The 72,089-nt window shown below is 42.6% G+C and overlaps 1 protein-coding gene across 3 annotated transcripts; it reads right to left on the reverse strand.

Annotated features, from left to right (window-relative positions):
- Positions 1-7,693: 7,693 nt before the first annotated feature.
- Positions 7,694-55,898, reverse strand: OCEL1 (occludin/ELL domain containing 1). Of its 3 annotated transcripts, none has more exons than XM_077475541.1 (6): positions 55,766-55,898; positions 50,844-51,457; positions 42,284-42,462; positions 34,776-34,947; positions 13,863-13,913; positions 7,694-9,021 (listed from the first exon to the last, which is right to left on the reverse strand). In XM_077475541.1, exons 2-6 carry the CDS (start codon positions 51,315-51,317, stop codon positions 8,908-8,910), a joined length of 990 nt encoding a protein of 329 aa, XP_077331667.1. In that variant the 5' UTR covers positions 51,318-51,457; positions 55,766-55,898; the 3' UTR covers positions 7,694-8,907. The 3 variants fall into 3 exon arrangements, with proteins under 3 accessions (XP_077331667.1, XP_077331665.1, XP_077331666.1); XM_077475539.1 differs by having other exon boundaries at positions 50,259-51,457; XM_077475540.1 differs by having other exon boundaries at positions 50,259-51,457; positions 55,771-55,868.
- Positions 55,899-72,089: the final 16,191 nt, after the last annotated feature.

The raw sequence follows: 72,089 nt of genomic DNA on the forward strand, positions 1-72,089 counted from the left end.
CTCCTTGCTGGCCTTCCAGACATGGTAATGGCCTGAAGGGAGTTGGGTAAAAAAGCAGTTGGGTAGTGTATATTGTGCTAGAGGCACACAACACCCACTAACTCCTGCAGATGCCTTTATTATAGAACACCAGAGATAAAGGGGTATATACAGATGTATACTGTGCTGTGCTGGAGGCACACACAACTTCCAATAACTCCTGCAGATGGCAAGTGGGCTCAAATAGAGAAGAGCTATGTAGGTGGATATAGCGGTATGTACTGGGTACAGAGCACGCAGACAGCACGCACAAGCTCCTAACACTACTGACTGCAAGCTCTATTATAAAAGATAGATCACTAGCTATATAGGTGAGGTGAATATAGCGGTGTATACTGCGGTCAGGGCACGCAGACAACAACCACTACACAACAGCAAGATCAAAAATCGTCCGAAAACAATCGGTGTGTACTGTGTTGAAGGTACACAGAACACCCACTAACTCCTGCAGATGCCTTTATTATAGAACACCAGAGATAAAGGGGTATATACAGATGTATACTGTGCTTTGCTGGAGGCACACACAACTTCCAATTACTCCTGCAGATGGCAAGTGGGCTCAAATAGAGAAGAGCTATGTAGGTGAATATAGCGGTATGTACTGGGTACAGAGCACGCAGACAGCACGCACAAGCTCCTAACACTACTGACTGCAAGCTCTATTATAAAAGATAGATCACTAGCTATATAGGTGAGGTGAATATAGCGGTGTATACTGCGGTCTAGGCACGCAGACAACAACCACTACACAACAGCAAGATCGAAAATTGTCCGAAAACGATCGGTGTGTACTGTGTTGAAGGTACATAGAACACCCACTGCTTCAGACGCCAACACACTACACAAGGCCGCCGCTTATATAGTGTGGGGCGTGCACTACACAGCCTGAGCTATGATTGGCCACAGGCATCCTGCCTGTGGCCAATCATGGCTCTCCTCGCTGCTGGCGCTGCGACTGGCCAAGCATGCGGGGTCACAGTGCATGCTTGGCCAATCATGAGCCAGCAATGCACTGCGCCATCGCAGTGCATTGTGGGCCGTGAGCGTCACACGAATTTGGCGCGAACGGACCAAAACAAATGGGCGAACAGCCGATGTTCGAGTCGAACGTATGTTCGACTCGAACACGAAGCTTATCCCCAGTCCTGTTTTTATGTAAATGTCTCAGACAGCAGTATTGGTATAAGTTATAAGTTATAAGTAAAACCTACCGATTATGCCAAGTCTCTGTTGTTTTATATGCATCATACAACGCTACCCAAAAACTAACATTTTTTAAATGAATAATTCATACCATAACAAGTGATCTTTACAAATGAAAAAAAGAAGTGCAATAATTTGATGTATCAATAAATATATATAAAAAAAAATGAAATATTTCATAACAAACATACTGTGAAAATCAAACAAGGTGCATAAATCAATACATCAAAAATGTATCCAACACACAATGCAGTGAATAAATTAACAAATTGTGCCGAATCAAACAAATTAAATATAATAAATCAATTATAAGTCCATAAACTATGCAGTGCTCAAACAAACATCTTCCACAAGGTGAGAAATATGAATGCAAATTTTTAGCATGTAAAGTGCCTGTCCTACACACCCTTCACAATGCACATCATTGGTATAACTCACCAGATTTGATTGGCCACTTGTTACAAATTGATAAAACAGCGTAGGTTAACATTGCTCAAAAGCACCGGAATCCATTGGTTCCTATGATCTTCATAACCCCCATGAAAAGAAGGTCCCATTAAAAAAGTAAAAATGAAAAAGCTCATAGCGTAAAACAACTTCTTTACTAAAAGGTCACATTAAAAACAATCCAGCGATACTCACCAACAGAGTGCTCAGCCCGGCCTCAAAAATCTGACAGCTAAGACGTGAATTGAGTACCACACCAGTGCACTTCCCTCTCTGTGAGCTCCTTTCAGAGCCGGGCGTTACGTCAATCCCCACCCAATGTGTTTCCTCTATACAGACATCATTAGGAATGATCTATTGTATTGTACTGCTGCCTAATTTTAGATGCAGCTGTCTGACATTTTGCAGTCACTGTGCTATAACTTTAAAATATATGCATAGCTCCAAACATTTTTGATAGTATGAAAGAAGATTAGAACATCTGTCAGGCTTTAAATACTATTCAGGCTCCATTAGAGAGATTGCCCCTCACTTACTGTCTTTAATAAATCCACTTGTTTACTTCAGTTGTTTTTTGGTAGTACCTTTAACCACTTAAGGACCGAGCCTCTTTTTCAGACTCGTTTACATGTTTAAAAAAGTCTTTTTTTTGCTAGAAAATTACTTAGAACCCCCAAATATTATTTATATATTTTTTCTAATACCCTAGAAAATAAAATGGCGGTCATTGCAATACTTTTTTTCACACCGTATTTGTGTCTTACAAGCGCACTTTTTTTGGGGAAAAATTCACTTTTTTGAATAAAAAAAATAAGACATCAGTAAAATTAGCCCGTTTTTTTTATATTGTGAAATATAATGTTACGCAGAGTAAATCGATACCCAACACGTCACGCTTCAAAATTGTGCCTGCTCGTGGAATGGCGTCAAAATTTTACCCTCAAAAATTTCCATAAGCGCCATTTAAAAAAATCTACAGGTTGCATGTTTTTTACCCCTTACAAGGGATGTTTACCCCTTGTTTCTATTACAAGGGGTAAACATCCCTTGTAATAGAAAAAAGCATGATAGGTCCTCTTAAATATGAGATCTGGGGTCAAAAAGTCCTCAGACCTCATATTTGGACTTAAATGCAATAAAAAAATAAAAAAATTGTCATTTGAAAAAATGATATTGAAAAAATGTGCCTTTAAGAGGTATGGGCGGAAGTGACATCGCTTACGCCCTGCTATGGTATAGAGACGGGTGGGGGCCATCTTAGCCTCACTCGTCTCCATACCACAGACAAGGCAGGTCCCGATCGCCGATCTCTGTGCTATCTCTAGTTGTACCAATAACCATCTAGTTTGAACTCCTACCTAAATGATTAAAGTGGTTGTAAAGGCTCAAGGTTTTTTACTTTCTATGCATGAAGGTAAAAAAGCCTTCTGTGTGCAGCAGCCCCCCATAATACTTACTTGAGCTCCATCAGCGATGTGCATGTGATCAGCGGCTCTCCCAGGTCTCTTCCTCCTCATTGGCTGAAACAGCAGTGGGAGCCATTGTCTCCCACTACTGTCAATCCCAGCCAGTAAGGAGAGCAGGAGTGAGGCCAAGCCACGCTCCGTGTGTGAATGGACACACAAAGGAGTGGCTCGGGTGCCCATTAGCAAGCTGCTTGCTTTCTGGGCACTTGCCAGGAGGGAGGGGCCCGGAGTGCTGGTGAACGACCCAAGAATAGGAAGATCAGGGCTGCTCTGTGCAAAACCACTGCACAGAGCAGGTAAGTATAACATGTTTATTATTTAAAGAAAAAAAACTGCAATTAATTTCACTTTAATTCAATCTATAGCCAATGAGGTAAGCACACGCTGCAAAGTAGTTGGTAAATATAAAGGAGATTGTACAATCAGATCGTAACACATAGGGGCCACATTTACAATCTTCTTTAATAATTCAGCATCTCCAATCAGTGTTTTATACAACCCTATGCAAAAATGTATGCATTATCTGGATATTATGTGTGCTCATTCCACTGTGCAATGAGATTGTAACAAGTGGCTAATTGGATTTCACTGAAACTGCTAAGGTAAGACCTTGAAGGTCAAAATCTAAATTGGAATTTGAAGCAATTGCATATAGCAATTAGACACTGAGCGGTAAAGTTGGCCATAGATGTTTTTTGTTTTTTTTTCTTTCCACCAGCGGGCTGAATGAAAAAAATGAACAGATTCCTCCATCATACAAACAAGATAAATGGAGGAATACTCCTGCCAGGACATTGTGGCCTGCCACCAGGGCCCGAATTTCCCACAAGGCCATCGAGGCCTGGCCTCGGGGCGGCAGTAGTGCAGGGGCCGCAAATCGGCACTGAAAACACCACTGTCTGTCACAGTCATCAGACAGCCAGCATGAGCAGCATGCACATGCAGTGCCAGTGCTGCTTTTTATTTGACCAAGGAGTGGGTCGCGGGTGGGCGGGGCCTTGAGCTCCACTGACGCTCTGGCCCGTCCCTTGCTATGCTGCCTGCAAGCAAGCGTAATCGGACTCGGAGGAACAGAGGCCTCAGTAGGAGGAGTCTGACCGTGGCATGGAGTGGGGTCAAGTGAGACTAGCAGCAGCAGTGTGGAGGAATTAATCAGATTCGGAGCTGAGCTGGCCAGGAGGACAAGGTAGGTTTTCTTTCTACTCTCCTGGCTCCCGCACCCCATGTGTAGAACTGGAAAAGTAGAAAGTTTTAAAATTGAATGGGCACACTGGCTGCATTTGATGGGCACACTGGAAGCATTTGATAGGCACTGTGGCAGTGTTTGATGGGCACAGTGGCAGCGTTTGATGGCACAGTGGCAGCATTTGATGGCACAGTGGCAGCGTTTGATGATTTACGATCATCTTTGGGTTAAGAAAGACTGAACAGTTTAGCTTTACCTGCCATTGAGTCAGAACTTTTAAATAATTTGTCCTACGAAGATATTATCGATAAGTTTGCCAAAGGATAAGTTAGAACTAAAAAATTGTAGGGAGTTTCTTACTGCTATAATCTTTAAAAGGCATTTTCTGCATTACAGAGTATTTTCAGTTTGTAAAATTAAAGCCAGTTATTTTCAGTTTTCTCGTGTGTGGAGATATGTTTTTAATTGATCGATAAAGGACGAGAATGGTGGTGTGTGTGTGTGTATTCGGTGGGGCCGCATTGAAGGACCCGGCCTTGGGAACGGCAAAGGGAGTAAATCCGGGCCTGCCTGCCACTGTCAAAACACACTGATCAGAAAAAAGGTTTTCCAGTTTGTTCGAAAGAACAGGGATGCCCCCACAAATGGATCAAAATTTGGCCAGTTCCTGCTGAACCAGCAGAATTTTGATCCATCTATGGACATCTTTACAGTATAGGTTATCAATATTACAGTTATAACGTTAACGACTAAAGCAGTGCTGTGCGGTGTTCATACATTACATACATACAATATACACAAAAACAGAGACCCTTCGAACACAACATACTGCAAGCAATTTTATCAAATAGAAAAAAAGTAATACACTGAAAGTTTTTACATTTTTTTTAGTGCTTTTATTGTTTGATAAGTGTTTTTAAAGCTGAACTTTTGACTTGGAAAAAATGGAAAAGGATGAAAAAAAGTACTATTGTAGGGGGTAGAGTAAGAGGCTTTATCATTTATAATATTTCTTGTTCCGGTGCTATGTTCTCCTCCCTGACACTGTGGACTGTGGGTGGTCTCTCAGCATCATCAAGTACAATTCAGGACTACACTGTATGGGAGGAGGCACACATGCAACCACTGCCAAGAGTGCATTATAAAGAGGGTTTTGGGGGACCAGTCACACAAATGAAGCAAGCCTATCAGAATGAGGAATAGGGTAAGAATTATAGCTTATTCCTCTACCCCTAGACTTAACGAGCATTTAACTCTTGCTGTGGATTTTTATTCTTGTGCTTGGAGTTGGGCTTCAAATTACACACAATAAATGCAGCTCTGTATTCATGAATTCATTAATAAATGTATATTTTTAATGCAAGTATTGTAAGTACCCAAATTTGGTTTGGCATCAGTCTCTTGAAGTCAATTGTACAGCAGAGCTCAGACTGTTTAATGGGAGATGCAGTGTGCTTTAGCACAAGGAGCATGAAGATAGGAAAAGTAAGCAGACTGACAAAGAGATTAGGTCATCAGTGTGTTGTTTCCCCTTTCACTGCCCATGCATATAGCGGAGGTGAGAAGGAGACCTGTAAAGCTTAGTACACGCCGGTCTAATGCCAGGTGACATCAGCCGGTTCTATAAAAATCATCCAACATTTGGCCTGTGGGTATGGCAGCCGGTCTAAGCATGCTAGAAAACCAGCAGCCGAACGGCTTATGATAAGCGTGCTCAGCCAATGGCAGAGAGCACTGTCTGGAGTGTTCTGCCGGAGGGCCATCCCCATGTCAGAACACAATAGCTCAGTAGGGGGAGATCAACTTACGCATGCCAGTTCATCCCCATGTCAGAACACAATAGCTCAGTAGGGGGAGATCGACTCACGCATGCGCAGTAGGGAACCGGATTCCCATACCAAAAATGGTGACAGCAGCATCCAAGGACCGAGGGACGGTTCAGCCTCAGGTGCCAATATCGCTGGACCCTGGGACAGGTGAGTGTCCTTATTTTAAAAGTCAGCAGCTGCAGTATTTGTAGCTGCTGACTTTCCAAAAAAAATTTTTGCGGGACTCCCTCTAAGAAAACTGTTGCAGTGATGGGATTAAGCAGTTAATGTTCCACTGTTGTTAAGCATTGTAGAAAATAAAGACAGTATTACTGTAATGTTTAAGAAAAATCTTAAATGTTAAGGATTTCAGTAATAAAAGAAGAAATCTCATCACCATTTTGCCTCTAGGTCCCCAGGAGTCACAGTGCATGAAGCACTTTGTCCATTTTTGATCAGCGTTGTGGTTGCTGAACTAGTGTGGTCAATGGTGGTTCTCAATCCACTCATCAACCAACCTGCTCCAAACTAGTCAAATGCATAATTAGCTTTTCAGTGACAGGACACACAGAATTGAAGAGGTGGTGACACAGTTCACACAGATGGGGATAATGGAAAGGATCTTGCAAAGGGAAACTGCACAAATGATCTGATATGAGATATAGATCCCCCTTCATTGTACCCATAGAAGATACTCTTTTCTACACAGCATAAGCAGACATTAGCCATCTCTGCTTGTTGAATTACCTGGGGAGCCCTGCTGTCAATGTACACAGACAAGCCTATAGGTTTAGGACCAAGTGTATATACACTTGTATCAGCTAGCATATTATGGTGATAATGTGTAATCCCACATTCAAACTGCGTGAATGTGAAACCAGAATTTCAGTGCGACTTCGGGGGGTGATTTGATAGACATCTGTGCGAGTTCATGCACAGATGTCTATTCAAATTGCCCCTGAAGTCGCTAAAAGTAGTGTAAGAACTACTTTTGGGAATCGGTGCAGTGCTGCAAAGTCGGTGTTGCACAGATTCAGACGGTGCCGTTGCCATCAAAAGGCGGCTATTTGGCATGTGATTTGGCATGTCAAATCGCATCTTAAAAGGACTCGATGTGAACGTGGGCTAAATCAGAGACAGCCAGATCAGAACACCGGGTCGCATCTAGTATATTGAGGAGGACTGTGGATAGAATGTTGTGCTGTAGCTGCCCCATTGGAATGTCCATTAATTGGGCTTCAGCCTGGGGTGGAGCTGACAGCCAGCACAAACAACGACATGGTGATTTTACTGCACAATACAGCCAGGGAACAGAACAGGACGTAAGCTGGCCATACATGGATCCAAATTTGGCCTGTTTAGCAGGGACTGGCTGAGATTTGAATAATGTATGGCCAAGCTGATTATATCCAAGTCCATCCATCAATCGACTTGGGTACAACTAGCCTGTTGGATTTTTTGCAATTACTGCCAGCAGCTATATCTGCTAGCATTAATCATTGTGTTCTGCCTGCTGGGAAGACTCCCTGCCCCAACCCCCCCCCCCCCACCCCCCGACAGAACAATAGCAATAGCACTGCAGGCCGCATTCCCCCATCAACACTGACTGTGTTGATGAGAGAATTGAGTGATTTCCTTTCCTTCCACCCATAGTGTAAGGAAGGAAAAGCAAAGCAACTATGGGCTGCTTATATGCTCTTATGGACTGGAGGCATAGAAGAAGGTTATGGTGGGACTTTAATTGTCCATGGAGTAACAAGTTCTTCAAAGAAAAACCATAAATAAATCATTATCTGAAAATATTTACAACATTCAATTGCAAATCAATAGGTGGATAAAGATAAAAACGTTTTACGGTTATGAACTTGTACATAACACTATAAACAGAATTTTCGAAAAAAAATATTTCTATACATAAATACACAGTAATGTATCAATACATTCTAAAAGAGCAGTCAAGTCCTAAACAATACGGTCAATTCGGGAATTTCTCTGTGATTTTAATTTAGCCCCATATTGAAAGATTTATTATTCACACTAAACTGAAATGTGCTGCTAATCAAAATCTGTAAGCCAGGCCTTTTTTATACTTGTCGTTTGTAAAAATGAATGTTGTCTATAGCAATTAGAGTCTAGCTGGCATTGTAGTGCACAGCAGTAAACTTGGGTTAATTCACTTACAGTTTGCATAATGAAGTCAACATTCACTGAGATTAATGAATATTGTGAAGCTGTATAAATAAATCCAGGTTTTTTTTTTTCCTTTGCTCATAATTGGGTACTTTCACCTTATTTACTAACATTGACTTTGCTACGTAAACAGCTTCTATTCCTTTAGTACAGCCATTCTCAACTAGAGTTCCTCCAGAGATTCCTTGAGCTGTGGCTGACTGGCCTCCCATCTGATGGTGCCTGCATAATTCTGGGTCCAAGACCACTTGTCAGAGCCAGCAGCAGGACACCGTTGATCATTTAATTGTTTTTATGGGAGGCATTCTTCTCACTGATCACCAATGTAAGAGACATTCTTCCCTCTGACCCTGTTTAATTACATTTATCTGAAGGTGCCCCGAGACCTGAAAATGATTTCAATGGTTCCTCTGCGGTAGAAAGATTGGGAAGGGCTGCTTTAGTAAATGAGTCCTCTATGTCTTTCTTTTTCTCTCTCTCTCTCACTTTCTTCAAATTTGGTCTGCAGTTCTGGATCAACTTCTGGATATCTTAAATGAATTGTTCTCAGTGGTTTGTGTGTCATATTTCAGAAATATACAGATCCTTCACGCTGATCATAAACTTGAATCTGCTTCTTGATATGGCTTAATTTCTCCTTTAAATAGACACAGCGCTCCCGTTTCTCTATGAATGCAGGATCCTGAGAAAAAGAAAAAAACAACAGGGGGTAATTACACAATCATGGCACATCAAGTTCCTAACCTGGATAGTCAGCTGACCAAACTCTCCTAGGAATGTTTCAATACACCAAAGTTCACTGTTCAGTTCCTTGGATCATTCTAGCATCAGTAACATGTGAAGGAACTAATTATTTCATTTGTTTTCCCAAACCCTTTGCATGCTTAAGTTTCTATACTTTTTCTTGATGTTTATTATTTCCATATTTTATTGTTACAAAACTTGTCAAAAAGTAAAGTGTATCTAAAGACCAAACAATTTTTGATTTTGGATAGAATAGTGTTAGAACTCCAAGTTTTGTGTGAAATGGAGAGGTGTTAGAACTCCTGTGAGTTTTTCTTTTATGTGTGTGTTAGGGGGATTCACCCCTCTATTTGATACCGGTTCCAAAAGTGATTGGAAAATGCAAACATTTGAGTTGTCACCAGAATAGAGGGAAACTTTCACAACTGGGCACACAGGGGGAAGATTTTCTAAAACAGGTGCACTCAGAAACTGGTGCAGCTGTACATAGTAACCAATCAATGGGACACAGTCTGCAAAAAAGTTCAAAAGTGAATGTGGTTTTTAACAATTCCTTACTCTCTCCAAAGTAAAAAGAGCTTGTGGTGTAGTGGTTAGCACTCTCAGCTAGCAGTAAGATGGTTCAAATCCCAACCACAACACAACTCCTGCTTGGAGTTTGAATGTTCTCCCTGTGACTGTGGCTTTAGATATTGAATGCAAGATAAAATAATAAGAGTTTCCTGGAAATATCGAGATGAAAAAAAAAAGAGAAGACTACTAAATAGGTAGGTGCATGAAGAGTACCAGCAGGAAGACCCAGAGAAGCCAGATAGATGAGTCACCACTGCACCCCCATATAGACAGTTAACACAACATGCCCTTTATCCTTTATTCAGTTTTTCCCCATGTACAGATAGATATACTTGCTTAATCCTTGTGCCATTTGTTTCTGTTCCAGACAGTTATGGGGCACAAACTCAGATTGCAGAATTTTATATCTATATACAGTTACATGGTTAGTAAGGTTGAATAAAGACACCAGACCAACCTGAGTGTCTACAATTGTCCCTATCCCTGTACATTGCACACTCACATCGGTCTCTACCCTTAAGGGGGGCAACAATCCAAGGTCCCCATTCATATAATAGGGTCAATTTTGGACAGAAGACAATTGATCTACCTGCATGTCTTTGGAGTGTGGGAGGAAACCCAGAGGAAACCCACACAGTCACAGGGAGAACATGCAAACTCCAAGCAGGTAGTGTTGTGGTTGGGATTTGAACCAGCAACCCTTCTTACTGCTAGCTGAGAGTGCTAACCACTACACCACTGTGCCACCCAAACCACTACACCACTGTGCCACTGTGCCGGCCAAACCACTACACCACTGTGCCACTGTGCCGCCCAAACCACTACACCACTAGACACACAAACACACACACACCACTCACACATATAATATACTGTTAAATATTTTTGTATATCATCCCTAAATTTGTGGTAACTTCATATAATGTGAAAATCACAGAAGTCAAGTTTACTGGTCTATAGTTTCTCAGTGCTCAGTTTTTATATTTCCTAAATAATGGTTCAACTTCTGCTGCTGGACGTTCTCGGGGAACTGACCTAGTTAAAAGAAAATCTAACAAATATTTTATAATGGTCAGACAATAGTAAAAAAAAGGTGCTTTATCTTTCTTTCTTTTTTTTCATTATTTAGTAATTTATCATGGTTTTGCTATTAATATTAGTTTTTTTTTTTTTTTGACAAGAGAAGCTGTGCAATTAGTCAAATAGTGTCTTCCTACAGTGAAGTCTTAAATTTGGTGTTTGCATTCAAGAGAGGAGCCAAAGTCTTCTTTATGCTAGTCAGCTGCAATGTAAATTAAACTTTTCAATTTTAAAGGTATAAACCACAGGAGTAGACAGATCATACTACGTAGAATAAGTGTGAGATAGAAAAAAGTAATAAAATAAAGTAGATTTAAAAAAGGGGTGGTGAGGATCATGCACATTTTATGGAAATATAGATGGGTAACAGCAGAAAAAGCCCAAGTAGCACATTGAATCTGCCTATATTTTTCTTAACTTTTTTTTTTTTTTTAAGTTTACTATTTAACAATTTTGTAGAGCATAAACCTACGTTAACTGTCCAAGCATTCCCACATTAAATGCTTAATTTCTTAATAAATGAACTAACTGTTGGTTGACACTCTACTAAGGATGAGTGAATATGTTTGGGTTTAGTTTATGTGTGTGTGGGGAGATTTTTCGAGCCAAGCTTGAAGTTCAAACATTGATATGGTTCCTTTCCACTTCTTTGGTGGTCCACCACCAGCTCTGTCCCCTCCTTCTTTCTGAAAATGCCTCCATAGCAAGACGGATGCTTTGGGGGCACCCAGACAGACGAGCTCCTGAGCCAGGCTGTGTGTATCCGTAGACACACACAGCGCAGCTCGGCCACACTCCTCACTATCCTCCTAACAGGATTTGACTGACAGCAACAGCACAGGAGCCTATGACAGTACTGCAGATGGGACAGTGCTGGAGAAGTGACAGGAACCAGGTAAGTGTTTAGGAATTGGGGGAGGGGGGAGACAGTTAACGAGGAGTTTTTTTACTTTAATGTAGGGAATGCATTAAGGTAAAAACAGTTAGACTTTAGAACCACTTTAAAACTGAAGTCTGTGTGAGGTGAATCTCGATAATCAATTATGGACATTTTCAAGGCTAATTGATTTGCCAAAATTGGGATAGGGAGCAATGTACCAATGCAAAAAAAAATATCATACAGCAGGGAGGAGGTTCTAACTTTAATGCGACTTTGAGGGTGACATGGGAATGTCGTCAATCCATCCAATTACATGCTTGAGAGCTGCCGTTAAACTGTATTTGGTATGATTGAATAGTACGATTTTCACAGACAGCATCAGTGACACCCTATACTGGTATTACATATTTTGGATCATTTATTTTTTTAACTTTTCCATTTAGCTTGGATTTTTTACATCGTGGGGAGAAGAACAGAGAAAGTGAGGGGGAATAAAGAAGGAAAACATAAAAAAAAATAAGACAAAATGGGGTATGGCTGGAAAGTCCTCAGGGTATATGGCACCTCATCCCTATTTTTTATTGGCAAAAATTTGAAAGATTGAGAAGAAAGGTCTATAAACCTGTGTGATGGGAGTCACTTTGGGTAGGGAACCCGAGAACTCCATTCTGATCTGTACTAGTCAGACTCTCTTTGCAGTCACACTGGAACATTGTACATATATATATATATTGTGTGTTGTCTAATGCTGTTGGACTCTTTTGCTGAGATTGTTTGGGGTGTGGTTGTATTCCATTGTTTTATTGTCTCTGTCTGCCCTGGCTGGGGGGGGGGGGGGATTCCTCTAACAGCTCTTCTTGCTAATTGGACAGTTTACCCCATCCTGAATTACAAAGGGGGGGGGGGGGGGGTGATGGTCCCGAGTTGCATATCTGTTGTGTACATGTGTGATAATAAATCAGTTTGATGTTGTTGTTCACCTTACACTGTGTTACGGCTGGTGACTGGGTGGGCTAAAAGATCTTGGATCATGTGGTACCAGACAGAGAAAGCATTTACAGCAGACATAGTCCTGTTGAGGACAAGGGTTCATCACAACCTGTATTTTCAAAGACCCAGTGTCCTTATCATGTGCATGTATAAAATGTTTTGCTAAATGTTCTCTTTTATTTGATCTTATATGACACACTTGGTCTCTTAATCTATCACAAACTATCTTTGTCATACGGCCTACATATTAGATCTTACACATGTTACAAATGGTTATGTATACCACAAATCTGGTGTTACAATTAACTAATTAATTGATAATATATGTACTATTTGTAGAGGTGGATCTTATCTCAGGGAGGTATTCAATTAATTCAGATGATCATTTTAAGCTTCTACACTTGTATATGTCTTTCATTGTTTCCATTACCTCATGGTATGCAAAATAAACTAGGTGACAGTATATTACCATGTGTGGGAAAAGGGCAGGCAGCAGCAAATTCTAGTGTATAAGCCTATGGCCAAAGGCTACCTGCCCCGACAAAGCAAACACGGGCAGCGACAGCAATGCAAAACTAAAAATAGCTACTTTCCCTTCCACAAAGCAGGGAGATGGGCAGGTAGCAGCAAATAGAGGGGGGGGGGGGGGGGGGATTAGACAGGTAGGAATCCTACAGCCATGGGTTGCCTTCCCTATCTTAAATCAGGACTTCCTGGGGAAAAAAAGTTACAGAGACAATAATTTATTATTTAAGTGTTTACAAATTTAGTTATTATTTTTAATTTACATTGTTTAATGTTTTTACTCCTAAGGTCGTCCCTTCCTTGCGGAATCAAAGTTGGGCAGGGATGTCAATGCAACCTGGGTAATACCATTAAAAAAAAAGGAAGTCCTAGACCTAGACCCCACCTTAACCCTATGCAAAAATAAAAATTGAGTTCCTTGCAAGATGAGGCCACCTGTTCAGCCATTGGCTTTGCCGATGTGTTGGCTATAAGGAATCCCACTTTGAAGACAAGAGGAGAGAGAGATGAATGTCTCCAATGTTTAAAAGGCCATTTCTGAAGGGCAGAGAGAACCAGATTAGGTTTTTTTAATCAAGGATTGAGAGGCTTAAGGCTTCAGTTATTTACTAAAAATATTAATGTTATTGGCAATGCTGGCATGTACAGTGTGCATATTATTATGTCCACTAAAACCACGACTCTTCAATTAGACATGGTCCAAACTGTAAATATACTTTGCATGCACTTACGTTTTTTTTCTTCTCATATTTTTCAGCGATGACTTTTATCCTATCTGGTGCCTGTGACATTGAAAAAAGACACTGCTAAAAATTAAATGAATCAGATTAAGTCTTTATATTAGGACCCTTTCAAACAACTAAGTTTCACAACGGGCCTTTCAAACATGCCTGTTAATGACATTTTGACATGCATTAATGTTTATTCTGTTAAAGTATCCCAGTCATTTGAAAGGACGGCCTAATGCTCCACATTTGACCTGCAGCATTTTGTATACCTCAGTGCAGCACGAAGCGTGGTAGTGTGCTTTACTGCGCATTACAGTGCATGTGGATTGGGAAGGTGCATTGGGGAACCATTCACAATGAATGCCACTACAGTGCACCAAGCCATGGAATGTGTGGTGTGTAATACGCTCGGTAGCACAGCACACTAATTTGAATGGGTCTAAAACTGTTTTCCGTTTAACACAGATGCTTTTCTCTATATTGTATTTTTTTTTAAAGTATGCATATGTTATTAAAAATTAAAATGAAAACAACGGACAATCACTAAGATTACTATATAAGGCATGGGAAAAAGAAACATGGCATTGTTGTGAATATTAAGCGCTGAAATTTCAAGCTTCCTTTTTCTAAGGAAACAAGAACCTGACTTTTAGCTAAAGAGGAGCTCAAGGTTCAGTGAACAAATATTGGCTGTTCTTGCTTGCAGCAGGAGACACACATCAAATTTTACCACTACTATATTTGACAGCTTTCTTTCTGTCAATGGTTGCCAAGAAAGGCACCTACCTCATTCTTAGCAACCAGTTAAGTCATCCAGCTTCATTAATTTACTGGCTAGAGATCCCTGGCCATGTAAACATACACTTTAAATAAGTGTCACTCCCACTCTTGTACTTCAGCGATTTGCACAAAGCAAACCAGAGCAGACTGCAGGTGACCTTATTTCCAAATTATCTAACCTTCCTCTCTGAAACATGCACTCTTTACCTCTCCTCCTTTTCACAATTGCAGCCTCTCTCCTCAAACTCACTTTTCTTCACCCCTCTGCTCCACCCCACAATCTGTACATATCACCCTCACTTCTCCCCTCCCTCTATTACTGCACTCATCACCTCTTTCTAACTCTAAGCCCACTTTCTAAAAAAAAAAAAACAGGTTACTGAAGCATGTCCCCTCATACAAATCGTATTCTCATATTACCTCCCTTACTTTTCTGCTCCTAACCACTGGAGATATTTTACCAAACCCTGGGCCTCCCTTATTTAACTGTACCCAACACACCCATCACCATCACCCTACACCCTCTGGCAGTAGTTGCAATTTGCGCAATTTAGTCTCCATTCCTCTTCTTCCCAACGCCAGCCTCCCCCTCTCCTGCGCCCGCTCTGTCTGCAACAAACTCACTGCTGTTCATGACCTCTTTGTCACTAATTCCTTTAATCTACTTTCTATCACCGAAACCTGGCTCCACTAATCTGACACCCTTTCTCCTGCTTCCCTCTCCCAGGGTGGCCTTCACTGGACTCACTCCCCTAGGCCTAATGGATGTAAGGGAGGAGGAGTGGGATTCCTCCTATCTCCCCAAAGCACCTTCCAAGTTATTCACTCCCCTCCATTTCTTTCCCTCTCATCATTTGAAGCTCACTGTATACGCCTATTCTCTCCAACTTCCCTAAGCCCTTGTACGCACGGTCGGAGAATCTGTCGGAATGAGTCTTATCGGACCGTGTCGTCAGATAATCTGACTGTGTGTGGTATGCATCGGACTGATTCCGTCCGAATCTCCGTCTGACCCAATTTTCCAGCATGTTGGAAATATTTCCCGACCAACTGGGCCGGACGGACCTAATCCGATCATGTGTAGAGCATTTTCATCGGACCAAGTGCCACGCATGCTCAGATCAAATTCCTACATCAACGCTATTGGCTACTAGCCTGAATGTAGTCCCATCGTAACGAAATTATGTCATCACGTTCTGAAAGATCGGATTTTTCGCCAACTTGGCCCGACCGTGTGTATGCAACAGTTTCGGACACAATCCGTTGGACTAAATCCGACGGGCAAAATCCGACGGATTTGGTTGGCAAAATCTCCGACCGTGTGTACGTGGGCTCAGAATTGCTGTGATCTACCAGCCCATGGACCATTATCGACTTTCCTTGATGAGTTCTCTGCCTGGCTACCCTACTTTCTCGCTTCTGAAATTCCCACAATCCTTCTCGGTGATTTCAACATCCCAGCTAATACAAACACTCCTGCTACTTCTAAACTTCTTAGTCTAACCTCTTCATTTGACCTGAAGCAATGGGTACAGCATTCTACTCACTCTGATGGCAACACCCTTGACCTTGCATTCTCTTACCTGTGCACTCCATGCAACTTCTCAAACAATCCTTTTACTCTCACTGACCATCACCTTATTAGTTTCTCTCTCTCCCTGTCTTCCACCACCTTTCCCTCCAATCGCCTAACCATCACTCATAGAAACTTTTGCAACTTCAACTCTTCTCTCCTCTATTCTGCTACTGACCACCTCTATGACAAAATCTCTACCCTGTCCTGCCCCAACCAAGCCACTTCCATCTACAATAAATCCCTGTCCTCCACCCTGGACAAGCTCGCTCCCCACTCTACATGCAGAATCAGACCTCGACCCCCACAACCCTGGCAAACAGATGACACTAAAATTCTCAAAAAACATAGTCGCACTCTTGAGCGTCTGTGGCACAAGACTAAGTCTCTCAAAGTCTTCAACCAATACAAATCTGCAAATTTCGCCCTCAACACTCCACAGAAACTGCTCTTTTAAAACTCACAAATGACCTACTAACTGCAAAAACCAATGGACACTATTCTGTACTCCTACTTCTGGGCCTTTCAGCTACCTTTGACTCGGGTTGACCCCCCCCCCCCTCCTCCTCAAAAAACTTTACTCCCTTGGTCTCCATGACTGTGCTCTTCAGTGACTCGCATCCTACCTATCCCAATGCACCTTCTGTGTCACTTACAATTCTACTTCCTCCACTCCTCTTCCCTTCTCCTTCGGGATCCCCCAAGGTTCTGTTCTTGGACCTCTTTTATTTTCAATCTACACCTCTTCCCTGGGTCAGCTGATAACCTCTCACGGCTTTCAATATCATTTCTACGCTGACGACACACAAATCTATCTCTCCACCCCTCAACTCACTCCATCAGTCTCCTCGTGCATCACTAACTTACTAACAGACATATCTGTATGGATGTCACACCACTTCTTCAAACTCAACTTGTCCAAAACTGAGCTTATAATATTTCCTCCTCCACGTGCCTCTTCCCCTGACTTATCTGTCAAGAGCAATGGCACAACCATCCACCCATCCCCACATGTTAGGGTGCTAGGTGTTATCTTGTACTCTGAACTTTCCTTTCGGCCTCACATCCAATCACTTTCCAAAGCTTGCCGCCTCAACCGCCGCAAAACATCTCTAAACTACGTTAGATTCACTCCCTGGTTATTGCTTGCTTTGACTACTGCATCTCCCTCCTCATTGGCTTGCCTCTAAATAGACTACCCCTCCTTCAGTCCATCATGAATGCTGCTGCCAGACTCATCCACCTTACAAATTGCTCAGTGTCTGCTACCCATCTCTGCCAATCCTTCCACTGGCTGCCATTTGCCCAACAAATTAAATTCAAAATACTAACAATAAGTTACAAAGCCATCCACAACTCTGCCGCCAGCTACATCACTAGCCTAGTCTCAAAATACCAACCTTATAGCCCTCTTTGTTCCTCTTAAGACCTTCTGCTCTCTAGCTCCCTCATCACCTCCTCCCATATCCGCCTCCAGGACTTCTCTCGAGCTTCACCCATCCTCTGGAATTCGCTACCCCAATCTGTCAGACTGTCTCCAAATGTATCCAGTTTTAGTTAGGCGATCCCTGAAAACTTTCCTCTTCAGAGAAGCCTATCCTGCCTCCATCTAACAACTGCACTATTTTCTCCATTACGTCATCCCCACAGCTATTACCCTTTTGTATAACCTGACCCTGCCTCCCAGATTGTAAGCTATAACGAGCAGGGCTCTCTGATTCCCCCCTGTATTTAATTGTATTGTAATTGTACTGACTGCCTCAATTTTGTAAAGCGCTGTGTCAACTGTCAGCGCTATATAAATCCTGTATAATAATAATAATAATGTAAACAAACGTGTGGGGAGAGCATGACATCACTAACCACATAAAGCCACATGGGCATATCTGGGTAATGACATTGACAAAATATGTCCATGGCCATATTTGGCCAATTACATTATCTGGGAGACCCACCCCTTTGTATAATTTTAGCAGCAGGGGCAGAAACAGGGTTTATTCTTTTTTCTTTTTTTTTAGTTCACCCTGATTGAGGGATGACGTGATTAAAGATTGATGTACATGTTTTGATTTTCATAATTAAAGGCTTTTCAAAAAATACATAGGTGCCTTTATTTACTATTTACTTTTTTGTGCCTATGAGTAGGAGTACTATGTACCCCTAAACTTGGGAGAATATGCATGTATTGCAAAAATGTACTAAATATTAGTTATTTCTTATATTATCCAGACATAGCATAAGGGGTTGCAGGGGTCACAATTGCAACCCCACCCCCAGCTCCAGGGGACCCCTGCAGCCTCCCTGTCATATTATCATATCCTCCTCAAAGTCCATCTCTGATCTGCCCTAGGGCCCCACAGCCACGTTCCAGTACTGGGCTTTCAGTTTGCCTTCCACAGTCCACACCCTTCCATTCTCATTGGCTGGGGAGAAGCTGCGAGCCATTTCCTGAAGAAGAGGAGCATGGGATGAGAACAGCCCAGGACGGGAAAGTGTGCTGTGTCACATGGCTTTGCCCCCCCCAGATCTAAGTTGTACCCTCCCCCAAAGCCCCTTCGACCTGGATGCTATGTTCGGCTGCTGAGCTCCTTTCCGATTACAACACTCTATACTGTTCCTCCTCTGTAGGGCTGAAATCACATTCCTTTACAACATAGCCATGATCCAGTTAGCCATGATCTGCACAGGGTGTATCTGCCTACTGCAACTACACGGTCGTTCCGACCAGAGCATTTCACGGGTCAGAACGGCAACATAAAAGCCAGATACACCCTGTGAAGACTGACAGGCTGTGTGTAAAGCAATGTGATTTCAGCCCTGTGTAGTGTGGGGGGGAGAAGCCGTCTAAAGTGCTGGGATGGGAAAGAGCTCTGCCAAGTGACCTGCCAGGGGTCCTTGTCCTCTGATGTAAGGAGGAACTCTGGAAACTCAAAGTCTTTTTTTGTTTACAAACTATATTTATTGGGTACAAAACAAAATGGTACAAAAAAGTGATATCATATGTCAAGGGAAAAGCATTACATGAGATTTACAAGTAAGGAAGATTATGTTAAAGTATACAGTAGTTGATAGATGTACTTTGTTATAGTTGACTAACATGTTAACAGTAATATCCTTGAATACCATAAACAACTTATATTTTTCAACGATCTCTGATGCAAAGTATTATTATTCAGGGTTTAAGAAGTGTTTATAATGATTGAACCAGGGGTCCCATTTTTAATCATATAAATGATTTGTATTATGTAAGGTGTGAAATATTTTTTTTACATGAGATTAATATTGTTAATTCTCATTTTCAAATGGACTATGGGGGTTTGCAATGGTATGCTATCAGCCAGTGTATTGCAACACATATTGTGTAGAGACTCAAACTCTTAAGCCACTATGAGTATCTTGGCATGAGGTGGGCGTATCTGCATACACAGTGGAACTGGTGGGTGGTAGAGGGGAGGGGCCCATGTCAACTTTTGCATCGGGGCCCACAAGCTTCAAGTTACACCTCTGTGTCCATGTGTTCATACTCAGAAATGATCCTGTATTGACATTTAAAGTATAACTAAAGGCCAAACTTCTTTTTAATTTTGAAGAGAGTGGAGAGGGATTAGATCAACTGTCAGATTTATTGTTGTGCCCTGTTAAGGAGATTCATCATCTCTAATTGTCCTTTTTGCTATTATCATTGAAAGTGTAAGTAAAAGAAAATTCTAAGTTTTGGGTTGTCCCCAGATAAGTAATAGAGGGGTAATCTTCCAATGGGGACACTAGTTCTGGTGACCTGGGGGTCACCAAATAATTTTCCTTCATTTGCAGGGTTTTTCTCTCACTTCCTGTTTGGCTATGGGACAGGAAGTGAAGAGAAATCTCTGCAATGGAACACACATGGTCAAAAAAAGATATGACAGGGGTTATAACTCTCCCTTACTCTATCCAAAATAGTTTTACTTTAACCTATAGAATACAGTAAGGGAAAAAAGTATTTGATTCCAGTGGCGGCTGGTGAAGTTTTAAGATGGGGGGGCGCTAGACCACGCCCACCCTTTTGACCCATCCCACTTCTCATAAGCCCCACCCATTATAGAATCCACCAACTCCGTCCCCTGTAGTACATCATATACAAGGCTCTACAGTATACACAGGGCCCTATACTTCATATACCAGGCTCTACGTTATAGACAGGGCTCTGTACATCATATACCAGGCTCTACATTATACACAGGGCCCTATACTTCATATACCAGGCTCTACATTATAGACAGGGCTCTGTACATCATATACCAGGCTCTACATTATAGACAGGGCTCTGTACATCATATACCAGGCTCTACATTATACACCAGGTTCTAATGACACATCAATATGTCTGACAGCCCAGCCACACTCCTCGTTCACCAGAGAAAAAAAAACAGGAAACACAAAAAAGGTGCTCGGGAAACAGCAATAGGCAGAGGTCACCGCAGACAATGAAGTACAAGAAAGCCTAATAAAATAAAACAAATACAGTCATCACATTTAGTGACTGCAATAATGCAATATCTTACATGTTTTCCTTTGGTGGTGGGATCAGAGGGATGGTGATGATCAGAGACAGAAGGATGGAGGTGGGGTGGGGAGTTGGATCAGTGGTGGGTGGGATGGGATCAGGGACAGAGGGATGGATCAGGGACAGAGGGATGGATCAGGGACAGAGGGGTGGATCAGGGACAGAGGGGTGGATCAGGGACAGAGAGATGGTGGGTGGGATGGACCAGGGACAGAGAGATGGTAGGTGTGATGGATCAGGGACAGAAGGACGGTGGGATGGATCAGGGACAGAGAGATGGTGGGTGGGATGGATCAGGGACAGAGAGATGGTGGGTGGGATGGATCAGGGACAGAGAGATGGTAGGTGGGATGGATCAGGGACAGAAGGACGGTGGGATGGATCAGGGACAGAGAGATGGTGGGTGGGATGGATCAGGGACAGAGGGATGGTGGGTGGGTGGGATGGATCAGGGATCAGGGAGAGAGAGCTGGTGGGTGGGATGAATCAGGGACAGAGGGATGGTGGGTGGGATGGATCAGGGATCAGGGACAGAGAGATGGTGGTTGGGATGAATCAGGGACAGAGGGATGGGTGGGTGGGATGGATCAGGGACAGAGGGATGGTGGGTGGGATGGATCAGGGATCAGGGACAGAGAGATGGTGGTTGGGATGAATCAGGGACAGAGGGATGGGTGGGTGGGATGGATCAGGGACAGAGGGATGGTGGGTGGGATGGATCAGGGATCAGGGACAGAGAGATGGTGGTTGGGATGAATCAGGGACAGAGGGATGGTGGGTGGGATGGATCAGGGATCAGGGACAGAGAGATGGTGGTTGGGATGAATCAGGGACAGAGGGATGGTGGGTGGGATGGATCAGGGATCAGGGACAGAGAGATGGTGGTTGGGATGAATCAGGGACAGAGGGATGGTGGGTGGGATGGATCAGGGATCAGGGACAGAGAGATGGTGGTTGGGATGAATCAGGGACAGAGGGATGGGTGGGTGGGGGGAGGCTTCATATGGGCTGTGTGTTTCACAAGAGCCTCCACTGGTTATAACTGGTTAACCAGTGGCCAGCGTAAGTGTTGCTGCCTGCATTATCTACTTCTGTAGACATGCATGTGAGAATTACTATATATTAGAGAGGATCATTTCACTTCTTCATCTTTTATCAATCCACAAGCACAAGGTTATCCACAGAGGAAAATCCATTGTTAACTTTCATAGCTGAGCTTATTAAATAAGTGAGTGCAAAAGGCAATCATTATGTGCGGTAGCTTGAAACTGCCAGTTAGAGTTCATCTTCCAATGATGCTGATCGTCAGTGCTGCCCGTGTAAAGCCTCCCCCTCCATCCATCCTGTAGCTCTGCCCCCCTCCTGTGGATTTCCAGCAATTCTAACCTTGTTTTTTCATAGTGCAGCAGGCCAGCAGCAGTTCACATTCCTCTGCTCCTCCGCTCGGCGCGCTGATCCGACAGGGGAAGACCGGAAGTGACGGCTAACTAGTCTGTCACTCAAACCCATAGCATTGTAAACCTATGGGCGCCGGGCGGATGCAGATCTGCATTTGTACTAGCGCCACAAGGCGGGTTAAAACCCCGCAAATGAAGCGCCGCGTCTGCAATCTTGTGATTGCGTTGACGTGGCGTCTTCACATAGTGCACTGTGTCCAGCGCTGCACTGTATCCGGCGCTCGTACACAGTGCACTTAAGGACTTTTTTTCATTTTTTTTTTTTTAAAGGGCCATTTCCAAAAAAAAAAATATTTTTTTTTTCATTTTTTATTTTTTTTTTGTGACTGCCTGGAGGGGGGGCGGCGCCCGGGCGCCCCCTATGGACGGGCCGCCACTGTTTGATTCCCTGCTGATTTTATACGTTTGCCCACTGACAAAAAAAAGATCAGTCTACAATTTTAATGGTAGGTTTATTTTAACAGTGAGCGACAGAATAACAACAAAAACATCCAGAAAAATGCATTTAAAAAAAGTTATCAATTGATTTGCATGAATAAGTATTTGACCCCTTAGCAAAACATGACTTCTTAATTGGTGGCAAAAAACCTTGTTGGCAATCACAGAGTCAGACATTTCTTGTAGTTGGCCACGGGTTTGCACTCATCTCAGCAGGGATTTTGTCCTACTACTTTTTGCAGATCCTCTCTGAGTCATTAAGGTTTTGAGGCTGATGTTTAGTATTGCGAACCTTCAGCTCCCTCCACATATTTTCTATGGGATTAAGGTCTGGAGGCAGGCTAAGCCACTGCAGGACCTTAATGTGCTTCCTCTTGAGCCACTCCTTTGTTTGCCTTGGCCGTGTGTTTTGGGTTATTGTCATGCTGGAATACCCATCCACGACCCAATTTCAATGCCCTGGCTAAGGGAAGGAGGTTCTCACCCAAAATTTGTTGGTATATGGCTCAGTCCATGATCCCTTTGATGCGGTGAAGTTGTCCTGTCCCCTTAGCAGAAAAACACAGCCAAAGCATAATGTTTCCACCTTTATGTTTGATGGTGGGGTTGGTGTTCTTGAGGTCATAGGCAGCATTCCTCCTCCTCCAAACATGGTGAGTTGAGTTGAGGCCAAAGAGAATAATTTTGGTCTCATCTGACCACAACACCCACTTCTCTTCAGAATCATTCAGATGTTCATTAAAGGACTTCAGACGGGCCTGTACATATGCAGAGCAGGGGGACATTACAGGCACTGCAGGATTTTAGTCCTTCACAACGTAGTGTGTTACCAATTGTTTTCTTTGTGACTATGGTCCCAGCTGCCTTGAGATCATTGGCATGATTCTCCCGTGTTGTTCTGGGCTAATTCCTCACCGCTCCCAAGTTCATTGAGACTCCAGGAGGTGAGATCCTTCATGGAGCCCCAAACCGAGGGAGATTGACAGTTATTTTGTGTTTCTTCCATTTGCGAATAATCGCACCAACTGTTGTCACCCTCTCACCAAGCTGCTTGGCGATGGTCCTGTAGAAAATTCCAGCCTTGTGTAGGTCAACAATCTTGTCCCTGACATCCTTGGACAGCTCTTTTGTCTTGGCCATGGGGGAGAGAATGGAATCTGATTGATTGATTGCTTCTGTGGACACGTGTCTTTTATACAGGTAACAAGCTGAGATTAGGAGCACTCCCTTTAAGGGAGTGCTCCTAATCTCAGCTCATTACCTGTATAGAAGACACCTGGGAGACAGCAATCCTGCTGACTGATAGGGGATCAAATACTTATTTTCACTCATAAACCAATGAAGAACTTTTTTGAAATGCATTTTTCTGGATATATTTGTTGTTATTCTGTCTCTCACTATTAAAATAAACCTACCATTAAAATTATAGACTAATTATTTCTTTGTGAGGGGGCAAACATATAAAATCAGCAGAGGATCAAATGCTTTTTTCCCTCACTGTAAGCTCCTAAACATAGTTACATAGTTACATAGTAGGTGAGGTTGAAAAAAGACACAAGTCCATCAAGTCCAACGTATGTGTGTGATTATATGTCAGTATTACCGTGTATATCCCTGTATTTTGTGGTCATTTAGGTGCTTATCTAATAGTTTTTTGAAACTATCGATGCTCCCTGTTTATACCACCGCCTGTGGAAGGGAATTCCACATCCTTGCCACTCTTAGCCCTTGTACACACGGTCGGACATTCTGACAACCAAATCCGTTGGATTTTGCTTGACGGATTTTGTCCGAAACTGTTGCATACACACGGTTGGACAAAGTTGTCGGAAAATCCGATTGTACATAACGTGATGGCGTTATTTTGTTATGACGGGACTACGTTCAGGCTAGTAGCCAATAGCTTTGGTCTAGGAATTTGATCTGAGCATGCGTGGCACTTTGTCCATCGGATGATCGGAGTATGTCCGATCGGAGCATTTTGTCTGAGAATTTTACCGGCAAGTTGGAAAAGTTGGTCCGTCGGATATTCCGACGGAAACAGTCTGATGGAGACCACACACAGTCGGATTATCTGACAAAACGGTCCGAATCTCCGACCGTGTGTACAAGGGCTAACAGTAAAGAACCCTTTACGTAGTTTAAGGTTAAACCTCTTTTCTTCTAATTTTAATGAGTGGCCATATGTCTTGTTAAACTCCCTTCTGTGAAAAAGTTTTATCCCTATTGTGGGGCCACCAGTACGGTATTTATAAATTTAAATCATATCTCCTCTCAAGCGTCTCTTCTCCAGAGAGAATAAGTTCAGCGCTCACAACCTTTCCTCATAACTAATATCCTCCAGACCCCTTATTAGCTTTGTTGCCCTTCTTTGTACTCCACTTCCAGTACATCCTTCCTGAGGACTGGTGCCCAGAACTGGACAGCATACTCTAGGTGCGGCCGAATCAGAGACTTGTAGAGCGGGGGAATTATCGTTTTATCTCTGGAGTTGATCTCCTTTTTAATGCATGCCAATATTCTGTTTGCTTTAGCAGCAGTAGCGCAAATATAGAGATTGAACTGTTTACCCCATCGTCCAGGCTGTTTATGACACAAAAATAACTAGGTTTGGTCCCAGCACAGAACCCTGGGGGACCCCACTACCCACCCCTGACCATTCTGAGTACTCCCCATTTATCACCACCCTCTGAACTTGCCCTTGTAGCCTGTTTTCAATCCATGTACTCACTCTATGGCCCATGCCAACAGACCTTATTTTGTACCGCAAATGTTTATGGGGAACTGTGTCAAATGTTTTTGCAAAATCCAGATACACCGCGTCCATGGGCCTTCCTTTATCTAGATGGCAACTCACCTCTTCATAGAAGGTTAATAGATTGGTTTGGCAAGAACGATTCTTCATGAATCCATGCTAATTACTACTAATGATACCGTTCTCATTAGTAAAATCTTGTATATAGTTCCTTATCATCCCCTTCAAGAGCTATTGATCTCTCTTTTTGTTCAACTAACTGGTTGAGTGAAACAAAAAATGACTTGATTCCCCCATCAACACACTTGATGTTTACTTACAGGCAGTTTCTACACAAGTTGATCGATAGATTGAAATTCGGTCAGCGCCTGCTAGTCAAACTAGAATTGAGTAGCTGGGCTCATGGAACTTTTGGGGTTTGCATCAGTATACAACATCTAATTTAATATTATCACCCACATACTATATGTTGGGATTTAAAACAGATTATGCAGGAGCATTTTTTTGTGCCGTAGGGGAATAGGTTCTCAAACATAAACTGGTAAACTGTTCATTGTAGCGCCTCATTAACTATTTGAAGAATATAGAGAATAGAAAAGAGACAAGGAAATTATCTAAGGTATATGGAGTAGAATGTTCACTACATTAGAGCATGAGTAAGCATAGCCATTTATGGAGGGCACTAACAACCAATTGCAATCATTTGAAGAACCTTCCATTGTACATGAAAATGTATAACCTTAAAATCTCATCTAAATGTTTGATAGGTGCCTCTCCTTGCCTTTTTTATGGGAAAAAAGGAAAGAAAAGATAATTGCTAAATGTCAGCTGAAATGCAAAGAAGTAGGTCTGAGGGAGTGCACATGCGCGCGGCTAACTGAGCAGTACATGGCTGCTTAGAGCTCAGTGGATACCGGGACCTGACAGCTAATAACGTCAAGTTATAGCAGCACACCGCTTTACAAAACTGTTACATTTGTCACTGAGACATCAGGGCACATTTTGATACTATGTACAGTGGGAAAAAATCTAAATCTAAAACTTTAAAAGCCCAAACATCGCTGACTGGAACTACTGCTAAAATGGCGGCAGCATCATCCCCCTGCAATATTTCCTCACAGAAAAAGACACAAATAAGGATTTCTCCCTCTACACAGAAAGGTGAGACAGATTTTGATTTTGGAATGACTCCCATTACTTTACAGAACTCTCCTCCTGGCTCTGACTTATTATGTCAATTTGAGAGAGTTTTACAAAAGGCTTTACAAAACACCTCAGATACAATTACTGAGAGACTTACACGAGAGATTCGTGAGGTGGGCCGTCGCACATCTGTCCTAGAACAGAGAATGGATGAATTGGAAGCTATTACAAATAATCAAAAAGAAGAAATAGAAGCCCTTAGGGAAGAAAATTCTTCCCTCAGCAGCCAACTCGAGGAATTTGAAAATAGAGCCAGGAGATCTAATCTTCGTATCCGTGGCATCCCTGAGGCTATAGAAGATCTCCAATCCACTATTACTGCGCTTTTCCAGGAATTAGTCCCATCAATTCCTATAGAGCGCCTGGAAATGGACAGGATTCATAGAACCCTGGCTCCCAGAAAAATGATGGCCCCCCCAGGGACATTGTAATAAAATTACACTACTTCCGTACTAAAGCACAAATAATGGAAGCAGCCCATAGTAAAGAATCCTTAATCTTTCAGGGGCATAAATATCAGATTTTTTAAGACCTCTCACAGCAAACTCTAATGAAAAGAAAGGCGATGAAGCCACATTTGCAGATTCTCCAACTTCATCGCATCTCTTATCGCTGGAACTTCCCATTTGCTGTCCCCTTTTCTCACCGAGGTTCTACCTTCACCTGTAAAACGGAAGATGATCTCATTGAAGCAATTCAAGATCTTCGCCTGTCAACATCAGAGGGAACAGCTGAAGGATCCAAACGTCGAGCAATATCTAACTCTCCTAAACAACCACAGGACACTTCTAATCTTTCAGATCATCCCAGTATGCATAAAAGGTGCCGTACTGCTTCACCTCCATCAGCTCAAGAAGAACAGATGGACTGATGTTAATATTCTTATATGTGATATAGAACCCCTAGGGCATGTTCTGCCTTAAATCATATATTCAGTGACATTATCAGTAAACAAAACTGTGATGGGTCTTACACCCTAACATAATATAACGTTCTTAATTTAAATGCTAATATAGTGCCAATACTCTGTATATTTGCAACACCTTCATTTCATAAGAAATTATATATATTATTATCCTCTCCTGGACCTGTTGTCGGGGTTTTACTTCTGATTAATGGGTACAGGACAGCTATAATTAATGAGACAAGCACTATAAATCATCTTAAAATCGACCTCAGAGATGCTTCACTAATTCTATTTTTATTTCATACCCTTTTTTTTTTTTTTTTTTTTTTAGTACTTTTGTTAATGTACCGAGTATAATTTTATAGTTATATAATAGTTCTAAAAACTTGCTTGTTTACAAATTTATAGACTATTTTGAATGGCTGTCATAATCCCGGTCATAACGTACTGTGCATTCAACTTGATCCTCGAGTACCCGATGCTGTAATCGGATACTCTTTGGACCTACAGTATCCATTGGTTGGTTATTTTTACCACCCACTGAATACTTGCTCCACATAGGAGCCACCCTTTTTTCTATACCAAAGCTTCTCATACTCCTTTCAACTACCAGATTCAACTCATACTTTTCATTTCCTATCTACATTACCCCATATACCCTTCCTTGCCCTAACCAAATACCCACAACTCTCCTGATATTCCACTTCTTCATAAAAATGACTTTAAATATTCTAACCCTCAATGTACAGGGACTCAACTCCCCCTCAAAGAGAACTAAAGTGTTCCAATACTTTTCCAAGCTTAAAGCACAAGTGGTATGTTTACAGGAAACACACTTTTCAACACAATCCTTCCCAAAATTCTTCAGTCAACAATACCCCCAGACATATACTGCCTTGGCCTCTACCAAACAGAGAGGTGTCTTAATAGCTTTTCACCGTACCACACCGTTTATACTTAAAAAAGAAATTAAAGATCCAGAGGGAAGATACCTACTACTCTCTGGCCACTTGCTAGACTGCAAAGTTACCATAGTCTCTTACTATCCCCCGAATAAGAATCCATTGTCCTTCCTCTCTCACTTGTTCTCACTAGTGGATACACATAAAACTGGTACCCTAACGCTCTGTGGATCCATTCCTAGACAAATCCCCGACTCCAATAAATGCTCAGCGCCTTTCATACCAAAACCTTCTTAATCAGCATTCCTTACTAGATACTTGGCGTGAACATAACCCTATAAGGAAACAATATACGCACTATTCTCATCCTCACAAACAATTCTCTCGAATTGACCATCTCCTTATAAACACTAGTACCTCTCCCCTTATCCTTAACTCTCAAATTGTACCATGCTCTTGGTCAAATCATGATGCTGTAATGGCATTCTTTTCATCATTAATTCCAAGACCTAATTACTGTACCTGGTGTATAAATGACAGTCTACTAACCAAACCTAAATACAGACAAGATATAGAAAATGCTATACAAGACTACCTTGCTTACAACAATCCCTTAGATACAAACCCTTTGACACTTTGGGAAGCCCTTAAACCATCTATCAGAGGGGTCTGCATATCATTGGAAAAAACAAAAACAACTACATGCACAACTTGATGATGCTTTTTATAAAGCCTCTGAGAATTTTCAAAACTCACCCTCACAGCAAAATAAACAATTATATGAAAAAGCCAAATTAGAACTAGACCTATTCTTAACAGACTCCGCTGAAAAGATTCTCAGAAAATCAGCACATACTTTTTATATGAAAGCCAATAAGCCGACTACTTTCTTAGCCTTAGCCCTACGCAAGGCAAACTATACCCCTAAACCGATCCGCCTCCAATTATCCAAAGATTATTATTCTAGTAACCCTCTCAAAATTATCCATAAGTTTAGTAAAGGACTCACTGACCTATACCGAGATACTCATAAATTTGACCAAGCAAAATTTTGATACCCTTCTCTCCTCTATACAACTCCCCTCCCTTTCGACTGCTCAAAAAGAACTTCTTGATAAACCAATCTCAGATTTTGAAGTCCAAACAGCAATAAAAACTCTCAAAATCCACAAACGTCCAGGCCCTGATGGTTTCTCAGCTATATTTTATAAAAATGTTACTACTATACTATCTCCCCTTATGGTAGAGGCCTTTAACTCCCTTCTCACAAACCATTCCTTTCATGATGAATCCTTATTAGCATCCATAGCCATGATTCCAAAACCGAACACTGATGACACTTCTTGGTCCAATTATAGACCAATTTCAATACTTAATTTAGATATTAAAATTCTAGCCAAGATCCTCTCTAACCGACTAAATCCAATAATAGGCTCCCTCATTCACAAAGATCAGACAGGGTTTATTCCCTCTAGACAAGCAGGTGATAACATTCGCCGTGCTACCCTCCTAGCCCACATAGCAAGATCCCGTCGTATACCTACCTGCTTCCTCTCTATAGACATAAGAAAGGCATTCGATTCTATTTCTTGGTCCTATCTCAACTCCATCCTAATCCGATGGGGATTCGGAACACAATTTAGAGGTTGGATCTCTTCTCTGTATCAAAACCCAAAAGCATATGTGTCATATTCTGGATACCGTTCCGAATCCTTTGCCATTGAGAGAGGAACCAGACAAGGATGCTCCCTTTCCCCTCTTATATTTGCTTTGGCAATCGAACCTCTAGCACAGCTTATACGCTCCAATATAAATATTAAAGGCCTCGAACTAGGAGGTTATCAACTATGTATGTTTGCTGACGACGTTCTTATTTTCCTAACTTCACCACTTACCTCAGCCCCAAATCTTATAGATATCCTAACCAAATTTGAATCAATATCAGGACTCAAAATAAATACTCATAAGTCCAAAGCCTTAAACATTTCTATTCCACCTGACTTGCAGGCGCAATTGCAAGACTCCCTCCCATTCACATGGTCATCAACACAAATTACTTATCTTGGAATTATATTTACAGCTAACCCAACTAATCTATATTCAGCAAACTACCCCTCCATGCTAACTCACCTCTCAACATTAATGAAAACCTGGTCCTCTCTCCCATTGGCATGGATGGGTAGAATTTCTGTAATTAAGATGGCAATACTTCCTAAGATCCTATATCTCTTCAGAGTGCTTCCAATACAGGTTCCAGCATATTTCTTACGCATATTACAGAGGAAAGTTTCCCAATTCATTTGGGGAAAACTTAAGCCCCGCCTCCCACAATCTACCCTTCACACTCCTCGTATTGGTGGTGGATTGAGCGTTCCTAATTTCTCTAAATATTATTATGCTGCCCAATTAGCCATGTTACCTAAATACCACGCTACAAAAGAAATTCCCCTTTGGGTTATAATTGAATCAGTAGAATGTGATCCTTTATCAACTGCAAACCTTCTTTGGCTCCCACCAGCACAACGCCGAGCAATTACTAACCCTATTACTAAGCATAGCCTTTCAATTTGGGACAGACTAAGAGCTCGTTTTGGTCTCCAATCCGAACATAACCCCCTTCTTTCCTTCCTTAATAACCCATCTTTCTATCCTGCCTGAACTTCTCCATCATCTTTCCTTACTTGGTCACAGTGGCGGAATTATAGGGGTCGCCAAGATCGCCATGGCGACCGGGCCCCTTGCTGCAGGGGGCCCTCAGGCCCCCTGTACTCTTCCGTAGGAGGGGAGGCTGAGAGGAGCTCCTCAATCATCAGCCGAACTGAAATCGGCACTGTGCGGGAGCTCCTCACATTAGGGTAAAGTGTGTGCTCTTTGTCTCCCCCTACAGTGCAGTACCTGGCAGGAAGAGCCAAGGTACTGTAAATGTCTGCCGTTTTTTTTTTTATAAGACTAGCTACTGCATTTGTGTTTATATGTGTGTTTGTGAGCATGCTTGTATGTGTGTGTGTGTGAGAGCATGCTTGTATGTGTGTGTGTGTGTGTGTGTGTGTGTGTGTGAGCATGCTTGTATGTATGTGTGTGTGTGAGCATGCTTGTATGTGTGTGTGTGAGCATGCTTGTATGTGTGTGTGTGAGCATGCTTGTATGTGTGTGTGTGTGTGAGCATGCTTGTATGTATGTGTGTGTGTGTGTGTGTGAGAGCATGCTTGTGTGTGTGTGTGTGTGAGCATGCTTGTATGTGTATGTGTGAGCATGCTTGTATGTGCGTGTGTGTGTGAGCATGCTTGCATGTGTGTTTGTGAGCATGCTTGTATGTATGTGCATGTGAGCATGCTTGTATGTGCGTGTTTGAGCATGCATGTATGTGTGTGTGTGAGCATGCTTGTATGTGTGTGTGTGTGTGAGCATGCTTGTATGTGCGTGTGTGAGCATGCTTGTACGTGTGTGTGTGTGAGCATGCTTGTATGTATGTGCGTGTGAGCATGCTTGTATGTATGTGTGTGAGCATGCTTGTATGTGTGCGTGTGAGCATGCTTGTATGTGCATGTGTGAGCATGCTTGTATGTGCATGTGTGAGCATGCTTGTATGTGTGTGTGTGAGCATGCATGTATGTGTGTGTGTGAGCATGCTTGTATGTGTGTGTGTGTGTGTGTGTGAGCATGCTTGTATGTGCGTGTGTGAGCATGCATGTATGTGTGTGTGTGAGCATGCATGTATGTGTGTGTGTGTATGTGTGAGCATGCATGTGTGTGTGTGTGTGAGCATGTATGTGTGTGAGCATGTATGTGTGTGTGAGCATGCTTGTATGTGTGTGTGTGTTCATATATGTATGTGTATGTATGCATGTGTGTGTGTGCGCATGTATGTGAGTGTGCATGTATGCATATGTATGTATGTGAATGTGCATGTGTTTATCAGTGGCGGTGCATCCAAAAGGGTGCACAGGTGCCACCCCCTCTCTCCAGCCACACCCTCTATGACCAATAGATAGATTCATGCATAGCATAGCATGAATCTATCCATAGCCACCGCTGGCACCCCCATATTTAGGTGTCTGGTCCCTTTTGGGGTGTCGGGAGCCTGAATTACAGCGGCGGGGGGTGTTTTTGCAGCACCTGATTAGAGCCATGGGCTCTAATAGGCTTCAAAATAGGTGAACTGCGAGCACCATGCTTGACGCTCACAGTCTACCCAGGTGTGTTAGAAAAGTGAATTAATATTCACTTTCCTAACACTGAACTGCCTCTCCACCAATCAGGTGTGCGGGTCTGTTACCCATCACCTGATTGGCTGAAATGATAGGCACAGCTATTGGACACCTATCAGGAGGAGAGGACAGGAGATGAGGATGGCAGGAGATGCATGGAGGACCCCGCTCATGGCCCACCAAGACAGGGTAAGTGGCGGGCAGACAGCGAGCGGGTGGTGGGGATTCACAGTGGCAGCATTTGATGGGCACACCAACAGCATTTGATGTGCACAGTGGCGGCATTTGATGGGTACACTGGCAGCATTTGATGGGTACACTGGCAGCATTTGATGGGCACAGCGGCAGAGTTTGATGGGCACAGTGGTGACATTTGATGGTACAGTGGTGGCGCTTGATGGTACAGTGGTGGCGTTTGATGGGCACAGTGGCTTTAATTGATGTTTTTTAAATCGGTTCCTTTATATGCGGCCACCCACTTGGGACTGGGCCCTGGTGTTCCACCATCGGGCTCGGAGAAAAGAGCCCTGTCCGGAGGTCAGGGGGGGGGCCCTCCAAGGTTTCCTGCATCAGGGCCCTGAAGGTTCTAGTTACGCCACTGCTTGGTCAAATGCAGAATTAACCCGTTCTCATCACTTTTATGAATCCTCTTCTATTACCCCTTTTGCTACATTACAAAAAACACATGCTATACCTCAAAAAGAAACATTTAGATACTTACAAATAAAACAATTTCTAATCCAAAACACTCCTTCAAATCCATCTACCCCAAGCTTCACTTTCTTTGAACAAGCTTGCAAATCTGATCCTCACAAACGAGGGCTCATTTCAAATCTGTACAACCAACTATTATCGCATACAACCTCTTGCCCTCCAACCTATACATCTAAATGGGAAAATGATTTAAATCTTCAACCAGACAAACTAAACTGGACTCGCATATGGCAGGCTACTAGATCGGCCTCCCCGAATATAGTAGCTTCAGAAACTAACTATAAGGTGCTTTCTAGAGGGTATCTTAAAATTCCTCCCGCAATACCCAGCTAACTGCTTTCGAGGATGTGCTGACTTAGGCACACACTACACATTTGGTGGGATTGTCCCATAGTCAGAGCTTTTTGGTCAGAAATATTCAAAATTCTTTCTATCATTTTCAAAACCACAGTAGAACCAGACCCTATGGTAGCACTCCTGAATAATAAACCTCAAACTTTAACTCACCACCAATTTAAACTTCTATTATCGATAACCACGGCTGCCAAACAAAATATTGCAAAAGCCTGGAAAACACCCACTTTATGCATGGTATCATTCAAACATAGAGTAACGCGAGCCATGAGTCACGCTAAAATAGAGGCAACCATACTAGATAAAGTTCCCATGTTCGAATCATTATGGCTTACTTGGATTGAACACTACTTACCACATGGTCTAGACCAATCTCTTATATTCTCATGAAACAACTAATCAAACATATATCTTACCCCCTATGTTACATGTAGAATTTATTAACATACCATTTTCTTTCGGAGTGGTCTCCTCCCTCCACAACCCTTATATATGCTTCCCCCACCCTTGCTTTCCCCACACCCTCTCCTTTTACTATATATAGATGTACAAGCTAAATTAATGAGTTATATATTTCCTAATGTTATTACTATAGAGGAGATTTTAGGGATGGTTTAATTAAGTATCTTTTATTCAGGGAATAACCAAGCCACATGGTTGGATCTTGGCCCTGAATTATCTACTTACCTCTCTATACCTTCCTGGTAACAACCTTTCTTTTACCCTATATTATACCAAATCTCCTCCAACCCTAAACTTTGAAACTACAATTTTTACTATGTATCTAATCCAGTTATTAAACTTTATACATGTTTATCTTTAGCTAAAATGTGTTAAACTAATATATCCCAAATTACATGACTGTTATTATAGTATTCACCTCCTGTTAATATACTGAGAAGCCTCATTTCACACTTTTATACATTCTACTTAACTATAAATCTATTGTATGACTCTTTTTATTGCATTATATTCAATAAAATATTTGAAAAGAAGAAGTAGGTCTAAAACAGGCTATACCATTGTAATAAACAAGTAAGACCAACTTAAGTGATGATAAATTGACTCCTATTTGGACTCACCTTCTTACTCTGAGGTCCACTAGTTATTTTTTCCATCATACTGTCCAGCTCTTTGAATTTCAGTAATGCTGCTCTCACCTCGTTGTAAAGCTCCTTATACTCAGCATATTGGTCATTAAAAACGGCTTTATAATTTTCCCGCTCCTCTGGACTCTGGATGTCTGGATATTTTCTGTAAAATACAGGCATCTCACACAATCAGTACTGCTCATCCACTTACAGGATCTGCTACAATTTACCACTGTAAAATTTTCATTGCTAGCGAAAAGTATTCTTATATTTTTGAGTTATAATAAACTTGCATTTGTTTCTAAATGAATTGACATGAAGTAGACATTTTTAATGTTGTTTACTAATAGGTATGCTGTATGAACATGTTATGCTGTGCCTGTACTGCAATAATGTCCTTGAAAAAGCAAGACTTCGCCAAATCACTCTAGACCTCACCTTTTGAGGTGAGGTCTAAAGGTCTAAGCCCTTGTACAAACGGTTGGACATTCCAACAACAAAATCCATCCGAAACTTGTGTTGCATACACACAGTCAGACAAAGTTGTCGGAAAATCCGATCGTACGTAACATGATGACGTTATTTAGTTATGACCGGACTACGTTCAGGCTAGTAGCCACTAGCTTTGGTCTAGGAATTTGATCTGAACATGCGTGGCACTTTGTCCGATCGGAATTCTCTACACACAATCGGACAAAGTCAGATCGGATCATGTTGTCGGAAAGTTTTATAGCCCAGCTCTAAAACTTTGTCTGTCGGATATTCCGACGGAAACAGTCCGATGGAGCCCACACACAGTCGGATTATCTGACAACACGGTCTGATCGGACATTTTCCGTCAGAATGTCCGACCGTGTGTACAAGGGCTTAAGGTCTTGAGGTCTAGAGTTACAGCAGGTTTAAATTATTACTCGTGCTCTTCTTATCCCTTTCCTAAAAAAATCCCAGCAGCTGCTTTAGGCCTGGTTCACACCAGTGCGGCTTTGAAATCTTGCTACTTCAGCATGATTTTAAAGCCTCAGATCAGTGCGATTTGTACCTCCGATTTCATTGAGGCTTGCGACTTCATTTAACAGAAGTCAATGCAAGTCACAATAAAATAGCAAAAAAGTAGTGCAGGAACCTTTTTTAAAGTTGCTGTGACCTAAATAGCAAGTTCCATTGCCAGCAAACTCGTAATGCGATTTTGAACTGTCAAATTGCCTGACAAATGTGAACCAGGGCTATCAGTGTGCTCCCAAAAACACTACAGATATGTATACTAATAAAGAAAAGTAGAAAAATTAACTGATCATACCCTGCGCCTCAATGAAAACACTAACCCTCTCAGTCTCTTAACATTTATATAGTGCTACAAATGCATAAAATATAATATATGCAGTTGCATCTCATAAAATTAGAATATCATAAAAAACTTAATTTATTTCAGTAATTCAATTCAAAAAGTTAAACTCATATATTTTTTTATAGATGTGTATACATAGTAATATATTTCAAGCATTTCTTTATTTTAATTTTAATTACTATGGCTTACAGCTAGTGAAAACCCAGAATTCAGTATCCCAGAAAACTAGAATATTACATAAGACCAATAAAAAAAAGGATTTTTAATACAGAAATGTTGGCTTACTGAAAAGTGTGTCAATGTACAATATAGTATGCACTCAATACTTGGTCGGGGTTCTTTTTGCATGAATTACTGCATCAATGCTGCGACCAGCCTGTGGCACTGCTGAGGTGCTATGGAAGCCCAGTTTGCTTTGATAGGGGACTTCAGCTTGTTTGCATTGTTGGGTCTGTTTCTCTCCTCTTGACAATACCCAACAGATTCTCTATGGGGTTTAGGTCAGGCAAATTTGCATCTGGTCAGTAGAGGGAAGCATGAAGTGCTCTAGAATTACCTGGTAGAGGGCTGCGCTGGCTTTGGACTTGATAAAACACAGTGGACCAACACCAGCAGATGACATGGCTCCCCAAATCATTGCTGACTGTGAAAACTTCACAATGGACCTCATGCAACTTTCCTCCAGGCTCTGGGACCTTGATTTCCAAATGAAATGCAACATTTTCACAGTCTTTGATGATTTGGGGAGCCATGTCATCTGCTGGTGTTGGTCCATTGTGTTTTATCAAGTCCAGAGTCAGCGCAGCCCTCTACCAGGAAATTCTAGAGCACTTCACACTTCCCTCTGCTGACCAGCTTTGTGGAGATGCTGATTTAATTTTCCATCAGGACTTGGCAGCTGCCCACACTGCCAAAAAAGTACCAATACCTGGTTTAATAATCATATTATCACATATATACATTTTGTGGCCCCCAACAATCTCCTAGCACTGAGGCCACAAAAGATATATTTGCTGGCTGCCTTGGAGGGGACAGGGAGGAGGCGGGACAAGTGCTGTACACACAGGAGTATTTCCTGTTTACACGACAGCCTCTGTAATAGGAAGTCCTGTCTCTGGCGCTGCCATTGGATGACTTTTCTGTCCATCAAAGGAGGCGGACTTTCTATTAAAGGGGCCACGAGAAAACAGGAGTTTTTACTGTATGTAATCTTTTGGCGCTCATCCCGCCCCCCTCCCTGTCTCCTCCAAGGCTGCAGATGGATGGCCAGTCTACATTCATGGCAATGGAAGTGCTGCATTCCTGGCAATGGTGGCTGCTGCATTCCTGGCAATGGTGGGGCTGCATTCATAGGCTGATCGCTTCCATGCCACAATGCAAAAATATTGACACCCCTGCATTTCTGTCCAATAACGCAGAACTTCGCCCAGAAAATTGTTGTAATTGCAAATATTTAGGCATTCTGATGTTTATTTTCTTTGTTTGTATTGGTATGACACAAAAAAGTGGAGAAACAAAAAGCCAAATCTGACACATTCCATGCAAAACTCCAAAAATGGACTGGACAAAATTATTGGCACCTTCTCAAAATTGTAAGCAATAATTACATTCCCAGTTTGTGATGCTCCTGTAATTTGTAATTAAATTCACCTGTATCAATGAACAAGTGATGACAATAAAGAAATCACACCGACAACCAGTTAAAATGGTGAAAAAATTACTCAACCTTTCTGTTGTGTGTTTCTATCTGCCACACGGAGCATGGAGAAGAGAAAGAGAAGCAGATTGTTTGAGAATTTGAGAACAAAAATTGTGGAAAAGCATGAACAATATCAAGGTTACAAGTCTATTTCCAGAGATCTTAATGTTCCTGTGTCCATTGTGCGCAACATTGTCAAGAAGTTTACAGCCCATGCAGGGGTGGACCGACAACTCATGGGGCCCCCGGGCAATAGGAGATTATGGGGCCCACAGACCATCAGAGATTATGGGGCCACAAAGTATACACAAACACACAGTATACAATCACACAGGTTACACATACATGTACACACAATATATTTCTACACACAGGTATATTTCTATTGGCTGAGAAGGTACTGGAGAGGTGGGGCAGCTATAATCTCGGGATTTTTAGACCAAAAGGATGTCGGTAAGGGACATTTCAGAGGCAGATGTAAAAAAAAAAAACACAGATTTTTACATACTGTCCCTGGTTTTACTGAGGCTAGCAACCCTGATGGGGCCCCCTAGTGGCCCGGGGGCCTCGGGCAGTGCCCGAGTGGCAGAATAGTCAGTCCGCCACTGAGTCCATGGCACTGTAGCTAATCTCTCTGGATGTGGACAAAAGAGAAGAATTGATGAAAGATTGCAACAAAAGATTGTTTCGAATGGTGGATAAAGAACCTTGATCAACTCCTAGACAAATTTAAGCTGACCTTCAGGCACAGGGTACAACTGTGTCAGCTTGCACTATAGGTTGCCACCTGAATCAAAAGGGATGCTATGGTAGGAGACCCAGGAGGACCCCACTGCTGACACAGAAACACAAAAATGGGAGTTTGCCAAAACTTACCTGAGGAAGCCAAAATCCTTTTGGGAGAATGTGCTGTGAACGGACGAAACAAAATTAAAGCTTTTTGGTAAAGCCCATCATCCTGCTGTTTTTATGGAAAAAAACCTTCTTCCCGCCTGGCCTATAGCAGAATGATGGCCGGGCAGTGGTTCAGTTATCCTGACTGAGCGTCATATGATGTCCTTCAGAATAACAGCCACCCCGCACCCGTGGTGGCGCGCATCGCGGTGATCGGTGGTGCGGTGTGTCAGTCTGACACGAGTAGAGGAGAGCCGATCAGCGACTCTCCTGACAGGGGGGGTCTGCGCTGATTCTTTATCAGCGCAGTCCCCCCCCATGGATGCCCACCCAGGACCACCATTCAGCCGCCCAGGACCAACAGGGAAGGGAGCAACATGTGGATGGCCAGGTATGTACACCATGGCCATCCACATATGAAAATAATTGCACAATACATGCAAATCAGTGCCCACAAATGGGCACTGACTGGCAACATTATGGTCCAGCTAAAAAAAAGTGATGGCCAGTAATGCCACCCATCAGTGTCATCAGTGCCACCCATCAGTGTTATCAGTGCTACCTCGCAGTGCCCATCCATACCCCTCAGTGTCCACCTATCAGTGACCATCAGTGCTCAACTGTGCCACCTGTCAGTGCCACCCATAAGTACCCATCAGTGCCATCCATAATTACCCATCAGTGCCACCTATGAGTGCCCATCAGTGCCGCATATGAGTGCCCATCAGTGTTACCTATGAGTACCCATCAGTGCCACATATCAGTGCTGCCTATCAGTGTTATCAGTGCTACCTCGCAGTGCCCATCCATACCCCTCAGTGTCCACCTATCAGTGACCATCAGTGCCCAACTGTGCCACCTGTCAGTGCCACCCATAAGTACCCATCAGTGCCATCCATAATTACCCATCAGTGCCACCTATGAGTGCCCATCAGTGCCGCATATGAGTGCCCATCAGTGTTACCTATGAGTACCCATCAGTGCCACATATCAGTGCTGCCTATCAGTACCCATTATCAGTACTTATCAGTGCCATCTCATCCGTGCCACCTAATCGGTGCCACCTCATCAGTGCCCATTGGTGCCGCCATATCAGTGCCCATCAGTGCAGCCATATCAGTGCCCAACATTGAAGAAGAAAACTTACTTATTTACAAAAAATTTAACAGAAACACAGAAAAAAACTATTTTTTTTAAATTTTTTTGTTATTTTTCTATTTGTTGCACAAAAAAGTAAAAATCACAGAGGTAATCAAATACCACCAAAATAAAGCTCTATTTGTGGGAACAAAATGATAAAAAATGTGTTTGGGTACAGTGTTGCATGACCTGCAATAGTCATTCAAATTGTGACAGAGCTGAAAGCTGAAAATTGGCTTGAGCAGGAAGGTGCGTAAGTGCCTGGTATTGAAGTGGTTAAAGAAAAGAATACAGTCCCTACAGTCAAACATAGTCGAGGTTAACATGTTTTGGGGTTGCTTTGCTGCTTCAGGCACTGGATGTCTTGACCGTGAGCAAGACATTATGAAATCTGATGACTACCAAATAATTCTGGGGTGCAACGTAGGGCCCAGTGTCAGAAAGTTGGTTTAATGCCGGCCATACATGGTTTGAATTTCGAAAGAATTTTCTTTCGAAAATCGTACCTAAGAATTTTCGTAAGAATTTCGCACCATTAGTGGGCTGCAACAACAGCCGATTTTCGTGTGGAAATCAAATTTGAGCAATCGGACCTGTTGGAAATTTTTGGAAAAACGAATGATATTCTAATCAATGATGGGAGAATCGTGCGAGAAATGTAATAAGAAAAGAAAATTTACAGAGAGAAAAGATTCCCGGTCACGAAAATTCTTTTCTGTAGCAACATGAGGTGAAATTGAAGGCTTGGTCGGCCGAAATTCGAAAATCAATGGTGGCATGATCGAAACACAAAAAAACAACTTTCTGATTTTGAAAAGAAAATTCGTTCAAAATTCGACCATGTATGGCCTGTATAAGACAAAGCGCTAGTGAGTACTGAACTGGCCAACAATGGGTCGAGATCTAAAGCACCTGTGGCGAGATCTCAAAACAGCTTTTGGGAAACGTAGAGAGGTGTAAGAAACTCATTAATGGTTATCGGAAGCAATTGATTTCAGTTATTTTTTGCAAGAGGTGTGCTATCAAATATTAAATTAAGGGTGCCAATCATTTTGTCCAGTCCATTTTTGGAGTTTTACATGGAATTTATTTCAGATTTGGCTTTTCGTTTCTCTACTGTTTTTGTGTCATTCCAATACAAACAAAAGAAATAAACATGAAAATGGCTAAACATTTGTAATTACAACAATTTTCTGGGCAAAGTGGTACATTATCTGACAGCAAGGCAGGGGTGCCAATATTTTTGGCCATGACTGCATATATAGTTTTATTTATATATATATATATATATATATATATATATATATATATATATATATATACTTCTGACATTTGTGTAACAAATGTTTTATAAATATACTTCTAAGCATTTAGAGTTCTTAAAATATAAGATATAGCAGAACTAAATATCACCAGAATTTTTCTAAGAGATTAATTAGCTTCATCTAGTAAACAAAATGTGGTATAGTTTTTTGAAATTAGGCTTGTTAAACTTGCACTAATGCTTCTGACATTTGTGCAACAAATGTTTATGAATAGACCCCTTAGTGTGTTTGTTAAAGAGGGAGTCCACTGAAAAAAATAATATTAAAAGCCAGCAGCTATAAATACTACAGCTGCTGACTTTTAAAAAATGGATACTTACCTGTCCCAGGATCCAGCGATGTCGGCAGCCGAGGCTGATCGATCACTCGGCTCTCGGCTGCTGCCGCCACCATTCTAGGTGAGGGAATCAGGAAGTGAAGCGTTGCGGCTTCACTTCCCGGTTCCCTACTGCGCATGCGCGAGTCACGCAGCGCAATGGGAATGGTCCGTGCTGTCTCTGGGACCCGTGTGTGTTCCAGCAGACAGCGCAGCGGGACAGGAAAAAGCATAGACTTCCGTGGGAGTCTATGCCCGGAAGTGGGTGCAAATACCTGTCTTAGACAGGTATCTGCACCCCCCTTCCCCCTGAAAGGTGCCAACTGTGACGCCGGAGGAGGGGAGGGTTCATTTGAGCGCAAGTTCCACTTTAGGGTGGAACTCCACTTTAAGTCAAAATTTTTTGCTTGGTTTTTGATAGATTGGGGAAAGGTTAGTGCCCCTGTCACATTTTTACTGCTATCTTAGGATCTGGTTGGGAAATCTCCCCCCACTTCTCATTCTGCTAATAATGATTTACCAGGGATCGCTCCAGCAGCAACATAGACAGAAATAAAACCATCAGATTTTAACAGTTTTTGTTACTATCTTTATGTCATATATCTCATGATACCAAGAATGCTAAAGGATACTGAAGAAGTTTAATGTTTAACATGTTTTTACCCAAGTTCCCCTTGAATTGTATTTACATTTAGGGGGAATACAACATTAGGATACAATCCCCTAAGTATGTGCATCATATGACTTATGCAAATCTATAATGAAAAATGAGATGCTTACAGAACATAATCCGGCACCACGTGAGGCTTTGGTCGGTGACCTGCGGGGATGGAGCGATTAAGAGCTCCAGAGTCACTGCCTTTCTCTAAGAAATGGATAGTTTTGGTGACTTTTCCTTTCACGTCCTCTAAATGCTGAACTTCATCTTGAAACATTATTCTTCTTGGCTTGTCCATTCTCTGTTTGAGAAGAAAAAATTACAGGAAGGGGAGACATAACATGTAACTTATGCTCTATTACTATCTACTCTAGCAAAAAAAAAAAAGTAATAAAAAAGCCTAAAACACAGGTTAGCATAATTCTAATTATAGTAATTATTTGTAAATGTGTTTGGTTTCTTTGTGTGTTAACAGAAATTTACATCATGCTGCTTTTGCAACAAACATTGGTCTATAATGGAAAACACACACAAACACATGCATTAGGTCTCTAGTACCATTATCAGATGCCATGGCTTTGTTATATATGTAGTGACTAATATGAAAGCTGCTAGGTCTTGAGGGGACTTCATTAGAAGCATCAGCTCTTGGATACACCAAAAAGGTCAGAAATACAAGCAGGGCCACCAATAGGCATGGTAAAAGGAAACCTTAATTTGCCAGGCCCACTGCCCCCTGTGGGTGGCCTCAGTATCACAAGGGGCCCTGGCTCCATCATTTCTAAGGGCGGGCCAGTGGATTCTACTCGAAACTCTGAAGGAGAATAAGAAACTCTGAACCCTGCCCACCAGCCACCTAGTCGACTCTCTCCACAGAAAGGAATTATATATGTGTATGTTTGTGTGTGTCTGTGATTGTGATGTGTGTATGTTTGCTCATGTGTGTGATATGTATTTGCTTTTAACTGTCTGTGTGTTTCAGCCCACCAGCCCAGTTGCTGACAGAACTTCTCATCTCCTCCTGGATAGCCGGGGCTCCACCTGACACGAGAGGCCCCTGTGTATGGATTAAAGTATCTACTGCTGGCTTTCATCTTTTGGGGCTCTGAAAGATAAAGCTCATCACATTATAGGGGGTGCTGCAAGCTGAGTTTTATATATATGTTGGACCCTGCACTGTGTTTTTGCTGTGGTACAATGTGCATAACCACCTAATTTTTCTCCTTTAGGTAACAGGGGTATAAGCAGGTGGCTACTTGGTGGGTTACCAATAGCTAGACAGTATATACTGCCCAGGTAGGGAGAGGATTAGGACAGGATCTGCGTTTTCCAGGACTTAGTAGGTTCTGCCCTCCACTTTGGTCTGTACAGTATCTCACAAAAGTGAGTACACCCCTCCCATTTTTGTAAATATTTTATTATATTTTTTTCATGTGACAACACTTTGCTACAATGTGAAGTAGTGAGTGTATAGCTTGTATAACAGTGTAAATTTGATGTCCCCCTCAAAATAACTCAACACACAGCCAATAATGTCTACACTGCTGGCAACAAAAGTGTATTCAGGGACCGCATAGGAAGCTAGAAGGTACAGTTCCAGGAGTAGAGGTAGCCTGGATTGAGACTTAGCTACCACTCTAAAGGGACACACCCGCAAGGGCCTTACCAAGTATGGATCTCTACCTGCAAAGATATGCCTGGACAGTCCAAGATAGCTGTGAAAGTAATTTATAAAAGACTGTGATGGTTGCATTCGTAGAGCTTAAGTAAGTATTTTAAACGGTTCTAAGCCTGGTCTGAAGTTATTTAAAGGGGTGCATGGTGGTACATGGCATATCAGTATTACAGGGCTTGTAAAGCACACACATGGTAGAAGAGAAAGGCCAACACAAAAGGGGTTAAAAGGCAGAAGAGTTGGGGGAAGATTGTAGTGCCACAGGTAACCATAGTCTGGTGGGAGCGTACAGTAGCTGGGCAAAAAAGTGTGGTACCTGGTATAGGTGACAGGCCCTCCGGTAGCAAGGGAGTCAGAGTTCTGGCTCCCTCCCTAGTGGTAGGTTATCCCAAAGTAACTGGGACCAAAATCATGGTATGGTGAATTCATGTACCTCGCTGCATGGTACGGGAGAGTTAAGTAAGTGCACACATGCGGTCCACACTAATGCACAGCAGGACCCCATTCTATCACTGGAAGTGAGGTGGTAGAGTTACACTGGACTAGTGGAGAGAGGTCAGCGATGTCCCTTCTAAATGCAACATTCATCAAGCAAGGTGTTTAGTAAAATGGGACAGACAGACTCTGTACATCACATTACTGTAAAATGTCCATATAGTTAATCAATCACCAGTGGAAAATCTTCATGTGAATGACTGGATTAAGACACACAAATTATATTTTCTCTCCAGTAATGCAATGTGCTCTTTCCCATCACCAGATAAGTAAATTGGCTCCTTACCAACTCCAAGCGACCTCCCGTTACAGAGGGTCACAACAGGCAAAATGTGATCAAATGGGTATCCAGGTTGCTGTTCCCCTTAAACGATCCCAGATCCTTCACAAGATGTGACTATAGCTGTTACTCCATATATCACTCCCGGCTCAATGTAGTGTCATATAGGGAAAACATAGGCTCCAAATAGTGTAAAACCAACGACTTTAATTCAAAATCAAAAAATATATGCACTTACATGAAAGAGTTTAACAACAGGCTCGATAAGAAGCGTGCGCCGGCCGGACACACGCCAAAAAACCAACCCGTCCTTCCTGGTGTATGACAAGCGAACACGACTGGGGTGACGTCAACACGTCGCTCCACCCTACGCATTTCGTAATAACTTACGTCGTCCAGGGGCCCCCCCAGTCGTGTTCGCTTGTCATACACCAGGAAGGACGGGTTGGTTTTTTGGCGCGTGTCCGGCCGGCACGCTTCTTATCGAGCCTGTTGTTAAACTCTTTCATGTAAGTGCATATATTTTTTGATTTTGAATTAAAGTCGTTGGTTTTACACTATTTGGAGCCTATGTTTTCCCTATATGACACTACGTTGAGCCGGGAGTGATATATGGAGTAACAGCTATAGTCCCATCTTGTGGAGGATCTGGGATCGTTTAAGGGGAACAGCAACCTGGATACCCATTTGATCACATTTTGCCTGTTGTGACCCTCTGTAACGGGGGGTCGCTTGGAGTTGGTAAGGAGCCAATTTACTTATCTGGTGATGGGAAAGAGCACATTGCATTTCTGGAGAGAAAATATAATTTGTGTGTCTTAATCCAGTCATTCACATGAAGATTTTCCACTGGTGATTGATTAACTATATGGACATTTTACACTAATAACAAGTTATATAATTATATGGACGTTATCTAGTGTTGACACTGTTTATATTATTATTTATTTGTTTTTTATTCTGTACATTATGCATTTCTAATTTTTGGCGTATATCTAATTTTTGGTGCATATTTTGTTTTGGGTCACTTTTAGTCTTTATATGATTTTTCATTTATTTATTCTCACACAGTGGTTTTTTTCTCTTTTCTTCAACACATTAATAACACTTAATTGTGTTTCACTTGAGAAAATTAATTTTGCACATAGATGCATATATACGTATATGTATCATCTGTTGAGGTGATCTCATGAGTATAATATTTGAAGTTTTTCATTCTTTGTTTGGTATACACATATATTCCGTTCACTTTGGGATTTTGAGGTTAGCGCAGTTTTTCTCTTTTCTTATGCTTATTTGTGTATTTTTGGTATACATCAGAACTGCAGCTTCCGATCATTGTTGTTTTTATTCCGTAGCGCAGTTTTTCCCCTTTTTTTCCTTTTACATCACATTACTGCACATGGTTTATAGCTTATTTTTAAGCCGGGGTTCTGCCTTAATGTTTATTTTCATGTGAACACGGCCCTGCTGGTACCAGGCATTGATGAACACGTATACAAGTGCAGAGGAGAGGTACCCCAGCAAGCAGGGCAAGTAGGCCCCACCCACAGGGTGCCTGCAGATTGTTATGCCTCTTTTGGGAAGGAATGGGGTCTGTCAGATAAGTTGTACGACATGCAATGATTTCTAACTGTGGCCCTGAATACAGTACAAGGATGACCTGGTTATGTATGCTATGCCATATATCACATGAATGGAGAAAGGCAAGGATCCATATATTTATAACTAGGTAAGTGATAAGCAGGGCCATCCTTAATATTGATTTGGCCCAGTACAAACATTTTCTTGGGCCCTCCCGAATCCACTTATCAACTATTTGTGGGTTCAAGAGGCAGCTTCCGGCCCTACAACAATGACTGGGCCCAGGGCAGCTGCCCCTTTTGCCCTGTGTTAAATACAGCCCTGGTGATAAGTATATAAGTGAAAACGCTTATTTTAGACTTTTGAGCAAGGCAGTGTGGACACTAATCTCAGTTGCACTGTAAGGGCCCTAAACTTGAACTATATGAAAAATCTATTAAAATCTAACATCAAAAGAAGAAGCTCAATGTATTTAAATGATTTTAATCAAATAAAATGCATAATATTCATAATATTTGCTGTATAGCTAGATTGTTGATGATTATTGTTTCTGCAATTCCAATATTATATAAAATATATTTTTTTCTATGAAAACCCTATGTAGAAATCTATAAAGCTTATAAAGCTTATATCCTAGGTTGTAGGCTCAGTTGGCCTTTTACATAGCTTTAACTTTTTGCTTATGTTAAATTTTTGTTTAGTTTATGGAGACATACTGTAAGCCTCGGTTCACACTATGAACCGCATGTGAATCGCACAGGAACCGCACCGCATTCCTGTTCAATTCATAGGCAATTCAGTGTGGTGTGATTTCAGGTCATTAATTTTGAATGGCCTGAAATTGCACGACATCGTACAAAAGTTGAGCGAGCACCTATTTTGGAATCACAATGCAACCAGATACAGGAACAAAAGTACCATGCAATCCGATGCGATCCTGTGCGGACAAACAAACTGAGATCTGATTTGGGGTGTCCGTAAGATTGCACTGACAACCGTTGAAGACTGCAAGGGCAGTGAGATTTGAATGCGGTGCGGAAAACGTGCACGTATCGCAGGGTTTCCCCTACCACATTAGTATGAACCTGGGCTAAAACATTATCAGCCACTGCAGACAGGAATTAAATGACTGCACTGTATATTAGGCAGAACACTAGACAGAAAATCTGCTCTGTGTAGGAAAATTGTTATCCTCATCCTAATACCACTTTTAGGGGTATATTTATAAAGCAGTGAATCTGACATTCACCAATCATTCACTATAGGTGAATCTTCCTGGTGCATGTGTTTTAAATTACATACATTGATTTACCACCATGGAAAAACAAATTCACTGCTTTATAAATAGGCTCCTTAGTGAAACGTCTTTAGATTTGATCAGGTAAACTGCTTAGCCTTGTGAGTCCACAGTTAATTCAGAGCAGGGAACTCATGGTGAAGGGCTGACACCAGGGATGGTGTATTCAGAGTTAAGTGAGGAAGAAAACCTGCAATACTAGGTCAATGACATGTACAGCAATGTGGGAGTAGACGGAACTGGCACAAAAATACATGTGCAGAAACATTTTCCCATCAGAGTAACTTCCAAAGCAAAATAAAATAAAAAAAGATTCTATGTGCTCACTACTCAGTAATAGTTTCTTTCTTTCTCAAGAAATTAAAGCAGAATTAAAACATCCAAAAACTCCCTAAATGTTATAATATGCCCAAACCATTGTGATTGATATGCTTTGATATGCTCTGCCATTTCAGTATACGAGATAACTTAAATCTGCAACTATAAAAGAATGCTTCCAAAAATGCTTGCACAAGCATTTTTCTCTATATATATCATTGTGGGTTGGTTTGTCTTTTCCTGTTCTGTAGGCCATGGGACAGGATGTATGACTTATGACTCATAACCAGAAGGCCTGTTGACCGTGTTAACTCATGATACTAACCCCCCCCCCCCTTTCTTTTTTTTTTAAACTTCTTTTTATTATTAGTAATTGTTACAGACAGGTATTGTACCCCCCCCCCCCTTTCTATTGGTATGTTGAACCATATATAAGCTGTAACACATCTAATAAAGGCAGACATTTTATGAATGCACAACCTGCCTCTCGTTTCATTTGGTGTCTACAGATATCTGAGGGCCCTGTTGGGGTCAGGGGCGGATCCAGAGTCTAGTCTCGGGAGGAGCACTGCCAGAAAATAAGGCTGCTTTCACACTGGGGTAGGTGGGCGTCGGCGGTAAAGGCCGCTAACTGGGCGGTTTTATCCCATTTATTTCTACTGAGACACACAGCCTCTATATCCCAATATGACATGTTGGTGCGGGTCCTTGAATAAACCCTGCATGCATTCTGGGATCCGCATGCATGACATATTGGGATATAGCGGCTGTGTGTCTCAATAGAAATAAATGGGATGCTGGCATTGAGATGCATGTAAAAATGTATGCATCCCCAAGCCAGTAAAAGACAGCCCTGCATGTCAGACGCATGTCTGCCCTGTGTGAATGAAGCATAAAGATACATTTTTCTGTCATTCTATATCATCATTATTATCATGATAATCACACAATACATGTGCTGTGGCTCAACACACCTGTACTGTGTGATTATCATGATGATAATGATGATGATTGGTAATTGTAATATGACACATGGAGGGGGTTAATGTACTTACTGATGTATTACTGACCAGTGGCAATTAATTAACCCCTTTGTGCTGCATTAGTGGCACTAGTGGCAGTGTTTATAAACCCCTTCATGCTGTAGCATAATAGGGGTTAATTAACATTGATGGTGCCACTGTCATTAATGCAGCACAAAGGGGTCAATTGCCACTGGTCACAAATACATGAGTGAGTACATTAACCCCCTCCATGTGCCATATTACAATTACCACTTCACATATTTGACAAGGTGTTAACTCATTAACATAGCAATGCCCACTGTAGCTTATTAACATAACAATGCCTTAGCTAAGTAAGTGATCACTCACTTACAGTGCACTGAGCTGGCTACAAATCCATCTTGTCTTCAATCCTGCGCGCCTCTGAAACGTGACGTCACACCAGCCGGAACTAGGAAGCTCCTGTCGGGTGGAGATCACTCCACCTGACAGGGAAGTGAAGTGACACTCGCACCGCTCTGCTGCAACTCTGCCAGCATGTAGCAGCGGCCTGTGTCACATCGATTCCAGACCTCCATAGTGACCCACTGGCCCCCTCTAAATGAACTGATTGGAGCCAGGGGAAGCAGCAATAAAGTCCCTGCAGCTGCATTTAGATGCCACGGGCAAATCTGGTGAGGTGGCGGAGGGAGAAAGCCTTGGAGTAAGTACTATTTTCTGGGAGGGGGCAATTGACCCGTTGCCCCCCCTGGATCCGCCCCTGGTTGGGGTACCTATAGACGGGTGGTCATCCAGAATACCAAGTATTTCCTTTCACTTACGGCAGCAGTTTTTAAAGAAATGTATTTATTTAAATGTATGTCTTTAAGATATTTGGACAAAGTAAAGATCGTGATGTCACTGGCCTGCCTCACCCCCTCAAGCGTTCACAGAAGGCTGCTACTACATGTGTTGCACAATCTACCAAATCAAGAAGTTATCTTTAGTCTCTTAAAGTAATCATAGCCATTGAGCAGAGATCTAACCCTCTGTACACCTGCATGTAACAAGTGAAACTAGTTTATATTAACTGAAGGCAGAAAAACAGCAACGATGCTTGTGCCATGGGTGACATTGCCTTCATCACAATCCTACAGCACGTTAGAATGCTATAATATGTTAATATATGGCTGGTTGCTATGTAAAAAAAAAACAAAAAAACATTATTTTGCTATACCCCAATTCCTATGCAATTGTAATAATTTTTACATATAAAAACTAATATTGTAAGGTAAAAGACAAATATCATAAAACAGTGAACGCAATTATGTAAGTGCAAATGAATTCAGGATTGAAGAACATTATTAAAATAATAACAGCTAAATAATATTAATGCTGGGACATGGGAGTGGGAAATATGAGAGACAATAAAATGATCATTTATGACCTTAATCCTTCCCCTCACCTTAACCTTTTCAGCCTGCCTTCGCCTCTCTTCGTGTCGCCACATTTTGAGACATACCAAAGAGCTGAACAAGTAAAGAAGCATGTTGAAGAAGAGAAAGGCTATAGCAGCCACTTGACCCCCTTCCACCCTACAGAATGCCACCATCAGTGGGTTGACAGCAAACATAGAGTAGCAGAGGCCACCACGATTTAAGTCGTTGACGTAAGCAATGCCTGCAGCCATGTACAAAAGACACATGACGATGTTGATGGCAAACTCAGTGAGAGGCCACCAGTAAGCGTTAAGAAGAATAGTCCGGTAGTACATGGTCAGACCCAACCCCAACAAGATCAAAGTTACCAGCCAAACCAAACTAGCAATAATTATTACAAATGGAGTCATTGGACCATAATAGCTGTAGCCACCAGGCAACGTTCTTTGGAGTTCAGTACCAAAGAGATTGTACCACTGGTAGTCCTTCTGGATATAGGCACATGTGCAGGCAAACACCATGCCACCCAAAATTAACTGTACTCCAGACAGGATCCTGAGCAAACCAGGCCAGGACTTCATGTAAGAGTATTTTAAGCTGTATGCTTCTACCTTTTCTCCATAGTTTGAGTTCATCTCACTCTTCCTTTCCAGAGAATCTGGAGCTTTCTTTTTTTTAACATAAGGATCAGGATTAACACTGTTTGATGATGCAGTGAGAATACCACTCTTCTTCTCGAGGGTGGAGTCTGTGCTAGCATCTAGTAGTGGTGTAATTGGTGGTGAGTTGTGGTCAACTTGCAAATTTTTCAGTGCAAAAGGTTCCCCCTTTGTCTTGCTTTTCCTAAAAAATCTCTTCCAGGAGTCAGGAACTAAGTGCCGTACAGGTTTCATGCTGTTGAGTTCCTGATATTGTGTATCATGTTGATCTGATAATGTTCCGACCTGCTTGTGAGCATCATGGTCATAGTAGTCAAATGAGAAACTTGGTGCATCTCCCCAGCTTGATGTTTCTGATGGCCACACAATTGGTTTTCTGTTCTTTTGCTTCTCAGCAAGTGAAGGGAAAGAAGACATTGCTGTCATATTAGTGCGTGTGACTTCATCTGAAATGGGGCTGATGTGTATCTGTAGGCTTCAGTTTTTTTTCCATGTCCCAAAGGATAAGTTGCTCTAGTTTATGAACCACGTGGTATGCATACCTTTCCCTCACAAATAGAAAAGGTCTGCAAAGAAATAGAACAATTAAAAATACGCTGGTATTTTGTCCCTGTTGTCATAGTACTAGCATGACAGCAAATAATTAACAAAATAATTATAGATAAAGATGGAGCACACAAAAAATAACTATCACATCACAATACACACACACACACACACACACACACACGTTTTCAAGCTTCCAATGAAGCTATTATATAGATGAGGAAAGGGTCTGCTGGTTGATGGAACTGCATTACATGTACTTGCTAGTATATTTCCAAAACACACAGCCAAATTGTAATGTAGGAGAAATGCTTGGTTTTCTGCTGCATACTAAAAATGCCTATGAAATATAAATCCTAAAAACAAAAGCAGACATTGCCAAATAGTTACTAACATGCACAGATTATTTATTGCTAAATTTCAGCAACAAAGTACAAGGGTTCTTCAAAAAGTTTCCTTACTTTTTGAATTCTTAACTCTTTTTTAACTATCTTTTTTTAACTCTTAACTCTTAACAATTTCATAAACAAAATACATCACTTTTACTAAACTGCAAGGTCAGCCGGCTTGCCAGACAGACTAGTCACATGACATTCTTCCCCTCCTCACCATTTTCCAAAAATATATAAAAGTGCGGAACCCCTCGTATATGTTAACACAATCACCAAGAACTCATATAAGCGTTAAAAAGATATATATTAATTTAAGTAAATTTTAGCATTTTTAAATCTGTATCTTTCTTCACAATAATATTTGGATGGCAACGCTCTATCCCTATGTTTTAATTGTACTTTTGCAATTTTACCTTGTCTCATGGACTTCTGGGACAACAAGTGATCAAATCAACACACATTATGTAGGTATGCTGCACATTTGTCACCATCAGGAAAGCTGCCTTGAGAAATGCTATGCGACCTTCACTGGTGTGCATATATGGAGGCTGGAAGTGGCTGGAAAGAGGCTGCAACAAAGCAACAGCACGTATATGCTCCAAAAAATATAAAAGGTGAACATAAATATTAGAAAAGGTTATGGTTTATGATGCACTTTCAGTTATTCAATTAGGGTTTACATCTACTTTAATGCGGTAGTAAAGTCCGCTTTGTGATTTTTACCTATAATTAGGTATAATGAATATCTCCTAAACATGCACCGTTTAGGAGATATTCACCCCAAATGCAGCTACTGATGTCATTGGTGCATCCGCTCTGAAGGTCTGGCATCTTCAGAGCTGCTTGCTGGAACCGAGGGCTCCCGCACACATTAGCGGGAGTGATGTCATTTGTTTTACAGGTTTTTTTTTTTTACTTCTGCAGCGGTATACTACCGCTTTAACGTTCTGGTGATTTTGCGTTCCCATATTTGGTAATCTTCCTGGCTTTCAACTTTACCCAGCAGGATACCAGGAAGCCCTTTGTTTCTACAACAGAGGTTAGGTGGGTTGACATTACTCTTGGCTCTATTGTGGAATCCTTGCATTTTGTAGCCTGTTCTTTTGGAACATGCAGTATAGCACCCTTATTCATCAGCTGCCACCCTATAGTAGGGTATGGCTTAAGAGGTTACATTACAATCACAGGGCTTGCAGCCCTAAAGTCAGAGAGGCCACAGTTGATGGGACTTAGGTAGCTAGGCAAGTAAAACCTCTGTTTTTATCGAGAATTGTTAGACAGGGTCAATTTGTTTTGTTTTTTGTTACAGGCTAGCTGGTAAGTGTGCTGGGTAATTTTTGTCTGTTACGATGTACATTGCCTTTCCATGTACACCTTACTTCAAATGCTAGTTATAGATCGGTATAAACAAGTGAGTCCAAGAGTAACAAACGTGACACAATAGTAACATTTTGAATGTTGTGTCACCAACTTGATCTACCTTATGCGACCACCACCAAAAAAATAGGATGTGCCCTTACCAAAGAGCATTGACCACCTATTACGGGGGGGATCAACATAGGCTTGAATGTCTGGAAAACTCCACGTCTGTGAAGAGGTTCACTCAACAGAAACTTCAAGCCAAACATCAGGCTTCTTTTACTCCAACCATAACATCAGGTCATGTACCCCAAATGAGAGACAAAAGCCACAATACTGTAAAACCTTTTTTACCAGTATTTAATGAAGGTAATGCTTTGAAAGAAGTCTGATAAGCGACGAAACCCGTAGAGGGATAAGGTAATTTCCTTGCATTGCGTTTGGAGAATCTACCTCTGTACTTTCTGTGTCCAGTACATCATCTTTTTATGTAAGTGCATTACCTTCATTAAATCCTGGTAAAAAAGGTTTTACACTATTGTAACATTTGTCTCTCATTTGGGGTACATGACCTGATGTCACAGTTGGAGTAAAAGAAAACTGATGTTTTCCCCGGTGGTGGCTTGAAGTTTCTGTTGAGTGGACCTCTTCACAGACGTGGCGTTTTCCAGAAATACAAGCCTATGTTGACCCCCGTAATAGGTGTCTACGCTCTTTGGTAAGGCCACAAGGTGGAGGAAGTTGCTGCCACAACATTCAAACTTTCACTATTGTGTCATTGTGTATTGTGTATGTGACTTTTAGACTCACTTGTTTATATAATTAATTTACTGTTTATTTCATTTAAGTGCAACATACTTGTTCACCTATATCATTTTTGTGATAATATCTCACTTGATTGTTGCAGCTGCAATTTTTGTTTTTGTTTATCATAAGCGCAGTTTATTTTTGATTTTTTAGTTATAAATTGGGGTGGTTGCCATCTTTTTTGGTAGTTGGGCAAGTAATCTACAGTCGGGTGAGAGGACCTTCATTGTCAAGACTGGAATGCTTGCTGCCAGGAGTCTATTTCCATGTAGCTTCTCCAGAAGACCCAAATACTATGGATATTTTCCCCAATTGCTACCAAAGTACTCTAGTTCCAAGGAGGTAGCCCTCCTGTGTCCATGAGCATAAGATCCCTCCAGCTGTTTGCCTGTGTTGACAGGCCGACAGGTACTGTAGTTGTCCGCATGTAATTGCATATGAAGCAGTTACATGTGGTTTAGGACATCTGAGTAGCCCTGAACACAAACTCTCTGCATCCACGGCTGCTCATCTGTTCCTAATTGCATGTACCTGCTTAACGTGCAGTTACATACAAACACCTGCTATTTCCTGTCAAACTGTCATTGTAAAGGCTTCCTGGCCATGCCTGACCACAGACACGTCCTTGCCGATGCATGGCCCTAACCGGCCATGTACATGAGATAATAGGAGCAATAAGCTTAAAAGTGAAGAAAAAAAATGACATTTTTAACCCTTGTCACCCCTAGGAAAAGCTTTCCGCAGTGGATTTTCAAAGTGAGTTTGACTGGTGTCTAGGTGGTGATATGCCATCTCTTCACTGCCAGTTTTATTCTGGAAAAGGCTACACCACTGCTTTGCAGCTGAGTGCATAGGACGCGGTTGCGGCATGGTTGCAGTGCCAAAAAATCTATCTGAGTGTGTCGTGCCAAAGAATGCAACAGGGGGTTTAATTTGTGCCGTGGCCATGAAGCAAAGCATCGCGGCTACAGCATGTGTAAAGTCCTAAGCAGCTATATTCCCTTGTTTAGGTGGATGGTCAGAGGGTGGTGAAACTGCAACTCAACCAACTGCTTTGATCACCTTCCCCCGGCCACCTGTGTGAACCAGCATATACAGTAATACGAAGTAAACTGAACTGGCAGTGCACAAAAATGCACTTACAGAAATATTTTTCCTTCAGAACAATAATTTTCTCGAAACTTCCAAAACTGGCTCCAGTCACCCACCGCTCGGTCATAGTTTTTTTTTTTTTTTAAGAAGACATAGACAGCAAAATTAAAACAACCAAGGACTCTCTTAAGGTACGGTTTTCTAAGAATTTATTTTATTCTCTCTGTTTGGTCTTTGCACTAGTCATCACAGGAAATACCAGCAATTAAAGGAAAAAACAGCAAGCTCATGTTGTAAAATATAGTAAAAAACTGAATAAATAGCAATGGTTGGTTTTGCAATTGGTTATACAGGCAAAGTGGCTAAGCGACACGGCTCTTGAGGAACACAGGCCAATCACAGGTTTGACCACCATTCTAGGGCTTTGCTTTTTAAAGACATTTAATATATTCTAAAAACATTCTCTGGTATAATATATAATTACTCTACAGTTGTTAAGAAGATAAGCAGCATGCAGCAGTAGACTGAAAAGAAACAATTTTACACCAAATAAAATATAAAAGATACAATAACATTTCATGTGATGAGTTTTCGAAAGTTAAGGGTCCACTGTGAAGATAAGGACTGAAGACAGGACTGAAAACTGAGGGCTAGGTAATGATAAAATTCTTATCTTACCTTACTTTGATTATATCTGAGACCCATTTTCCGATGGTTCTTCTTAACTTGGGAGTCAGTCATTACTAGGGAGAACAGCTATAAGTATACATGTTTAACTCCTGCCATTTGTCTCTGCCCATATTTCGCTGACAGGCGCTCTAGTCTCCTGGTTCAGTTATCTGCATGTATTATGTGAAGTCCAGTTATTAATTAACTGCAGACCAGGGAGCAGCCAAAAGGGAGGTATGCTGGTAGAGACAGCATTAGTATTTAACGCTGCAGCTCCTCCCAGATCCAAGACATTCTATATTTATTTCCTTTATTCCATTTGTAAGCAATTTTCTATAACCTTGGTCTCATTTGTTTGCAATGTTTTAATTCACAAAAAAAAAAAAGAGATCCCTATATCTCATAGTAAAAGCTGGTATAGAAATACTTTTTTGAGTAAGTAGCATTAGCTGTCTGTTGGAAACACAAGTTTATCAGTCTAGTGTAATGTCACCACCTGAAACAAGCATGAAGTGATTTGATCGCAGTACACACGCTATCATTGTAGTCCACTCTATGTTGGGCAAAAGAGTATTCCTAGGATGAAGAAGCACTACCCAGCTATGTACAGGCAATAGTGAGTACACCTGTCACATTTTTGTAAATATTTTATTATATATTTTTCATGTGACAACACTGAGTAAATGACACTTTGCTAGTAGTGAGTGTACAGCTTGTATAACAGTGTAAATTTGCTGTCCCCTCAAAATAGCTCAACAGGCAGCCATTAATGTCTAAACCGCTGGAAACAAAAGTGAGTACACCCCTAAGTGAAAATGTCCATATTGGGCCCACTTAGCCATTTTCCTTCCCAATGTCATGTGACTTGTTAGTGTTACAAGGTCTCAGGTGTGAATGGGGAGCAGGTGTGTTAAATTTGATGTTATCGCTCTCACTCTCTCATACTGGTCACTGAAAGTTCAACATGGCACCTCATGGCAAAGAACTCTCTGAAGATCTGAAAAAAAGAATTGTTGCGCTCAGGGGTCAAGTCCTGGGGAAAAAAGTGTGGGAACTCCCACCCAAGATCCACTCCCCCACCAGAAAATAAATAAAATGAAGCCGCGTACACACGTGGCGGACTGTCTGGCCAACTTAGTCCGTCAGACAATCCGACGGACAGTCCGTCATACTTTCGAATGAACGGACTTGCCCACACACGGCACTTTTTGAGCGGACTAATACGGCGGACTAAGTCCGCCATACTATCCGCCCTACTTTTGAAATGAACGGACTCGCCCACACACGCGGAGGAAAGTCCGCTCATTTCGAGCGCGTCTCCAGTAAGGCGGGGCCCGCGAAGGAGACGTCGCTGACCCCGCCGCCTGGTATGGACTTAAAGGGGAACCCCAACGCCGAAAAAAATCGGCGTGGGGGTCCCCCCCAAGTCCACAACAGACCCTTGTCCGAGCACGCTACCCGGCCGGCCAGGAAAGGGGGGCGAGCGAGCGCCCCCCCTCCTAAACTGTACCAGGCCGCGTGCCCTCAACATGGGGGGTGCCTTGGGGAAGGGGGGGCCGCGCGGCCCCCCCACCCCAAAGCACCTTGTTCCCATGTTGATGAGGACAAGGGCCTCTTCCCGACAACCCTGGCCGTTGGTTGTCGGGGTCTGCGGGCGGGGGGCTTATCGGAATCCGGGAGCCCCCTTTAATAAGGGGGCCCCTGGATACCGGCCCCCCACCCTATGTGAATGAGTATGGGGTACAATGTACCCCTACCCATTCACCTGTGAAAAAAAGTACAAAAAAAACACAACACAGGGTTAAAATATTTTATTGCACAGCTCCGGGGGTCTTCCGTCTTCGAGGGTCTTCTCGCCGGACTCCTCCGCTATCTTCTTGTAGCTCTTTTGCTAGCGGAGGAGTCCGGCTTTCTTCCTCGCCGCCGGCCTCTTCTCCCGACTTCGGGGGTCTTGTCCCCCTCTTCGGTTCTTCTGCCGGGCCACCGCGCCTTCTTATAGCTCTTTTACAGGCGGTGGCCCGGTCTTCTGTCGCCGCCGTCGCCTTCCGTTCTTCTTCTTCTTCTTCTCCAGGAGATGTTGCCTCGACGATCTCTCCGGCCGGAATGCCAGGGACGCGCTCCGCTGCCACTTATATAGGGACAATGGGGCGGTGTCACATGGCTTTATGTCACATGGGTTGGTCACATGGTGACCCCGCCCCCTTACGATGTCATAGTCCCCATGTGACATCAACCCATGTGACCAACCCATGTGACATAAAGCCATGTGACACCGCCCCATTGTCCCTATATAAGTGGCAGCGGAGCGCGTCCCTGGCATTCCGGCCGGAGAGATCGTCGAGGCAACATCTCCTGGAGAAGAAGAAGAAGAAGAAGAAGAACGGAAGGCGGCGGCGACGGCGACGGCGGCGACAGAAGACCGCGCCACCGCCTGTAAAAGAGCTATAAGAAGGCGCGGTGGCCCGGCAGAAGAACCGAACCCAAGGCACCCCCCCATGTTGAGGGCACGTGGCCTGGTACGGCTCAGGAGGGGGGGGCGCTCGCTCGCCCCCCTTTCCTGGCCGGCCGGGTAGCGTGCTCGGACAAGGGTCTGTTGTGGACTTGGGGGGACCCCCACGCCGATTTTTTTCGGCGTTGGGGTTCCCCTTTAAGTCCATACCAGGCGGCGGGGCCAGCGACGTCTCCTTCGCAGACCCCGCCTACCTGGATACCCGCTCGAAATGAGCGGACTTTTCTCCGGGCGGGAAAAGTCCGCTCATTTCAAAAGTACGGCGGACTGGCACACACACGGGCGGATTGTCCGCCGAAATGCGAGTCCAGCGGACAGTATTTCCAACATTCCGAAATACTTAGTCCGCCAGACTGCACGCTGAAAAAGTCCGCTGAAGCCCACACACGAGCGGACTGTCCGCTGAAATGTGTTTCGGCGGACTAAGTAGGCCAGACAGTCCGCGTGTACGCGGCTTGATATGCTCAAATGCACGAACGCTTCAAAAGTGGTATTTTTCATCCAATTTTCATATTGTGTGTATGAAGCTTAACTGTTAGTACATAAAAAAAAAAAAAAACAATCCTCAATAAACATAAATACGGTAATTCTCTGAATAATCAGCATTCATTCAATTGTGCTTCCATGCAAATGTGAACATCATGTTCTGATCTTTATTGGGGAATTTTATTTTGTATATAGAGTGTTTGTGGTGAGTTTACACTTTTCATTGAACAGAGTTTGGATAACACAGGGTTAAACGGAAAGATCATAAATGAACTGCACATTATCTGGACAGAATGCTTGGGGAGATAGTGATGTGTTCATGCTTAGGAGATGTATGTTAGCTTGGGGGGGCTGCAAACTCTGTAGGGCTCCAACACAAACTCGCTGCTATTCCAACCCTTCACATATTCCCACATAAACTTCCCTCCTGACATTAAACTTTGCCAGGTATTGTACTCAGCTTACCACCCCAAACTGATGTTCCTCCCTCAGCTCACCTCTCTCCCTGCATGTCCTCTGAGCAGAATAGTTGATCTACCCGTCAGCTAGACCTAGACCTGATCTACCCGTCAGCTAGCTGTGATTGACAGGTAGATCCAAGTGGAAGCTGTCATGGGGCCCCCTTCTGGCAATGGCTGAATGGTAAGGTGTGCGGCACTTACTATTGCGAGCTGTGTCGGTGGCTGCTGGTGTAGCACCTGCCACACAGCTCACATACTTCAAAGTCTTGCAGGGCAAGACTGCTAATGGGAACTGAGTTCCTGTTGTGGAAAAAGTACAGGAACTCCGTTCCCATGTGTTCCCGCAGGACTTGAGCCCTGGTTGGGCTACATAAAGATGGCCTAGGCTATAGGAAGATTGCCAAGACCCTGAAACTGAGCTGCAGCATGATGGCCAAGACCATACAGTGGTTTAACTGGACAGGTTCCACTCCAAACAGGTCTCGCTGTGGTCGACCAAAGAAGTTGAGTGCACGTGTTCAGCATCATATCCAGAGGTTGTCTTTGGGAAATAGATGTATGAGTGCTGCCAGCATTGCTGCAGAGGTTGATGGGGTGTGGGGGTCAGCCTGTCAGTGCTCAGACCATATCAATGGACACAGAACAGAAATGGGAATTCTTCAAACTGACTGTATGTAAACTCACTGCAAAGCATATTCCCATGGGCAATACGTTTAAAAGGCTAAAAATAAAATCTATGTTGCTCACGGACAAAGTTAAAATGGCTATAAACAATAAAAAAAGAGCTTTTAAAAAATATAAAAATGAAGGAACGTTATCATCATTTAAAAATGTTACAAAGAATAAATAGAATATCTAAAAAGGAAATCAAGGACACCAAAATTCAAAACGAATGACAGATTGCAAAAGATAGTAGGACAAACCCCAAAAAAGTCTTCAAATATTTTAATAGTAAAAAGGTAAGGTCTGAGCATGTAGGCCCTTTACAAAATAATTTAGAGGGGGTGACTGAGGACAAAGAGAAGGCAAATGTATTAAATACTTTCTTCAGCTCTGTGTATACAAAGGAGCATGGGGAGCTCATGTCCATAATGGGGGGTGGTAGTGACAAAGCCCCAAATGATCCATAATGGCTCAAAAGTGATATGGTCCAGAAATATTTATACAGAATAAAGGTGGATAAAGCACCTGGACCAGATTGCATTCACCAATAGATCCTAAAAGAAATGAGCTCTGTCATTTCAAAGCCATTGTCTCTACTATTTAGGATCTTGTTAATGACTGGAATGGTACCAATGGATTGCCGCAGGGCCAATGTAGTGCCTATTTAAAAAGGGATCAAAGTCTTTACCAAGTGATTATAGACCTATTCGTTTCATTTATATAGTTGGAAAGATACTGGAGAGTTTAATAAAAGACCATATAGACGAGTTCTTGCTGGAAAAAAATATTTTAAGCAACCAACAGTATAGATTCATGAAAGACAGAACCTGATTTCTTTTTATGAGGTAAATAATCACACTAGTACAAAGTGCTATAATGTGCATACATATGGTGATTGGTTGTATCAAAATTATTGTTCATAAAATCATATAGTGTTCATAAAAACATATAGTGGACTCAATCCACTAAAACATATAGATGAATAAAAAGTGCTTCTATGTTCAAATGTGTCATCCAATTATTTCAATTCAAAAGTGCTTCTAAAGTCCATGCGATTTGGAAACTGCCGTATAGATAATCCAAAACAAGCCACAGTGATCCATGCAATTTGGAAACTGCTGTGTAGATAATACAAAGCAAGCCACAGTGATCACACTCAGGTGCTACCCCTAGGTATTAAACGCTCATCTCTGAGCGTGTGACTTTGCACTTAAGCACAGTCAATACACGCCTGTGAACCACCTCTGGGGCTCTGCAGTTTTAACCAGACTCCTGCACCCATCAGCACTATACTTCAGTTGAGCAAAAAAGGACTGGATGGTGTAATAATGTTTTAACAGTTTATTAATCACAGCATGTAAATATACCGGAAACAGCATGTAAAGATACCGGATTGGTATTGGGATGGTATGAGGTTCTTTACTGACAGGTCAGGAATATATTAAATATATTTTCCCCCTGAAGTAGATACGGAAGTTCTCTGTATCGATACACGTTGGGGAGGGGACAGGACAGACGTTCAGGAGGTGACCTGTCAGAAAAGAACCTCATACCATCCCAATACTGATCCGCCGCCATGATGGTCCTACGCACGCACGTGCAGGGGGGCACGCTTTTACGGCAAGGAAGGGGGGCATGGTTGCGGGTGCCGTGCACGGCGCATCAGTGCGCAGGCATGAGACGGCAATGTTTAATGCCCAGGATGCCAGGAGCCACTGTAAGTGGTGGGACACAGAGCTCTGGGCAGTAAGCATCTCAGTGGATTTGGATCCTGGCATACCTAAAACACCTACTCAACATCAGGTTGTGCAGACTAAGCTAATGATTATATTATAAGACTAAGGCACAACAGTGATTGCATCTATACTAGTACCTCTGCTTTTGCAGCTTAGGACTCCCCGTAAGAGGGCTTCAGGGGCAGGTAAAAGAGGCACTAAGAAGTCACCGCCTAAATCTAGGGGTTCTGGACATGCCTGCAGGTTCCATCCAACCCCTGGTCTCTACTGTCTCTAGACCTATTAGTTTCATTTCTATAGTTGGAAAGATACTGGAGAGTTTAATAAAAGACCACACAGACAAGTTCTTGCTGGAAAAAAATATTTCAAGCAACCAACAGTATAGATTCATGAAAGACAGAACCTGATTTCTTTTTATGAGCTAAATACTTGTAAGACTGGAGGCAGCCTCACAGGATGAGTCATTGCCCCTGTGAGGCTTTGCAGCCTCTGACAATGTTGCAGCCCTGTGTATGTCACTGAACACACTATGAAAGCTGCATTGGATGGTTTAGAGGGAAGGATTGCTACTTTAATCACAACTTCGTAAAAGAGTAGCAGAAAGTGGAAGAGATCCCCTGACTCTGCTCTAGGTTCCTTATCGGATGAGCAATCTGATAATGATGGGGATCAGGAGCAGTCAGACGATTCAGGGGATGAGGAGAAGCTCTCTTCTTCCTCTCAGGCTCTCAAGGAGCAGGTGCAATTGTATACTGAGTTGGTGCATGGCACATACAAATTGCCCTCTGCTGAGGCTGCCATATCCTCTGTTTCCTCCTTGGGATCCCGGAAATCTCCACAGGCTGCATATACCTTCCCAATTCATCCCTTGCTGGAGAAACTGTTGTATGAGGACTGGGCTCACCCAGATAAACAATTTTCTCCTCCTAAGATGTTTTCCCTTCTTTATTTAGAGGAAAAATTCACCAAGAAATGGGGGGGGGGGGTGGGGGGTGCCAGCAATTGATGTGGCTGTTTCCTGTGTGAATAAAATCCTGACGTGCCCTGTGGACAATGCTCAGGGGTTCAAAGATCCAACTGACAAAAATCTGGAATCTTTATTTAAAGCCTCCTTTTCTATGGCTGGCGCTGTGGTCCAACCTGCAGTCGCAGCAGTTGGCATGTGCCAATTCCTAAAGGAACAAATGAAGCAGGTGGTTAACCTCCTCCCCACTGAACAGGTCGAGGTTTATGCAGACCTTCCTAAGGCCTTATGTTTTGCGGTTGATGCAATTATGAATTCTGTTCAGCAAACATCCCCCCTTACTCTCCTGCTGGTACACATGTGCAGGTCCCTTTGGCTTAAAGCGGAGGGCCGTTTAAAAAAAAAAAAAAAGTCAGCAGCTGCAAACACTGCAGCTGCTGACTTAATAAGCCCACTTACCTGTCCAGGGCGCCCGCGATGTCGGCCGTCCGAGGCCGACCCGTCCCTCTGCTCTCGGGTCCCGGCGCCGCCATTCCTTCTAAGGGAAACAGGCAGTGGAGCCTTACGGCTTCACTGCCCGTTTCCTACTGCGCATGCGCGAGTCACGCAGCGCTTTGTGAATGGGACACGCTGTGTTCTGGAACACACAGTTCCCAGAACACAGCGCGACCCATTACCCAGAAGACAACGCGACGAGGAGAGAAGACCAGAAGATCTCCGCGGAGGAGGAAGAGGAAGATTAGGATTATGTGCCTAGCAACAGGCATTTCTGGTAAGTAAAAAAAAAATTTTTTTTCATTTTTTTTTTTAGATTTTTTTGTAATTTTTAATATTTTTTTTTTTTCAGGGTGGCCCTCCACTTTAAGCATTGGGCAGCTGAGGCTTCATGCAAAAGATTTTTGACTAGGTTTCCATTTGATGATTGCTTGTTTGGGGATTATTTGGACAAATATATCCAGAGGATTACCAGGGGCAAGACCACTTTGTTGCTGGTTAAGAAGAAGCGTCCCTCATTTAGACGTTCTCTTTCCCCAGCACCTGGAGCCTCGACCTCCAGGCAGTGGCAACAGCCTCCCCAGTCCAATACTAGAGGAAAGGTCCAGGGCCAGGCCCAAGGTCAGAAAAAGACTTGGGGTCCAGGATTTGTTAAGCAGAACCCAAAAGCCTCCTTATGAAGAGGCGCCCCTGCTCAGCGGAGTGGGGGGAATGCTGCTGCTGTTTGCAGACGCCTTGCGGAAAGAGGTTCAGGACAAATGGGTAACCTCCACAGTGTCTCTGGGCTACAAGCTTGAGTTTTGGGAACTTCTGCCATCCTGCTTTCTAAGGTCAAGAGTCTTCAAAGATCCAAAAAAAGGAGGCCCTTGCTTCTGGCCTTAGAATGCCTGTTATCCCAAGGTGTGATTATAGAAGTAGCCCCAGAAGAGCAAGGCTCGGGGTTCTACTCAAACCTCTTTACGGTTCAAAAACCAAACGGGGATGTCAGACCTATTCTAGATCTAAAAGAACTGAATCATTCGTTCTTTCAGCGGGGAGGAGAATTTCTGGCATCAATAGATATGAAAGATGCATATTTTCATGTGCCAATTTTCCCCGCTTACCAAAGGTTTCTAAAGTTTGCGGTGGAGCAGCGCCACTTCCAGTTGGTGGCCCTACCTTGCGGTCTTGCTACCGCACCTTGGGTGTTTACAAATGTTCTAGCCCCGCCCCTGGCAAAGCTAAGGGCTTGAGGCATAGCAGTAACAGCTTATCTGAACAATTTGCTACTCATAGAACAGTCCGTAGCTCACTTAGACCACAATGTGCTCAGCATAATAAAGTATTTAGAGTACCTAGGCTGGGTCCTCAATCTAGAAAAATCCTCCTTACAGCCCCTAAAAAGGCTGGAATATTTGGGCATGGCCATAGACACAGTCCAAAGCAGAATATTCTTACCCAATTCAAAAGCCAAAGCCATAAAAGATTTGGTCCGAGTAGTCAAAACAAGGAAAAATCCTTCCATTCGACTATGTATGAGATTATTAGAGAAAATGGTAGCTTCATTCGAGGCTGTTCCTTACGGCCAGTTTCACTCAAAACCTTTACAGAGCAGCATTCTATCTGCCTGGAACAAGAGAGTTCAAGCCTTGGATCTTCCAATGTATCTGTCACCATGGGTATGCCAGAACCTCAATTGGTGGTTACTAACCGAGAATCTACTGAAAGGAAAATACTTTGTTACAGTTACTTGGAAGTTTGTAACCACAGATGCTAGCCTTGTAGGCTGGGGAGCAGTTCTGGAAGAAGCCTCTTCCCAGGGAAGATGGTCCAGAGCCAAAGGGCTGTTGCCCATCAACATTCTGACTTACAGGTTGCAAGGCTGTCCTGATACAGTCAGACAACTCTACAGCGGTGGCCTATATCCGCCTTGCCTTTCTTCAATTAGGCATAGAAATGAGGCTGGCCTTGAGCACTATCAAGGGCCAGATCTTGACCTTGCCTGTATTTTTTCAGAGACCACTTGCCTCTCATTTCCTGATTCCGGGCCTTTGTTCAAGGGACACTACGCTTGAATCCGCCTCCCGTGTGCCCATGGGATTTAAATTTAGTTTTGTCTGTTTTACAGAAACAAACTTTAAACCATTGCACCATGCTTGTTTGGTTCTTTTGACAAATAAATTGTTTTTTTTCTTGTAGCCATATCCTCAGCCAGGAGGGTAGCGGAATTAGCAGTTCTTTCATGTAAGGAGCCATATTTGATTTTTCACAAAGACAAGGTGGTGTTGCATCCTCACCCGACCATTTTGCCTAAAGTGGTTTCAGGATTCCATCTGAATCAAGATGTGGTCCTACATCCGCAGTCTGTGGAGAAGTTGTTACACTCTTTAGATGATGTAAGAGCAGTCAAAATCTATCTGCAGGAAAGGCTCAGATACGTAAGATTAATTGTCTAGAAGTTGTTACACTCTTTAGATGTTGTAAGAGCAGTCAAAATCTATCTGCAGGCAACGGCTCAGATACATAAGATTAATTGTCTAGTTATACTGCCAGAAGGCCCCAAAAAGGGCCAGGCAGCGTCAAAGTCCACTATCTCTAGATGGATTTGACAGGTTATTATTCAGGCTTATGGTTTGAAGAAGAAAATTCCTCCTTTTCAGGTTAAAGCACACTCGACTAGAGCAGTTAGTGCTTCTTGGGCAATGCATCACCAGGCCTTCATGGCTCAGATCTGCAAGGCTGCAACTTGGTCTTTGGTCCATACATTCACTAGATTCTATCACAATGCCACCTTCAGGTGCAGTGTGCTGCAGGCAGCAGTATAGGTCCTCACTTCCGATGGCGGTCTGTGTTTCTCATCTGTGTCTCCCTCCCCTCAAATTTAGGCATTGCTCTGGGACATCCCAATTAGTAATTATCAAAGGCTCTGTGTCACTGTATGAACAAGAAAATAGTTAAAACAGTTTACCTGCAAAATCCTTTTCTTGGGAATACATCACAGGACACAGAGCTCCCACGCCTCTTTGGGATTATACGTTGGGATACTTATTGCTTTGGTACAAAACTGAGGTACTCTCCATATGAGAGGGGTTATATAGGGGAGGAACTCACCTTGTAATTAGGGTTGCAAGTGTCCAATCACCTGATGGTGACTATCTAACCCACTTAGTAATTATCAAAGGCCTGTGTCCCGTGATGTACTCCCAAGAAAAGGATTTTACAGGTAAGCTGTTTTAAAATCCTATGTTTACATCCTAAATCACTGGCCTTGCTTGCAGTGTCTTCCAAACACTCATTCACCACTGCAAGCTGCTCCTTGAACTCAGTCTGGGCATACCTCTTTTCCACTTCATTCAGTTCATCGCTATCATCAGAAAAGGACACATACTCATCCTCTGAAGACTGGAGTGTGTCTTCCAGATTCCATATGGGATCCACAATTATCACTCTCACTTTACACTTCTCCTCTAGGGCAACCACGTGAGATGCATTACTTAGCATACTCATTCTTTGGTCATAACCAACATATCTTTCAAGTTTCTGCAACTCTTCCTCAAGAGCTTCTTTCTTCTGCATCTCGCGGCAAAGGGTCTGCACAACTAACCACCCTGTAGTGGTAGCAGCTTTCTGCTCCTTCTTAGAATATACACTAAAATCGAAATGCAAAACCTGTGTACCAAGTTCAGTACCAAGGTCTGGATAGATGGGAGCAGCATATTTAATAAATTTCTCTGCAATGGGTTTCCACTACCCAGAACAGACCCATGTTGGAATTGCCCCATACTTAGAAGCAGATTCCTTCCCTGCCACTCTCTTGCTTTTTGTATGCATCTCTACTCTCAGGGGAACACAAATGCAGAAACAAAAACAACAATCACAATCTCTATGTATTGTCCTGGCTCAAAGCGACTGTGCTAAGGGCTTATTCACTAAACTGCTGACTCAGTCTTGAAGCAATTCAATGAATAATCCTACACAATAATTAATCCAAATATTTTATATTTAGTGGCCATACAGTATCCTACCCAACTATGCTAGTTGTATCAAATGTGGAAAACAATACAGTGAATATTAAAAATAAACAGACACACCAAAAGCAGTTACGCTAAAAAGCATAAAACAAAACTTTACTGGATATCAAAATACATAAAGTTTCTTACACATAAAAGTTAACATAAACATTACACTAAATAACAAGACTTAAACATACACTCCTATTTCCAATATCCCAAAGAAAGGTAATACTTAACTCTGGCAACAGCTTCCACTGGAACAGGACAATGAGAAATCCTTGCTGCATGCTTGGTCTATTCTACAGCTACAAAACAGCCTTCCTCCCAAACAGACTTCTCCCTCAACAGCATTCTAGTGACTCTAATATAGTCCTGTATACTAGAGACTACTCTCAGGATGCAGTCATTCCTCTTGACCACTTACAGGTCATGTCGTGAGTGATGTCAGCAATATATGGCTGCACTTCCCCCCCACAACCGCATGGTCAGTTGAATATGCGGCACTCATTTTAAAACATGACGTCAGCTTGCTCATTACACCAACTGTGGATGAGAGATATTATTATGCAAGTATGGGGACATTTGTCATGAATCAGTTAAAAATATATCCACAAATGATACACTGTCACTTGCCAATTCTAAGTTTCATCTAACTCCATAAATTTTCTATAGGATTAGGTCTGGAGACTGACTAGGTCACTCCATGACCTTAATGTGCTTTTTCTTGAGCCACTCTTTTGTTACCTTGGTGGTATGTTTTGGGTCATTGTCATGCTAGAAGATCCATGGACGACCCATCTTCAGTGTTCTGGCTGAGGGAAAAAGGTTCTCATCCAAGATTTTACAATACATGGCCCTGTCCATTGACCCCTCAGTGTAGCAAAGTCGGCCTGTTCCTTTAGTAGAGAAACAGCCCCAAAGCATCATGTTTCCACGTCTGTGCTTGACTGTAGGGATGGTGTTCTGAGGGTCATAGTCAGCATTTTTCTTCCTCCAAACACGGCGAGCCAAGGTAATTCCAAAGAGTTAAATTTTGGTCTCATCTGACCACAGCACTTTCTCCCAATCCTTCTCTGAATCATTTAGATGTTTATTGGCAAACTTCAGACGGGCCTGTACATGTGCTTTCTTGAGGAGGGAGACTGCTGCAGGAGTTCAATCCATGGCGGCGTATTGTGTTACCAATAGGTTGTTTGTTGACTGTGGTCCCAACTGCCTTGAGATCATTCACCAACAATATTGGAGGCTTGATAGACATGTATAATGTGTATAATATGTACCAAAACAGAGACGCGATTGCCATCTAACCCCTCTGTAAACAGTTACAAAAAGTATCCCAAACAGGAGGGGACAGAAAAGATGGGGCTCATCAAAAAGCGAATCACATAAAAAAATCTCTTATCAAAAATAACTGTTTATTCATAAATAAATTGGTACAAAAAACACATGTGGGTGAAAGAGTACAACCACTGGACCACTCTGTGTATAGAGATTGCCAGTTGGCCTATATAGGTGGGACAAGATAGGAAAAGACAGGGGGGACACAAAACAACATAGAATAAGACAAAAAACAACGTCGGGATGCCAAGGAAATCAGTGCCAGTCCAACAAGTTCACAAATGTGAATCGTCAGCGATTGCTGAAACTGGCGGGAGTGCTGACCTCAATCTCCCCGGGGGCTTGAGCCAACAAGGAACAGGAGGAGCGGGGAAATCAGCAAAAAAGTTTTTTAATGAAACGCAGAAAAAAAATCCTGCTTAATGTCCATAAAATGGCACTGAGTATGGGCTATAGCAACCGCTTATATGGTACTGCAATAGAGTTCACAAATATATATGAGTCCCTAAGCAAAAGTCTTTGGATAGAACCGCGCAATTGCGCAATGGTGTGCACAGCAGATCATCAAATTAATGTAATTTCTGGACGGACAAGTGAATACCATAGATTACCATTCCCGATCAACCGATAAGGGTCCTCATTGCCTTGGGCAGTGGTGCATGCACTGAACTGTGCTCACAGAATCCTGGTGTCCATAAGCTACTCTCATCCGGAAAGGCACCATATATAGCGCTGCTGTGTTCTGGGATATTTTTCCAAGATACCGAATCAGCTTAGCAGGAAAGCGCTTTAAACTGCTTCCCACTAATTACCAGGACCTGACCGTCATAATCCCGTCCTGGGTGTGCGGGCCCGCAACCTCACTGGGGGATGTCGCCATAGCGTGGCATCCAACCAGAACTGATTTCAATGCTTTTCACATTAGGGAGTGTGTAGCTTCATCTGGACGTGCCAATTTTGTACCAATTTATTTATGAATAAACAGTCATTTTTGATAAGAGATTTATTATGTGATTCACGTTTCAGTGAGCCCCATATTTTCTGTCCCCTCCTGTTTTGGATACTTTTTGTAACTTGAGATCATTCACAAGCTTCTCACTTTTCTCATGATCATCCTTACCCCATAAGCCGAACTCTTAGGCCACGTACACACGCTTAGTCCGCTCGTGTGTGGGCTTCAGCGGACTGTTTCAGCGGACAGTCTGACGAACAAAGTCTTACGGAATTTCCGTAAGACAGTCCGTTCAAACTTGGTTTTGTCCGTCCAAACTTGGTTTCAGCGGACAGTCCGCTCGTGTGTAGGCAAGTTGGACGGACTAAGTATCGCGCATGCTCAGAAAGGGTTTACACGGCCGAAGGTTGCATTGCAGTGTATAAGACGTTGTTTTTCTAGTCCCGTCGTACGTGCTGTACACGTCATCACGCACGTTTTCAGCGGACTGTTCGTTCATCGTGTGTGGTCAAGTCCGTTCATGCTAATTTTGAACGGACTGTTTGTCGGATTGTTTGACGAACTTAGTTGGGCGAACAGTCCGCCTGTGTGTACGCGGCCTTACATGGAGCTTCAGACCAAGGAGGTATGATGGTTATTTTGTATTTCTTGTATTTCTATTTATTTGCAAATAAATGCTCCAACAGTTGTCTCTTTATCACCAAGCTTCTTGCTGATGGTCTTGTAGCCCATTTCAGTCTTATTCATGTCTACAATCTTGTCCCTGATGTCCTTTGGTCTTGCCCATGATAGTGAGGTTTGAATGGTAGAAAGAGATTCTGTGGGCAGGTGTCCTTTGTACACATAACGAATTGTTGTTAGGAGCACCTTGCTAAATTGACAAGACTAATCTGTGTACCACATGAGCACATACTGTAGCCAGTCTGTGGGAGACAGACTTATAATTGGTTGGTAAGGGATCAAATACTTATTTTACTCACTGAACTGCAACTAAATTTATAACATTTGTATCATGTGTTTTTCTGGATTTTTGGTTGATATTCTGTCCATCATTTAAAATACACATATGATGGGGGCGTGTCTAAGATGGCGCTGGAAGCAGACGTGCTGTAGTGGAGCTCCCGCTCCGGACTATAATCCTTCTCTTATCCTTGTGTACGACCACTACATTTTGGCTTACCACCCTGCAGGCTGCCTCCTGGAGTACTGGGCAATGAAAAAAAGGCAAACGGGAGAATCAGAGGAAGTGAATATCGCTCACAGTCAGTACACTGCCTAAGCCTTGGCCTAACCCCACCTCGGCCTGCCACATGGAGACTGATTTCCTGCCTGACGGCACTATCCAAGCCGGCTCCGCAGCTTTTGATGCCCTGATGTTGACCATTTCTATCTGCCAATCTACCCTCAATCTACCCTCACGGTGAAGATTAACCATGTCCAGATGTAGACGGCCCTCATTCGTGAGACATGGAGAAGTTTAGGGAGCAGGTGATCAAGGTGGGGAGACGCGTGTCCTGGACAGAGGATGTACAGAGAGGTCACCATGCGGACCTGCAGTTCCTGAAAACCAAGGTTAAATAACTAGAGGCCATGGCATGGTAGAAGGGGCCGAAAATCAGAACTGCTGTAATAATCTTCAGGTACTTAGGCTGCCTGAAGTTTCCGAGGGCTCGGACCCTGTGGTCTTCATGGAACACTTACTCCCCTCCTTGCTCCCAAAGGTGCAATTATCCACACATTTCTCAATTGAACGTGCTCTCCACATGCCAGCAACCAGAAGGCCGCCACGCATTTTCATCTTTAACCCCCCTGGCGGTGTTCCCGAGTCTGGCTCGGGGTAGAAGTTTTATACCAAAAGCGGTAACCCCGAGCCAGATTCGGGACCGCATCACTGTATGCAGGAGGAGGTTCACTTACCTCCTCCCTTGGATCCAGCAATTTCCCCCCGATGTACGAGCGGCTCGTCCTCCGCTCGATTAATCACGGAGCCGATCTCCGTTCCCTGCAAGCGTTGCGACGCACGGGGATGGAGATCGGCGCCAAATTCAAAAAGTGAAACACACAGTATACATACAATATAATGTAATCTTACAGATTACAGTACATTGCTGTATGTAATAATTTCACATACCCTTTGTCCCTAGTGTTCTGCCCAGTGCCCTGCATGCAGTTTTATAATATAAAAACTGTTCTTTATGCCTGGAAACTGGAGATTGTCCATAGCAACCAAAACTGTCACTTTACATTAAAAATTATTTTAGACCAGCTAGAAAACAGCGATAATATATTGGAATCACTCGCAGAATTGAGCGATAGCGATTTGTGGGGAGATCCGTCATAAAATATTGAAAAGTAATGACAGTGACAATTCTGCAACTGAGCAAATTTCAGTGTTTTTGATTTGATTACATTATTGAATAATTTTTATTATTGTTATATTATTATTTGGTATAACTATTTATAGTTATTTATTATATTATAATTTATCATTTCATTTTTCAAACTTTATCATACCCAGGATGTCTATTAGACTCTGGTTTGGACAGATTTAAGTGAGTTATTCCTAAGCCCCTGTACACACGGTCGGACATTCTGCCAACCAAATCCATCGGATTTTGTCAGACGGATTTTGTCCGTCGGATCTTGTCCGATACTGTTGCATACACATGGTCGGACTAAGTTGTCGAAAAAATCCGATCATTCAGAACGTGATGACGTAATTTAGTTACGATGGGAC

This window comes from Lithobates pipiens, unplaced genomic scaffold (genome assembly GCF_037356315.1).
Source record: "Lithobates pipiens isolate NorthernLeopardFrog02 unplaced genomic scaffold, aLitPip1_a1.2 Scaffold_13, whole genome shotgun sequence".
NCBI classification, from domain to species: domain Eukaryota; kingdom Metazoa; phylum Chordata; class Amphibia; order Anura; family Ranidae; genus Lithobates; species Lithobates pipiens.

What these genes read in the sequence shown, in the direction of transcription:
- OCEL1 (XM_077475539.1), bottom strand. Translation starts at nt 51,317, where the DNA reads ATGACAGCAATGTCTTCTTTCCCTTCACTTGCTGAGAAGCAAAAGAAC. An exon ending in GTGGTGCCGGATTATGTTCT is followed by an intron (nt 34,948 to 42,283) that starts GTAAGCATCTCA and finishes TGTATTTTACAG; the next exon opens with AAAATATCCAGACATCCAGA. An exon ending in AATATGAGAAGAAAAAAAAC is followed by an intron (nt 9,022 to 13,862) that starts GTAAGTGCATGC and finishes TCTTTTTCTCAG; the next exon opens with GATCCTGCATTCATAGAGAA.